The 72,089-nt window shown below is 34.1% G+C and overlaps 3 protein-coding genes across 3 annotated transcripts in view; 2 read left to right on the forward strand and 1 right to left on the reverse strand.

Moving 5' to 3' along the window:
* Positions 1 to 20,024: 20,024 nt before the first annotated feature.
* LOTGIDRAFT_179982 (hypothetical protein) lies at positions 20,025 to 30,175 on the forward strand (the record flags this gene model as incomplete). The annotated part of the gene is made up of 3 exons (XM_009046439.1): positions 20,025 to 20,416; positions 21,579 to 21,702; positions 29,501 to 30,175. The coding sequence occupies 3 exons, from the start codon at positions 20,025 to 20,027 to the stop codon at positions 30,173 to 30,175; spliced, it is 1,191 nt and encodes a 396-aa protein (XP_009044687.1).
* Positions 30,176 to 46,313: 16,138 nt separating this feature from the next.
* Positions 46,314 to 48,818, reverse strand: LOTGIDRAFT_135845 (hypothetical protein; the record flags this gene model as incomplete). Its single annotated transcript, XM_009046440.1, has 2 exons — positions 46,314 to 46,453; positions 48,662 to 48,818. 2 exons carry the CDS (start codon positions 48,816 to 48,818, stop codon positions 46,314 to 46,316), a joined length of 297 nt encoding a protein of 98 aa, XP_009044688.1.
* Positions 48,819 to 65,467: 16,649 nt separating this feature from the next.
* Positions 65,468 to 72,089, forward strand: part of LOTGIDRAFT_223779 (hypothetical protein) — a gene marked incomplete at its 5' end in the record, with an annotated part of 41,735 nt that continues 35,113 nt past the window's right edge. Inside the window, 8 exons of the mRNA XM_009046441.1 lie at positions 65,468 to 65,699; positions 66,560 to 66,722; positions 67,294 to 67,370; positions 68,223 to 68,412; positions 69,061 to 69,092; positions 70,127 to 70,218; positions 70,407 to 70,537; positions 71,280 to 71,523. Of these exons, the coding sequence (XP_009044689.1) occupies positions 65,468 to 65,699; positions 66,560 to 66,722; positions 67,294 to 67,370; positions 68,223 to 68,412; positions 69,061 to 69,092; positions 70,127 to 70,218; positions 70,407 to 70,537; positions 71,280 to 71,523 (1,161 nt within the window). The remainder of the gene's footprint in view (positions 65,700 to 66,559; positions 66,723 to 67,293; positions 67,371 to 68,222; positions 68,413 to 69,060; positions 69,093 to 70,126; positions 70,219 to 70,406; positions 70,538 to 71,279; positions 71,524 to 72,089) is intronic.

Here is a 72,089-nt window from a genome sequence, read left to right on the forward strand (position 1 = left end):
CCTTCAGTTCTTTCTTTCATATATTATGACCTTCACAGAATGGCTGGCTGTCTCTGAGTCTCTGACTCTTATGACCAAGTCTAGACAAACGACATTAATATTCACATCTTTCCCTGGGGGACTTCATATCGGTAAACATAATATTAAAAACTAATAAAGTAGAAAGAAAGACTTATCGATTTCAAAGTCTGTTTGTGACTTGATCCTGTTTTATGGGTTTTGCTTTCTTTGATCATTAGTCTTTTATATAACCCCTACATCATAATATTCCCTGTTATATTGGTGCTACCTACTATCGTCCGCGAAAGATGAGCACTTGTTAATTAGTTCCACGCCTCTTTCTAAATACAGACAGAGGTGGTATAATTAAGTTGTATGATAAAGTTTTACGATTTCATCGAATTTGCACAAGATCTTCTGATTTCAACCAAGCCTGTACGATTGTTTTCTCAAAACTTAAAGAGCGTGGGTACTCTAAACGATTTTTAAAACACATAAAAAATTCCACCTTAGCACAGATAGCAGCTAAAAACAGGTTTTATGCCGAAGTACCTCCAGGTTTAAGAAGTGCTCCATGTTTGTCCAGTAGATGCAAAACGTGTCCCTTTATATCAGAAACTCATTATTTTGTAAGCAACTCTACGAATAAAAGGTACCCGATCCAGGAACATCTAACATGTGAACATTCGAATGAAATATATTTAATTTCATGCAAGAAATGCCCCAAACAATATGTAGGAGAAACTAAGAATAATTTACGAACTCGTTTTAATGCTCATAGGTCGGATATCAAATTAAAGAAAGACAAGCCTGTTTCTAATCATTTCAACCTCGACGACCATTCAATAGACGATCTCACCCTAATCCCAATTGAGCGTATAGAAATTGACTTGCCCGAAGATGAAACTACCAAATTCCGTCAATCTAGGGAAATCCATTGGATTGCGACATTGAATACAGCTAGACCTAGAGGACTAAATATTCACCATAATGTGGGCATAGCACCTTTTGTTGTCCCATTCAATACAACCAGCAATCGAGCAAGCAAGATAGTTCATGCCCACTATCAGAGCCTTCAAGAGAAATTCCCCCATGTCTATAAGCAGAAAATGATAGTTGCATATTCAAAAAATAAGAACTTAAATGATAATATTGTTCATAGTAAACTAAAAACAATCAGTACATAACAGATACTATACTTCTCGTCTCACTGGGCGAGTTATTTTTTTCTAATTTCAGATCAGAATAAGAACAAAAGAAAACCCATTATCAAGACCCTTAATCCTAATTTCTAAATGAAGTGTCTGCTCCATCCTAGGCCTGTACATTTGGGAGAATCAAACCCTCCCTTCCCCGAAAACTAAACCTATTTAGATTCCTCGGATCTGCAAAACCCAGGTATAATTGGAAAGATGAATATTTTTGTAGTTCAGTCATATTATCATTTTCTCTCTACACCATTTATGTCATCAAGTTTTTTTTTGTCGAAACTGATCTAGCAACAGCCGTTTAAAACTGCGTGCGCAGCCACAAATTCAAAGGTCACATAGTCACATGATACTTACAAAACGAAAGTTACAGTGATGCCCAACACTAATTACAATCATTCAAAAGGTAATTCAATATTATGTTAGAGAAAACGCATATTTGCAGGTGTGGAAAATCCCCATTTAACAGGATCTTATTCTTCTGACTCTCCTCCAGCTGACAGCTGTCAAAATATCCACCAGAGGCTGGAATAGAGGAATAGGTTTCGGACTAACCCCGAACCAACCCAAAGCCCCTAAAACTACAATTTTGTTTGTGAAAATTTGCATTTTTTTCATTATAAAAATGTAAAAGTATTGAAAGAATAAATTGCATAAACTGCATGATTACTCTCTTTTTTAGAAAATATTACATCCTGACCAATTTTTAGAATACACACGAAACAAATTTGGCGGTGGCTACTCCCAATCCCTGCAGTCGTCACTGGTAAGTTTACACAGACATCCTGAACCCGACCCTTTATAAGCAAAATAAAAGACAATACATTGCAAATATAAACGAAGATGAATTCCTTTATCTTATTCTCGACTCTCTCAAACCTGATGCTGTCCAATGTCCAGTTCGTCTAATACTTTGACTGCAAAAGACACGTTTCTTGTTATATGAACTTCGTCTAATACCACTTTTGGAATGGACAACATGGTTGTGATTAGTGGTAGAAGAAGATGGAGGGAGCTATGAACATAGGTTTAAATATGTAAGATGCCATGATTTTGCATTTTTATACGCCCATATGAATATGTTGTCGTATATTGTCGTTGCCCCTGTCCGTTGGTCCGCTCGTCAACATTTCTTGTGGGCACAATAGTTTTCATTTGATTGTAATTTAACTCTTGGTGTGGGCATTGGGATTCATAAGATGGCGGTCAAGTTCGAATTTGGCAAGTTTTCGATGAAAGGTTTTTGCGTTATTGCCATTGACTTAGTAAAATCGCGTTAAAATTTGATTGTGGGCACAATAGAAGCTACAATTTTCAATGGATTTTGATGAAACTTGGTGTGAGCATTGGGATTGATACGACGGCGATCAAGTTCGAAGTTTTCGAAGAACGTTTTTTTGAGTAATTGTCCTTGACTTAGTAAGATACATCAAATTTGACTTGTAAACACGACGAGGGTTACAGTTTTTATCAGATCTTGATAAAACTTGGTATGCAGGTATATATTATTATTAATGAGATCTCAGTAAATTTCAAAATTGTCTATTGTTAGTTAGCTAGTGTGAATTTGATGATACGTTATTACATATCAGATTCCTTGAAAATATCAGATAGGAAAGAAGTGTGTTAATTCGATAGTTACAGCTATTGATTTTAAAAGATTTGTAGGAAAACTCAGCACAACTTACCCTAAATTGATGAGATATTCAAGGTTATTGAACTACAAATGAAGATCTTCAATATGAGAAATGTGGTATTATTATGAAGGTCTTTAATATATTTTTGGTCAATAAAGATTTAGTTATCATCTCTGCTAGCTGCCAGTGGTCGTATGTTACCTTGCCTGGCAAGCTATCTTTTAATTTGTTCGAGGCAGTACTTGTACAATTTTTATATGATGATTTTCATTTTTTCAGGGTTGGACAACGACATCTTGAAGTATATCTTTCTGAGATACTACCCGTCGAACATTTTTTGTGGGAGACACTCGACATATAAATATACAACATAATCCCGGTATAATCTGATAAATCCATTAAACTAAGAACTAATCCACAAAACTACCAATAAGAATTGAAAAAAAGTTTTAATATCAGATAAATCCCCTGATATATATAGGCCTATACTTTTATTGGCCAAATTTGAGAATTAAAATTTACTTGTCATTCTATGAGATATTCCTTAATGTGTAGAAAATCTTGTCAAAATTTTGATTGCATCGTTGTATCAAAAAGTTATTCTACAATTTTTACTATAAATCCTATATCTCACATATGTAGGCCTACATTCTCAGTTACTATAGACTAGTTTTTAGTCACATGGGTGGCGCTCGATCGGAGAGTTCTGAACAAGTTCTGTTCTGTCTGGCCTCAATAGACCGGTAGAGAAACGGATGTCACACTCCAAATTTTCCTATATTCTATTTCTTTCTTCACCATTTTGAATTCTGTCTACACCTACAATTTCTTTCGGCACACGTGGTACTCGTTCTGGACTGTTTTCCGAGTTATTTTATTGAACGTCCGGTTGATTCCATGAATGCCGAACGTCCAGAATTCAGAAATCGAGCGCCCCCTTGAATATTGTTTTACAGACTCAGCAGCTATAAGTTGAAACTGGAAGCCTTTTGCACTTTCAAGTCTGTGACTGGAGTCTGGTAACAATATGGAACACTATGATCAAGTAACATAATATATAACATAGCTACCAATGTTAATTATGTCAAGGTCACGTCTGTAACAGAAATGACTGAAGGTTAAGATTTGTACCGAGTCAACTCATTCGGCATGGCTCAGTTCGTTTCGACATAGGCCTACCTCCAATGTAATGGGATGGACTCTTTGACTTACATAACCATGATTTTACTGAATGAGTCTAGACGCTAACTATACCAACTTGTTTCTCAATGTGGTCTATTAAAGTAATGTTACCAGAATTTTTCTTGAATGTAAATTATATATGATGAAGAGTTTATTTGGTATTATGTAGTGGGTATTTAAATGTACCCTTTAACCCCCGTGTCAACTTCTTTTATAAATAGATAGAAATTGTACTTTTTCTTCGATTACAATTAAAGGAGTTTTTCTATACAATTCAATATTTACTATGGTTTAAGAAAGCGTACTTATATCATTTTAATGTCATAATTAGCGAGCATTCTTTTGTGATATTCTTAGACGTTGCATCATCTCTTCTGGATGTGAAGAAATTTCCTTATAAAACAACAATGCTACTGTAGTAGGACTATTGCATCATATTTCAGACAGGATTGATTTCTGCATTTAAAAATATACAATGATGGCAATAACAATTTTGTGCTTAGAATCTGGGTCAAGAGTCCTATGTATTAAGGCTAAATTTGCAGAATCTCACCACACCAATACCACAATGACAAAAACCAATGATTATAATGAAGTCGTCATTACATCGTCATTACATCGTCAAAAGAACATCATTACATCCTAGTTCTAAAACATTCAGTTTACAATACCACAATCTTACTAGAATAATAGCCTAGTTATGACATTAACTTACTAAATCAGACACTCTTACGTAAACTTACAAGTTATATCAGTAGTTCTTACGTAAACTTACACGTTATATAAGTAGTTCTGCAAAACTTACTAAATCAGACACTCTTACGTAAACTTACAAGTTATATCAGTAGTTCTGCAAAACTTACAACATCAGACGTTCTTATATAAACTTACCACGTTACATCAGTAGTTATTACATTAACTTACTACATCATTATTTTTTACATAAACTTATAACATCAGACGTTCTTATATAAACTTACAAGTTTCATCAGTAGTTTTTACGTAAACTTACAATTTATATCAGTAGTTCTTACATAAACTTACAACATCAGACGTTCTTATATAAACTTACAAGTTACATCAGTAGTTTTTACATAAACTTACAACATCAGACGTTCTTATATAAACTTACAAGTTACATCAGTAGTTCTTACATAAACTTACAACATCAGACGTTCTTATATAAACTTACAAGTTACATCAGTAGTTTTTACATAAACTTACAACATCTGTTGTTCTTACCTAAACTTACAAGTTACATCAGTAGTTCTTACATAAACTTACAACATCTGATGTTCTTACTTAAACTTACAAGTTACATCAGTAGTTCTTACATAAACTTACAACATCTGATGTTCTTACTTAAACTTACAAGTTACATCAGTAGTTCTTACATAAACTGAATACAGCAGTTGTAACAAAACAAGTTGTTCTTACATAAACTTACTAGTAAGACCTCACCAATTACAACATCAGTAGTTATAAATTAAGCATACAGTGAGTAAATGAGATTACCAATTTTCGTTATCTTCGCTGGATATTGCATGATTGGAAAGTAAATAGGTATGGAATTATTGGAAGATAGCATAATGATATGTTTTATGTTACCCAAAGCGTAAGTTATTCAAACAACCTAAATCGTGTTGTAGATTGCAGAAGATTTTTACTAACAGTGGGATCTCTAATAGTCCCGTCTCACCAGACTGCGACCATTTCTGATCTTGCGGCGACAGGAAATTATTAAGTCACGGTCAAACGTGAGGAAGACTAAAGAAAAATTCCTAAAAATTAAAATCAGTCGATCTCATCCTGTAAGTTATGCGACCATATTGCGTTCTAACGTTTTTGCAGCGTCTTTGTCTTGTCTACTGCGCTTTTATACCACTCAAGAAGAGTTTGATGACCTTCTCGATCCCATGGCATTCTTAACACGTTCCAAAACGGATCACCAAACCTTTGCGTTTGTTTTGAACATGTTCCAAAGTAAGGCCATTTCGGCGAATAGTGGCGACGATGGCAACAATATTATTGCACGATGTCCGGCGTATCCTTCACGCTTATGCTACGCTAATAACACGCCCTGAGCTAATTTTCCGTCGCAGTACCATCGCAGTAAGAATGCATTCTCGTTCTCGGTGTGACGGGGCCATTATACATGCAAAGATTTTAAAGACTTCTCCTATAGAGAGTTATGTCTAGTACAGTAATGCATTAACTATAAGGTTGAACGATAATGAAAATATACTCAATGAATAGCCCTATAAAATTGCCAATGTACTAGTCTTTTCACTAGTTATTGGTGCTTGAATATGACCAATATAATATAATAGCTGACATGTTTGTGGTTTTAACAGATAAAGGTACTTCACACACGCTTCATTCATTGAACATTACTACAACTATTTGATGTGTTTGTGTGGCGGGCCAAACCCTTGTCAGGGAATGGCGATATGCTTGATTTAAACGCGTAGAAAAAAAATCAAATGACGAGTTAAGTTTACTTTTATCAATAGCTCATGTTTTTGAAATGATTCACAAAATGTTTATGTCGTTTTTGATTTGATGAATTCTGGAGGTTGAACTAAAGGGAGTCAGGGTTGTGATTGGTTTTGAGTTGAGATCATCAACATTATAAAACGTCGCGTAGGATGATTATCTGACCGCCTGTCGTTTGGCAAAATGAAATGTTTTATAAAGAGGAGATTCTAATATTTGATAGGTAGTAAAAGCGGAGAGACGGTGTCGATGTTGACCTCCCTTAATCAGTATTGACTTGTGGTCGGTTGCCTCATGAACTTCGCCATTTATAAAGGCCCCTCGATACACATTTTCCTTACCCGAAGTGTTGGAGACGGCGCGCTATAGTAAAATACACGGTAACAGAACACCCAACTAACGAACGATATGGTTCCTAGTAGATGTGACTTGAAAGGAAATAGTCGACTTTCCTCTCTCACCATGTCTTATTATCACTGGTTATCACGGCTTTTACTACACCTCATAGTATTTCACGTTTTTATTATTACTTCATCTACAGTTATATCTACTAATCAGGTAAGCCATTTAAATTACATTATTTTACTAATTACTCAGTGTTTTAATTAGATAATTAACATATTTTATGGTCTCTAAACAGAGAAATTTTTAGTCAAATTCAAACCATATTGTTCAATTTGTAATTTGAATACGTGTTAAATGCATTAACTGAAATTTCATCAATATGTTTTGTGCAAAACATGTGATAATATGCAATTTGGGTTTTTCTTTGATCGCAGTAGTAATTTGAAAGATGTTGAGCAGGTGGCCATGGTAGAGTTACCTATATAACATAATCTATACGATATTAAATATGTTTATGAATATAAATCTAATACGATATGAGTTATAGGTTCACTTTCGCCCTACTATTATTCATTTACTTTTCACTATCTTTCATATACTAGTTTCTACCTGTACAGACTCACATACCTTAAATATCGTAATATTCACTGCATACCATAGTATACTAGCTATAGTACTAGAAAATACACGTGGACTCTTATACGGTGTACGTTAACTAGAGTAAAAATACCTGTGTTATACCAGTTATTCCGTAAAATACATTAACAGTTAAAGACGTCTTTTTTCTTCGTAATATTTAGATTTATGATGTAGCACTATTTTCACCAAATTAATCATTGTCTATAAGAGTAGGAATAGTAATATATTCTAATATTTTGACGTGTTTCGTCTTTGAGTAATCAATCATTGTCAGCCTTTAATCACCAAGCTTAAAGACTCCATTTACCCATCTCTTTGATAAACTGTAGTATTTTTATACGTTCACTTCTTCATACTCTAAATTGACTCTTTAGACACTAACCAGATCTTTAAGAACGTTTAACAGTTAGATAATCAAAATAGTGGCTAACACCTTCTTCTGAAAACAATCTGTTACCTAGTAATTCAGAGGGGCTGACATAAGAAAAGGTTATATAGACACAGCTTTATTGAACAAAAATGACTGGTTAAAGGTTTACATGAGGTTTCGACGTGTACCTGAGGAAGACGGGGTAAACACATCGAAACGATGCATAAAACTTTAACCAGTGATTGTTGTTCCATATAGCTGTGTATTATATATCGTACTCTCAATTACTAAACGCCATTTAAAGACTTTATAAGAAACGTTTGTTAAGTTGTTCGGACGGGACAATAAACTGAAACCCCTTGTGCTATAGTCTATCAAAAAAATCTCCCATCGTACACTGCATCTTCAGTATTCCAATTCAGTGCAGAATGGTATGGTATAAAATTCATTTCATTGCCATGTAAAGAACTTAACCGCATGTTCAATCAAAACAATTGATTCATTGTGGCACCGAAGACTGACATGGTAAAAGTCGTTCGGACTGGACAATAAACCGCGACCCACTGCATGCATGCACATGTGCATGTTAAAGACCCCTCGTACCCCAATTGTACACCGAAAAAGAGAAGCAGGTTAATGCCGCTGTCCTGGCAAAATATTCCTCTTTGTATACTGCATGGCGCTGTCCGTCTTCACTAGCCAACATGGCGCAGAAAAGTAGGATGTAGAACTCCATTTCATTTTCAATTCAATTAAGAGACAGGTTCTACATGACACACTTTGATTGGTTGAGAATAACGTCATCAGAACGGCACTGCGATTGCTGGATTACAATTTTCATTAGATTGGTCCATTTTTATCGCTTTTAATCTACGTCACTTGACGAAAACTTTTCTTACCGCAATACAACAAAAAGGCATATCGGCATCACTTCGCAGATCGAAATGACTTTGACAAAATCATGTTTTACTAGCCAGATCTATTGTATTATAGTGATATTTATTGTATTATGGTTAGAAAGCCTATGAAGCGGTGCTCGATGCTCGATCATCTGACAATGGTGTTTGGAACTGCACAATTGCACTCGTTCTACACAATCAATGATATCGGTGTTGATGTTCTGCTCAGTTTCAAATATACCAAACTTTCTGGTTCAATGAAAGCGTAATGACTATCGAAAATTGACTCCCATAAATTTGCATACCTTATTACTACAACCGTGGAATTAGCAGCTACAGGTAACTTGGTAGAGATTGATCAACGTCTCAAGCAAGCCATTCTGGTTTACAGTTCTTATATTCCCTTGGATAGCTGACAAGCAAACGGGCACTCAAGTGAATTGTGAACATTATATTGTCAAAAATCTGCTTCTTCATATTGGAATTGAGTATGAAACCAAGGTCTCGTAAGTAATCAGTATTTGCACTTTAGAGATATCCTGACAGTTACAAATCGTGCCAAAGTTTCCCTCATTGCACTATGCATGACGTTGTCCTCCTATAGCCCAATCAGGAACGGAAAGTACGACATGAAATTTCATTTGTCACGAACTCTCTTTCAATTATATAACAAAGATTCAATCTATGAAGAAATGTCATATTTTGTATTCAGCTTCTTATTTTACGTACCTAGTGTGAAAAGGGCAAAATATTTTACATGTTGCATGCTAAAATTAGAAATGTTAAAGTCAAATGTAGCAATCTGCAAAGACCACATCAAACAATAGAGCAAACAAATATAACATGCTAAATGGCGTGAAAGAATGCACAAATTTGGGGAATGATATAACAATAGGGGGTTAAAACGGGGTTATTGGTATAGGTTATGTCTCAAATCGTGTATTTTTGTTTTCAATTCATCTATTTTCATTAAAGTGGCTATGCGGCCCGATTTACAAGCAGTTATTGTTGGAAAAATTCATCAAAAATACACGAATAAACAACTTTAACGTGTTTTTTTCTGGGTATGACGCCATTGACGCCGCGTTATCAGAAAACAGATCGTCTCTCTTGTTACAAGTACAATCTTACTGTTCTAGATTACTCATTAAACATCCCCGGAAGCAATGACCAACAGTTTAAGAATTTCCAAAACGAACTTTACAGTTCCCCTTTTAGAGGAAGGATGAGCTGTTTTGTTCGCCTACATCATAATGGTGGGCGTACATTACCTTCAACCCTGTCCGGTTTTCCGTCCATAATTGCTTGTGAACGCGAAAGAGACTATAGTTTAGATCGAATTCACGAAACTAGTTGTGGGTCTTAATCTCGGAGAAATTCAATTAACTCGAATTTTCTATAAATATAACGGTTTCTCTGTGCTTGCCCTTAACTTAGCCGTAAACTGCTTTTTAGACATCAAGACTTGTCTAATAGGTCGAATTCTAACCTTGGTTTTCGTATCACTCTCGTTCCAGCAATGACGGCACTAAAACATGAATAGATATTTGAACAGATCATTACATCTCAGTTATTGTATCAAAAGTTTCTAGATAAATACCCTGCTATTTTGCAATGGTCGATTCATAATTTATTTACACAATCTGACGAACTTGGTATACTTATGCGACTCCCTCTGTTTCAAATTATGTGTTATCATCAAATTCTGAAATCACCCATTAGAAATTCTGTGGCCTCTATTCGATCCCTACACCTGGTGATTTCTAGAAACGCTGCTACAGAGTTCGATCAACACAAATTTTGATGATAAAATTTCATTCTGAGTACTTTTGCGTTAAACTTGGTAGCCTATATGCATATAGAAAATAGTGCTTTCTATTTTCTCATTTTTTGATGAAAATCATGAGCGCAGGCTTATCATCATGATGATGACTCTAAGACTACAGTACGATATTGTCAGATCAAGAATGAGGAAAATTAACTACAGAATGAAAAAGATTTTTAATCATACTGAACAAAAGGTGTAATTAGAAACAGGGCGAGAACCATTTATAGTTCTTGTCTATCAATCGGTCCACGTCTGACTTCTTGATAATGAACTTCACAGGACTATTTTGTACCACCATAGATTATCTCATCGACAAGTTAGTCTGACTTCTTTGGCCAAACCATTTTAAAGGGACAGCTGCGCTATTCTTTTTGACCAATTATAGTTTAGTCTCAGAAACAGCTCACCGTCTGTCGAAATATGAGCCTTCAAATCCACGTGTCTTTAGAATTATCCGCGTTTGAATGTTAAACTGACGACTCGTCATTTCAAGATACTCAGTGATATATAGAAAAGACATAATAGAAATACATGTAGTGAGTAAAATTCTTACATATTTACATTTATTCAAGACTCAAATCAACCCCAAAAATGGCGCATCTGTCCCTTTAAATAACTAAGCTTATAAACACAGATAAACACAATGGGTTTCGTCATCAGATAATGTATCAGGTACATGTTTTTAGACAAATTAAAGGGACAGTCTAACTTTTTTTAGTAGATCGGAGAATCTTAGACCTAAAATTAACGAAAATATTTGGACCAAAATCTAGAGATTTCGGCCCTAAATTTGTCTCAAAGTTTAGACTTAAAACAAATCCTGGGGTCTAAAAACCTTTACGTAAAAATTTTACAGACCCTATGGTTGGTGAAAAATAATGTACGGATTTTCAGCCAAACAGGTTTAAACTGCCTACTTAATTTGATTTATTAACCCTTTTAAAACGAATTCAGTTTGATCAACTAGATACATAGTAGTGAATATCGTATATTGAAATATGCTCTGTACTGGAATTTAAAGTTTATGTCACGAACGTTTAAGTACTATGTACTTTGCTTAATAATTTTTCGAGTATATAACGTATAATTTACCATATCTTGGCGAATATAGTGATGATATATTTATATAATTTTAAAAAGTTTGTTTTCCACGAAGTTATTACCAAATGTATATCATATATTGTTCATCGAATATTGATTACTCCTTCTAGTAGTATTGTTAATAGAGGACTGTCTGCCATCATATTATCATCTTCCGTCTTATACCTTGACTGCATGTCTGCATTAGCCATCTTTCTTGTAACATGGACGTTTGTAAATGAAGCGATTTAGTCGGAATGTACGTTATTGGGTATTCAGTCTATCAGAGTCAACATCTCATCAATCGAATCAAATAGATGGATTCCCTGCTACAAGAAAGGTGGCCATTCAAGGTATAAACGCAGTTCGTAAAAGCCTGACATTGTGGAGATGTTGTATTACTCGATCCGACCTTTACCAACGGAATATCAGTACCAAGTCAGTATCAAGAAGCATTACCCAGAATACACATGACTTTATTGTCATCATAATTATTATATGAAGTATATAAACACAGCATTTTGGAACAACAATCACTGGTAAAAGTTTAATGCAACGTTTCGACGTGTTTCCCCCGTCGTCCTCAGGCCCATGAAGATGAAGAGTGATGGGTAAATTATATGTATATATAGAAATAAAGTATTTGCTTTACTATATTCAATACTTATTATTAAGAAAACACAAGATAATAAGTACTGAATATATATATATAGTTTACCTATCACTCTTTATCATCATGTGCCTGTGGACGACGGGGGAAACACGTCGAAACGTTGCATAAAAATTTAACCAGTGATTGTTGTTCCATAAAGCTGTGCCTATATATTGTGTTTACAATTGCTAAAAGACTATTATATGAAGTATGGCAGAAAACGGCTATCTCTTTATGTAAAGAGTGAAGTAAATTGATAAAGTTTTCAAATTTAGATATATTTTAGCTACAAGTCTCAATTATTTTGTTTTAGTTCTTCGGTGCAGAACGGTGTCATGGTTCCTCCGACAGAGTCCGACACTCCGGCAAGACATTTGAGACTTGATATTGGCGAATTGAAAAGCACGTTGTTATCACGAAGGCTGCAATAAAAAGTTGGGAATGTTTTTATTACGTATGAAGAAACGAAACAATAAATAAATCATAAAGCACTATTCAAACAATTTATGGTCAAATGACAAGAAGAACATTAGTTCGTTTTGCGACCCATCTCCAATTACAGAAGCATCGTCACCAAGGGGCACACATAGCGAATTTTATCGTTCGCATATTTTTACTGGAAATTTAAATTTAGGTCATGTAGGCCTACATGCCTAGGCTATCTCACCTTTAGGCCTAACCGTTTATTATTTCAGCCTATGAAATATCATTTATCTCATACGACACTTGATTGATTTGAGGACCAGTGTTTATAAAATACAATTCTGCGGAAATATGAATTCCATATTCCAATAGTAAATACGAAAAAGCAGTCGCCGACAAAATCTCAACTCACAAGTAAAATTTAAAAAGAACTTCACGTTGAAACTCGCCACAGAGGAATAGCTAAACATTTGCTGTCAAAAGTCATACGATAGATGTTGAAAAATGATTTATTTACTGTTTCGTTTCTTCATACGTAATGAAAACATTCCAAATTTTAATTGCAGTCTGCGTGTTAAAAACGTGCTTTTCAATTCGCGAATATCAAGTCTCAAATGTCTTGTCTTGTCGGAGTGTCGGACTCTGACGGAGGAACCATGACACCGGGTGCAGAAGAAAGCTGCTTTTGGTTTTCTGAAATCTAGCAAAAACATACGAGTGTTCTAAAGCACTGTGATTATACTTGTTACATCAAATCGATAAGACAAAATATATTTTTATAATTCTTTAGACACTTTCATGATTCTATAAATTTAATAGCAGGGAAATCGTGCTCATTAAGACTTCTAGAACACAGACTCAAGTATATTGTAAAACACGAGTTTAGACATTTATATTACATGGAATAAAAAAAAAAACAAATATATCAATTTACAATTACTAGATCAAAATTTCTTGGGACAGACAAAATTTTCCTTGTGAAGTTTTCTACACAGAATTTCATCACCTCCATTCAAAATGTACGAGGACATATTATTTCTGTTATCAGGGCTCTCAATTCATAATGTCGTATAACACTAGTGAAAGAGTAAACAAAACTAGAATTATGGCTTGTAGTAAGATAAGAATTTGTCAACATAGTGTTAGGTCATTTTCTATTCGTATTTCTTAAATATCGCTATTCAATAACAATTGCCTTGAGACTATTTATTCAGACGTCTTTTGTTGTTTCGGGGTTCATTGACCTCTTTGATGTGGAACAAAATAGGACCTACATCGACAAATATGTGTAATTGATAAATATTTAATACGTTACTAGGTACGGTTGGTACGTTCCCACTCCTACAAATTCCAGATGTTCGGCGTCCATTCAAAGCCGGGTCTAGACTTAAAGTTATATGGTCGTCCAAATATTTGCTATATTCAGTTGAAGGTTCAAATCTTGCGTCACTTTAGATTGATTATGATCCTAAGCCCTGCAGAAAAGCCAACGGTCACCGGGCCGTTACCAATAATATTCTACGGGAGAAAAACAAAACTACTCCCATGGCCTAGTTACCTAAATCCGATATTCAACTCTTACACGTAGTTTCGTATGCAATATCCGACGACGTCATAATATTAATCATATCGGCCCAAAAAATTAGTCTGTCGAAACGCTTTTCAAGCTATATCCGTCATGATGTAATTTGTGAAATCCGTGACAGATAGGAATTCCACATTTTATTTTAAGATAAGGAAGCAATTATTTGTAGTAGTAGGCCTATATCCGTATTAACAATGCTCTTTGATATAAAGCGACTTATGAAATCTTCGATACGTTCCCAGGCTTAATAAATCATTTTAATTAAACAAAGGCTTCTTTGTAAGCGGTTGCTTCTATCGGTTTGGTCATCTAAATAATGACGGCAGTGTGAAAGGACCTTTAAATTCATACAATCACATCTATTTTGTTTAATAAAGCGGAACTTTTCTTTTGCCATTCCCACAGTTCATCGACCGCTTAGATATGTAAGGAAGGGCATTTCATTGAAATTATTTTGACTGCACGTTTGATTTAACAAACCATCCCTGTTGCACATTGGTAGACGGTAGACATAACACAACATGTATTTTTATACCGTTAATATCGTTGTTTTAACTTTGATAAAAACATCGGTGTCTGGATTCACAGACACATTATACTCAACTACTCATATAAATGTAAGTTTCAATCAAAATTATGCTGAGTTTACCTGAGAATGATTACCATTTTCAACTTTGCGCCGCGGAGAAAACTTATCTTATATTACCGCCTACGTTGGTGCTGACTCTACCAGGCTCCATCCGCTAAGTATTTCGGTGAGTGTACATTCAGGGACGGAAGGTAAGATATTTGGGGATATTCTTTTTCTCCAATGGCAAGGTGTTGTAAGCCTCCTCGGTTATTTTCAGATCAGAAATCTGTGCGTTAAGGTAGTTTTCATGGCCATTCCGTACTTGCTCACCATGAATATCCCCTATTACTATTCCATGATGGTAATTACGGAAGTGAGTTTCGTGTGTTTCGGGCTAATTTTATTATATGTCACCCTTACATTTTATACACCAACATAAATAGGAGCGTATATTGCTGTCACGTACGTCCGCCCACTATAATTAATCGTTAACACTATAGAAGGCACAATTCTTATCCGATTTTGACAAAACTTTTTTTTGAAAACGCATTCAATTATAAGCTCGTAAACATTCTAAAGGCCCAATTCTTCACCGATTTTAACAAAACTTGGTAATATTATTCATTATTATCTCAAAAAGTTCAAAAGAAGTGATTGACTGAAGATTGAATATACTGGTGATTGTATCTGTTGTGCCAAATATGTTTTTTCAAAACCAAAGCTGCCAGTGGACGTATATTATCTTACCTAGCAAGCTATCTTGAATAAGTCAACTTTCCTATTCCAGTCCACTAAATAAGGTATTAGCTATAAGAATATAACAGAATAGACCACAGATAATGTTAAGACATTCACCAATCAATTAAGCGAGAGAAAATTAAAATTGTCGAGGATTTCTACAAAGAATCATGAAGACGATAATTGCGTCAAGGGTTTCCACAGACTCAACGTTCGGGTCTGAAAAGTGTCTTTTGTCAAGTTTCGGGTGGTCTAGATGGACTTAGTACAGAAGAAGCCAATGTTCTTGTTGAAATTGGCCAAAAGAGAAGGGAAGTTGTCATGGTATGTCGTTGATCAGTATGAGCAGGAATGATTCGATAAACAGTATTTCTTTGATTTAAAAAAAAAAACTTTCATAGTATTCAACTTCACAATTGTCGGAAACATGGTGACATAAATGCACAGGAAAGCGAATTTTTGTTGGAGTTCGATGTGGAGAAATTGAGAAATATCTCCCCACCTCCTTTTTCTTCAATCAAGATATTTCCTTATAAATAGCCCAAACTTGTACTCTAAACCTTCTACTTCAATATCTTGCAATTCAGTAGGGTATCAAAGATAGAATCACCGTTGTTTTGTTTTTAAAGCCGGAAGACTTCCTGATGAGTGGAAGAAATGTAACCTATAACACAGACGGCACCAAAGGGCATAGATCATAAAAAGTGACCTTGACATAAAATTCTAGTTCAATGGAATTCTTCCTGATGTGATATAACCATTTCATTGCCAGACTTGGGGCAATAAAAACTGTATCAATATAATTTGATATAAAATGTTTATATCTGAAATAAAGTCTTACGTCAACCTTTCTGTATAACATCACAGTGTATTAGATTCCACGCTCTCTTGGCTTCTCAAGTTGGTCCAACTTATAGAACATTAATTGTACTCTCATCAAAGCAAGTATATATCTTTCAAATAAGCTTCGCTGACTACCATTTTGAAGGGCAATGGTGTTTAGTTGCAGTAATGGAATAGTCGTTCATCGTTCATCATCTTCTATCTTGTAACTACTGGCCTGTAAAAGAAAATGCCTATGGCAAATGACGCTATCTAGCCATCTTGTCCTTCACAGGATTAGAGCGTTCACAAGGCGCCAAAAGGATATAGTCATATCCATTGCTTTAGCAGCCAAAAGAGGCCAATATCAGCTATGGCTTTTTAAAATGAAAGTCTGCCGATCGTTTCATCTCAAATCAAAGCGCAGAAATGACTGTAATATATTTGTTCTTACCCATGACATCATAATTAACATAATATGATGGTATCTGAATTGATCATAATATCAAAAGCAGCCTAGCCACTCAAATATTCGCTACATCTACGGTTTTTATTTTATTTTTTTTGCACTTAGATACCTATTGAGTATACGTGGTGATTTCTTTTGCTTTACTTCCAATTTTTGTAGAAAGAATCGTGCAATGAATTTTTATATGTTATTCCGTTAGAAAGCCGTATTAGATAAAACTGTTGGAGAACTTCGTTTTATACCTTGACTACAATAGCCACCTTTCTTTCACAAAAGTTTATAAATGCGATTTAATTGATTGTGCTTTGGCAAATACAGCCAATTTGTGAACATTAAGCAATAATGTTGACAGTCTTTCTGATTGACTGAACACGTTGGCATACAATCGAAGCAAATCGCTACATTCTGTGATACAAGAATAGCGGCTATTACAGTCAAAGTATAAGACGGAGTTCGTAATAGCTTGAGATTGTGAAGATGGCAGACACCTGGATGCTAAAGTGTGTAAATTACTTGAACATTCCCTTTAATAATATATCATGTCTATAGTTAAATAAGAACAGAGTGCAATAACCAATCAGTGTTGTTAATACTGTCTGTGGTATTTATAGATTTCTCGACCTAAATATCATTAAAGTGGCAAACTCAAGAATTGATAGATGTATATGTGAAGTCTAATTTTGTTACTTAGCTTGGTGTTAATCGTTAACTCGACTAGACTACGTTTGGTCATTCACTTGGTAAATCCTTCAGTCCGCGGGTAAAATACCTCGGGTGAAAGCGCGAATGCGATTCGGTAAGTTAAGGCGTTCACTTGATAATGAGAACTAAGGTCTTATCTCGGCATGTCGAGATAGCATCATCTGATTTTAAAACTCTGTTCCCTCTTGTTAAGTACAGCCAGTGTTTGGCGACGATCAAAAAGAAAGGTTTAGATGTTTAGATTTGGATGGATCAAGTCAGTGAACGTTGAAAATGCTTTTTACAGATATATATCAGAAAAATAGCACATATACGAAGGCATTTAGAATTCGGCCGTCTTATAGCTATCGTCTATACTGATTTAGCAGAGAGTTCAGAAAGACTTGTCAGTATTTTAGACAATTCAGATGCTAGTTTATCATGCTGTTAGGAAAGAACTTTTAGAAATTTATTTACACTTGGTTTCTGGTTTGGTAGCCTAGTTTTAGTTCAGTTGGGTTAGAAGAAAACAACAGATGTTTTGTCTCATCTGCTACCATTTTACATCATACAAGGTCAGCATGTTGAGACCATTCTATACCCCCGGGGAATATAACAAAATAAACCAATGCCAAAGTTTACCCTTGTTTGTCTCTTATAGGGCGATTATCTGGAGGAATTTAATGGCAGAAAAAAAATCTATGGAGAGAAATGTTTTCCAGTTTTCCTGTTAAAATCATTTCCATGCTCTCATCGTTTATTTTCAAAAAATACATTAACTGTCTCTGAACCTATAAACACAAAAGATCGAGTGATTTCGAAATCAGTTGTACTGATTAAGATTGTTTTATCTGAAACACGATACAAAGTTGATTATTACAACACAATGGACGGATGTCCAGTCACCGGGGTATATGTTACTAGTAATTACCTGGAAATTGTCCGTTGAATATTGAAGAAAATCCAGACGAGTTAAAATAAAAGTACTTGTTTATCTATTGCCCTCCTTAAAAAGCGATTTAGGGTCATTTTTATACGAGGAAAAAATCGTGTTGTCTTTGAAGTAAGTTAGATCTTTCATCGCAAAGGTTTCCGTAGACTTCAAACGGTTATCACCTTTACTGTAGACATCAAATAAAAGATATATTTAGCGCATAGGCTATCATATTTATTATATAAAAAATTTATTAAATCAAATTTCTTTTGTAGCAATATTTGACATAAGGTGTTCTCTCATTTACCTTGATGGTTCTGATTTCAGGTTGAATAACAATTTCTGGACATTGGCGGAGCCAGGTTGACGTCCGAGGGTGGGAGACAAATATCTGAGGTTGCCCGAGTTTCTAACCTAGTAAAGAGAGTCGGGCCCGAAAAACTTCATTCTGGGCTGCCAAGGGGGCTCCTCTGCCCCCCTCCCAATTCGGCACCGCCACTGTTCCTGGAAGTAGCCTATATGATATAAGTGACCACATAATTAAATTTGTTCTTATAAACCCTCCAAATTGAACTGAGTTATATTCAGTTAAAGAAATGATACTACCACAGATAGCATTACAGAGACATCCTTAGTTAACATATCTAATTATCTTAACCTTTAACTTGCGTCTTGTTTTATCAAAAATCATTACTTTGTGACCTAGGCCAGTGCTTCAGTTCTCATCACCATCTAACACTGAAAACTAAGATTCGGAATTTTGCAAACTAAGTTAATAATTAGGTAATTTCATCAGACCGTACGAAGAATTTGGTGTCATTTTGTCACGAAAAGATCAATAGTAATGGCTCATTTAAAAACTGTAATTAAAAGGTAATTTTCAAGACGAGATAAGGACTGTTTAATCTAGAATACAGTCACGTTAAGGAAGACAAAATATAAAGATAACACCTTCAACATTGATTCTTCCATTTTACAGCTCAGAATTTCATTAAAATAAGACAGTTGTCCGGCAGTCCGACCATCAGACATTTCTTTGACATAACCTCGTCAAATGTATAAAAATTGGAGGGACAATCAAGGTAAAGAAGATGCACTGTGCTGAAATTGTTCTTACCACATAAATAAAATTGCCATGGTGCTAATCATAGTTGTATATGTCGTATATGATATTGGATTTTGGTGGGCTTAGAATTTCTGAGGACATCTTTTAGATAATTCACACTGCTTCAAAAAAACATTAATTAAGGCTATAGACACTATACAACCCTAATCCACTCTAGTACGACTGAAGCTGAAATTGGTTCTCTGAGCTAGATCAGAACAATTCTAATATAAAGCTTAAAACACAATTGTTTTTTTATTTCAGGATGATATGACAACAACAGAAGCCAAAAAAATTCCCAAATTTCCTTTTAATTCAAATATAACAATTCATGCCAGCCATTCTGATAAAAAATCAAACATGAACTCAATATTATGTGAATATTACAGTGAATGGAGTAAATGGACTCAATGCAGTAGAAAATGTGAACAAACGAGGGAAAGGCGATGTCGCCTTCCAGAACAATGTGGACACAGTTTTGTAAAAGAGAAACGAATGTGTAAAAACCGATCGAAGAAGCGTTGTTCGGTATTATCTTACAAAATGTTAGGATTTAAACGTCGCAATCGTTTTATTGAACAATTATTATATGATTTATTATATGATAAATGGTCGAAATGGAGCCCATGTAATCGTTCGTGTAAACAAAAACGCCAAAGGAAATGTATGGTGGCCCATATCTGCAGAAAAAGCTCAATTCAGGAAGAACGGCGGTGCCGAGTGCAGGGTAAAAAATGTGAAAGACGATTTATGTTAAAACCTCTTCCTAAAGTTCGAAATACCAAACCAACGGAAGATAAAACAGTGACCAATAAATCACCATCGAATGTGTTTAATGCCACTAATGATTCTTCTGTTGAAAGTATGTATTTTAATTTTAACTTCACCAGGGCAATTGTTTACCATTTACAACACTTCCCAAAGCTCATCATGTCCCATAAGGAGTACATTGCCAATGCAAGGCGCAAGCCATTTGCTTGCTAGGAGTTAAATAACCTATGCAGAATTTGACGTTAAAGATCCTGTACAGAATTTGACATTAAATAACCTGTACAGAATTTAACGTTAAGTAGCCTGTACAGAATTTGACGAAGTACCCTGTACAGAATTTGACGTTAAGTAACCTATACAGAATTTGACGTTACGTAACCTGTACAGAATTTGACGAAGTACCCTGTACAGAATTTGACGAAGTACCCTGTACAGAATTTGACGTTAAGTAACCTATACAGAATTTGACGTTACGTAACCTGTACAGAATTTGACGAAGTACCCTGTACAGAATTTGACGTTAAGTAGCCTATACAGAATTTGACGTTAAGTAGCCTATACAGAATTTGACGTTTAGTAACCTGTACAGAATTTGACGTTTAGTAACCTGTACAGAATTCGACCTTACATAACATGTGCAGAATTTGTTGCTTTGAAACTGCCAGCGTGACTTTGTGGCAGTCACTATGTAAATCTGGTCGCTTTGGATGGAAATGATGCAACCATTGTAAACGTATACAATTCAGTCCGTGACATATCGTCGCAAGGAATACGATTGTCTAAATATTTACTTCATTGAATTAAGAGATCAATTTAAGTTATCGATAACATAGAATGGAAATCTTACCGTTCCTTACCGCTGTTCCCGGTCAATATCTGCATCGTCAATGACGCGGTACCCTTGGAAATGAAGGAGAACTTTTATGCACAGCTAAAATAGAGCTCTACCATCTAGTGAAAAATATTAAGACGCAAACCCCCCATCCTTCGTCACTTATACACGAGTTATATACCAAAATTGTGTACTTTAAAGTCGAAATAAGTTTATGCTATTGCCCACATATTTACATAAATCTCACTAAAGTGCTGACTGCTGAAAGGATGTCCTTAAGCACCATTTTCTTGAATTTCAGAAGCACCAAGAAAAGTTAAGACAGGGAAATCAGATAATATCAAAGGTGGATGTGGTATTAGACCAAATAATGCTTCAGGCTCTTACAGAATAGTCGGTGGTCAAGAAGCACGAGCTAATTCTTGGCCTTGGGTGGTATGTATCTAAATCTCTACTTTTATTTAAAATATTCATCTTGAAAGTAAAGAACTGTTCATACATTGCAAGGAAACACAACGTCTGATAGATCAACCAACTTACTGTACCAGCGTGCTCAACCGGAAGTAAACAATATTGCGCGAAAATTAATATTGCTGTTGTCAAGACCGTCTGAAGACAAGAAAACATTCATTTGTTTTCCATAATTTGAAATCCTAATTTCCTTCAAATTCGGTGGTAACTTGTGTTGGTTCGTCTTGGTTTGATTTAAGGGAAACCGGAAGTAGGATTTTTAATCTGAAACCTGATTCCGATAACTGGAATTAATCAAATCAGGTTCAACAAATATTTAGACTATAGATTGTGTTTAATTATGATATTTAAACATAATTTAACGTCATATTATATAATATTCTATAGAACGTGTTGTATAGAGCTAGTTTATATGAATTTGATCTATTGTTTATGATCTATTTGTGGGTAATTTAGAACTGTTTTTAGTGATCTGATATGACCCTAGTCCGAAACATCATTCCATATTCCACCCTCTGATGGTTTTTTTGACAATTGTCAGGTGGAGTAGAGTCTGAAGTAAAAGAAGCGTTTTATCTAACATAATATTGAAATACCTTTAAGATGATTGTAAATTAGTGTTGGGCATCGCCGTAACTTTGGGTTTGTTAGTATCACGTAACTCTGTGACCTTTGAACTTTTGGCTGCACACGCAGTTTTTAATAGCAAATGCTAGATCAGTTTCGCCAAAAAACTTCGATGGAAGCGGAGATATGACATAAATGATGTAGGGAGAAAATGATGGTATGACTGAACTACAAAAATATTCATCTTTCCAAACGTACATGGGTTTTGCAGATCCGAGGTATCTAAATAGGTTTTAAACCCCCGCACCTGCGGAGATGCGGAATGTCCCCATTTAACAGGGCCTATTTTTTCTGTCTCTACACCAGATAATATATGTCCAAATAGCTATCAGTGACTGGAATAGAGACAGACGTTCCGGCCTAATATGACCTAAGTTCTAAAAAAAAATGGTCAGAACTGTTCGATTTAGTTTCTCTGTTATCGTCTATAAATGTCATTCACCTGTCATTCTATAGATGACTTAGTAAGGTCAAAGTGGCATCGATTTCGTCTAATAGAACCAGACTTTGTTCGATTCCTCAAATATTATGTGTTTGTTTAGGTTGATGGAGAAGGTGATAAACAGGATCTAAGTTAAGTGTTCGTAATGAACATAATGTTTGTGAACGTTTTGTTCTCATAATTCCCTTTTTATCTTCTACAAAAATTGCCGAGTGGAGTTGACTTTCATTTGGTCTATATTTAAGTTTGAACCATTATAATTATACCTGACAAATCAATCAAATATAGCTATCTATTGATTAGAAATGATTTTAAATAAAGACTGTGAAAGTCAGAAGACTTGTTCGTGGTCAAATAAATGTTTCTGTTTGATTTAGTTCATAAAATCTCTAAACTTTGATCTATTGTGATAAAATATGTCTGATCAACAAGATTTAAAGATCCTTAAGTCCTTCAGTTATTTTTAAATATTTATTAAGGTGTATGCACTCATTGGAGATGACAACACTGTTGTAGTTTCTTTTGTTACTATGAGTTCTAAGATAAATCAGACGATCAGTCTTGTTCGTCGATTTTTGTCGCCAGCTCGAAGCCTGAGTAAAATCTTCTTCGACAAGATTATCGCGTTGCCGACAGGCTTTATAATATTAAACCAGTTTGATAATTGCCGCCGATTATTTCATTTCATTGGACAAAAATCGCCGACCAAGATTCTACGTGTACCCGCCCCCTGAGGGTGGTAGTCTTAACTCTCGGCAGGATCCTCAAAATCTCGAGTTATCCTTGTTTCTGTATGTTATTTTTATAGTTCTGCTATTTCATTAGCAATTTGAGTTTTGGCTAATCTAGTTAAAGTTTGATTTCAGATTGATCGTGCCAATGACCTTAGTTCCTTTAGATTTGGCAGAAATTCTAACGAATAATATACAATTTGATTTGATTTGCAGATCACGGATATAAATGTATTTTTGCTTATCAAAGGAAATATTTGATTGCAAAAGGGGGTCATTTTGACTTGCACACTGTACCGCTTTAATTGAACCCTGTTTTACAAAGTGGCAATGAAAACGGCCAGCTCTAAAAGCAGACTACGTCGATTCAATGTGGTTAGCTCTATCTATTTATTTGGAATCAAATTATAGTTAAGATAATCAGGTCTGTGAAAATCTGATTATATCAGAACAATAAGATTATGATTATTCTAGGTTTTACTAAAGGCTATTTTGATTGATATTTTTTCTAGATGACAGAAATAATTGCTGAAATTACTTCCCACGTTTACAATTACCGATAATTCCACTTGTAAATAACATTTTTAATTCAACCTATAAAACCAAATATCCATTATTGCTTCTTTAATTAAGGACAAAGTACGTACTCAAAACATTGTTCGTGTTTCATGATGTAATGTTGTACATAGTAAAATGCTTAAAACAATACTCTGGTTTCATGATGAAGATAGGACAATGATGACAACAATGTTTGCGTTCCATGCTTAACATAAGATGATGAACATAGAACAATGACACCAGTGTTTGGGTTTCATGCTTTACATCAGACAATGATTACAACGATGTTCGCACTTCATTTTGAACATAGTACAATGATGAAAACGTTGTTCGCACTTCATAATGAACATAGTACAGTGCTTAAAACAATGTTCGTGTTCCATGATGAACATAGTACAATTCTTAAAACAATACTCTGGTTTCATGATGCAGATAGGACAACGATGACAACAATGTTCCATGCTTAACTTAAGATGATGAACATAGAACAATGACACCAGTGTTTGGGTTTCATGCTTTACATCAGACAATGATTACAACGATGTTCGCACTTCATTTTGAACATAGTACAATGATGAAAACATTGTTCGTACTTCATAATGAACATAGTACAGTGCTTAAAACCATGTTCAAGTTCCATGATGAACATAGTACAATGCTTTAAACAATACTCTGGTTTCATGATGAACATAGGACAATGATGACAACAGTGTTTGGGTTTCATGCTTTACATCAGACAATGATTACAACGATGTTCGCACTTCATCTTTAACATAGTACAGTGCTTAAAACAAAGTTCGCACTTCATAATGAACATGGTACAGTGCTTAAAACAATGTTTGCGTTTCATGATGAACATAGGATAATGATGACAACAATGTTTGCGTTTCATGATGAACATAGGACAATGATGACAACGATGTAAGCGTTTCATGATGAACATAATGCTTAAAACAATGTTTGCACTTCATTTTGAACATAAAAATGAAATAAATGGAGTTTTCTGCAATATGTGGGCTAATGAAGACGGCATGGTGAACATAAGAACATTATTAAAAACTCGACCAAACTATAGAAAAGGGATCGTTGGTCTTCTAGGCTCAATATCACGATGCGCTATGGTAGCTGTAACCGATTGTGATTGTCCTCATCCCATCCGTAATAGGTCACGTCGCGTGCAGCTGAGACACATTTATTGATATATTCTTTTATATAGTTGTAAATTAATAAGCGACACAAATATATTTTCTTCCGACTCGAATTATTATTATATTAATCTTGTTTTTTTTTAAGCTAAGTTGTCTGTTATTTAGAACATGTGGCATATAAATCAATTTGATTCTAACAATATGTGTTACTGGGTTAATTGCCAATATAAAAAAAGATATTGCAATAAGAAAACCAGTCGTAGTAATTTCTTTTTTTTACATACTTTAGTTTGTCAAATAATGTGGTAGACTAGGTTACACATTCGCCGTTTCAAGGAAATTATGTCTAAAAGAAAAAATCAAATTACGGTTCTTTCCGTTGTAGTATTTTATGCCACCGATTCATGCCGATGAATACCCATTGGCGGCGTCAGTATCCCGACTGACTTATTCGGCGAACAACTACTGTCAAGGCAGACAATTTAAAGGATAGATCCTTTTCATTCATTCTTGTACTGTCAATACGGCAGCTCTGTGGAAGCACATAGGCGCAAGCCTCCCACAGAGAGCTTAATATAGTTCTCAACCAAGAAAACTATATGAAAAATATATCGATTAGGTTTATTCGGGCACATATTTTAGGGCAACAATGTATATAGATCATATTTCTAAATTTGTTGGAAATGATGATGGTGACAATCGGGGTGCACGAACCATTAGTGTACAAATCCCCCACCCTCTGTACCATCACTTGTAGATTATTATTACCGTTGACCATAATCACACAATATTGTTGAAATCAGCCGGAATTTGGGCTCTCAACAAGCAAATAACAGGTTTCGATGCACCGAAAGGTTTTGTTCAAAAAATGTCAAGTCTGTTTAATCTCAGACAATGGACTGATCTTGAATTGTATAGGTCTATATCTGTGCTAATGTGTAAGACAGCCTTGAAACCTGCACTGATTTGGAATGCCGCCAATTTTATTACATCTTAACATAGTGTATTTACATTTGAGAAATTATAAGACTTTATATATAGATCGACTACTAAATTAAACAAACAATTTTCATGTAACTGTTTTATTTTCGGTAAATTAAAAAAGAATATTTTCCTAAAGTATGTGGAATTTGACGTTTTAGACACTACATTGAGGTTTTCAATACATTTTTGTTATCTTGTTGTGGATGTTTTTAATGTATCTATCTCATAAAATAATACCTGAAAATATATCAAATAGAATCTGGTATGTATCAATTAGCAAGACATGTATAATGAATAATAAATACCACAAAACGTGATAGTTTAACAAATCATTACCAACAATGTGTATATTAGTAGAAATATTTAAATAACACGAGATCGTCATAATACTTCACAATTAATTAAGCATTCATACCACGGCAGTCTACAAAAGTGATTATTGGCTAAGTATTCCTACAACACTGTAAGAACATCATACTTAATATTCCAGTTAATAATCATGTAAGAACACTATTAAGCACATGATATTGCACTGATGCTACAAAACTGTAAGAACATATTACACACTATCCCATTTTAGTAGATGTTATAAGAAGATAATGAGAAGAAAATAATTAATACTACAACAATGTAAGAACACGATACACCCTATTGTAGTAAGAACATGCTGCCGGTACTTGATACTGTTGTTAAGTAATTAATACGGCAAAACTGTAAGAACATGATATTGTTGTTAAGAAATAAATGCCATGATGTAAAAACACGATACTAGTATTTGATACTGTTGTTAATTAATTAATGCTGAAAAAATGTAAGAACATGATAGACAATATCCTATTGAAGTAAATGCAGTAAAAACATAATACTATAGTACGTGATTCTATTCTGAACTGATTAATGCTTTAACACTGTAAGAACATGATACACACTATCCAATTGTTAGAAAATGTTGTTAGAACATGATACTGTTAAGTAACACTGTAAGAACATAATACATCCTATTACAGTAAATACAGTAAGGACATGATACTAATACTTGACACTGTTAATTAATTAATACTGCAAACGTGTAAGAACATGCTACATACCCGAATGTTGGTAAATGCATTAAGAACACGCTACTACTAATATAGGAACATGATTAGATACAGTATATAAGAATATTCAGACTAAAATGCTGTTAAAATATAATATATATATATACCTGTATATTATATCTTTACTGATAAAAAAATATTCCTTCAAAAATACATGATTCAAATTTAGTTTGCTATTGATAAATGATTCATACTATATCGTTGTAAGAACATAATATGATAGCAGTTTGCTGTTAATAAGTACTCCAATGGTATAAGAACAATATTATCTTGTTGTTGATACATCAACGTATAGTAAGAACATGATATATTAGTTATCTTGCTGTTGATCACCCTACTTCAACGTATAGGAAAACATGATATATTAGAATCTTGCTGTTGATGCATCCCCGATACATCAACTTATAGTAAGAACATGATATATTAGTTACCTTGCTGTTGATGCATCCCCGATACATCAACGTATAGTAAGAACATGATATATTAGTTATCTTGCTGTTGATCACCCCACTTCAACGTATAGGAAAACATGATATATTAGAATCTTGCTGTTGATCACCCTACTTCAACGTATAGGAAAACATGATATATTAGAATCTTGCTGTTGATCACCCTACTTCAACGTTTAGGAAAACATGATATATGTGAATCTTGCTGTTGATGAATCCCCGATAATTCAACGTACAGTTAGAACATGATGATATAACATAATCTTGCTGTTGATAAATCATCCGTACTTCTACGTAGTAAAAACATGATATAACATAATCTTGCTGTTGATGAATCATCCGTACTTCAACGTAGTAAAAACATGATATAACATAATCTTGCTGTTGATAAATCATCCGTACTTCAACGTAGTAAAAACATGATATAACATAATCTTGCTGTTAATAAATCACCCGTACTTCAACGTAGTAAAAACATAATATAACATAATCTTGCTGTTGATAAATCATCCATACTTCAACGTAGTAAAAACTTAATATAACATAATCTTGCTGTTGATAAATCATCTGTTCTTCAACGAAGTAAAAAATGCTGATGATTATTCATGCATACTACAATCAAGGAAGAACATGATATGACAGTATCTTGCAAATAGCCCCGACACCAGAAAGCGTCCTTACTGGGCGGCTGCGGCGACGGAAAATTAGCTTGGTATGAGCGTGAAGGAAGCGCCAGATACCTTACGATGGGCGCCATTGAGACCAATTATCGCCACGGAATCAAGAATGGATTTAGACAAGCGTCGTAACATCTCCATGAATGGTCTTAAGAAGAGGTGCACCTGCGTATATCGCAGGTTGATAGCGACAGTTAATTGTAGATTTTTTCTCGCGTTTTCTTCACGTTTGCCGGCGACCAAGTACGTTTTAGTCGCCGTAAGATCACAAATGGTCGTAGTCCGGTATGACAGGGCCTTAACAATAAATCATTTGTAATTCAGCGCATCTTGCAATTGATACATGGCTCATACTATAGCATTGTAAGAACATGATGTAATAATAGTAACTTGCTTCTGACAAGTCAATCACGCCTATAATCTTGATCTTGAGTACATGATATAATTTATAGTACTGTTATTTTACTGTTGATAAATTATTCACATTTTAATATTGTTAGAACGTGATATATAATACGTTGATAATAATAAATAATTCATACTACAACTTTGTAAGAACATAATATAATGACACCTTGCTGTTATCATTCATACTTTAATCTTGTAAGGAAATAATATATGAATTATGCTTATTATAGGTCAGGCTGGTAGCTACCACAGACAAATTGTTAGTTGTCGATAAAAGCATGACACATGTCAATGATCGAAGTCTCCGTGAACTTGGGTTTGCAGCCAATGGGTTTCCTATCATGCCACTTTCATGAACACTGCGCAAATTCGGCGCAAACACTGTCGACGGTGTGTGTCAATGCACAAACAGTACTTAACGTATGATGTAGTACCATTGCGTGGCAATTTGTCCCAATTACGTATACAGTGTGCGAACAGGCTGCAAACTCTGCGCTCCACGGTGACAACCAAGCTTCGAAATGGCACGCCTAATGATTGTATGACAAAAAATCGTACAAGTGTCACGTGCAAAAAAATTATGTGTATCACTTACGCCCTGATTAAATCACTCGTTACATATTCTTGATTTTATATTTCAGGTAGCTGTAATGACTAAATGGAAAGAACAATATTGTGGAGCGACACTCATAGCGCCTCAATGGGCAATAACAGCTGCTCATTGTGTGCGCAAGAAAGGTCGGAAACGTAAAGTATTATTAAAGGTTGGAGAGCATGATTTAAATGGAGAAGGCCACATAGAAGAAACAATTTCTCCTGAAAAAGATTTTCCTCATCCCGATTTCGATTATTCCACAATAACCAATGATATTGCTTTAATAAAACTTAAGAAACCAGTGACAAACAAAAGACTGGGAATCGCCTGTTTACCCGCTAAACGGGACAGGCTTCCAAAAGGCACTCTGTGTTATACTATCGGATGGGGAAAGACTAGAAACACACATATTTATGGTTCCAATGTTTTACAGGAAGCCAGGGTTCCTATTGTGAACAGGAAGAGGTGTCAGAGTGTTTTTGACTATGAAATTGGTAGAACTCAGGTCTGTGCAGGGTATAAAAAGGGTGGGGTTGATTCTTGTGCTGGAGACAGTGGGGGACCATTGATGTGTTCTAAGACTGTTAAAGGTCAACAGAGATGGTTTATATATGGTGTTACGAGTTATGGGGAAGGTTGTGGCAGAAAGGGAAAATATGGTATTTATACCAAAGTATCGAGTTTCTTAAAATGGATTAAACAAACTATAAAAGATAATTGAAATTCTTCACTTTGATGACAGAGTGTTTTTATTTTGAAAAACCAACATTTTGTGTATAAGGAGAGAAGCAAGCTGGAAGAAGAAATGCTTTGAGTAATAATATCTTGTGTAGATAAAGCATAGCTGAAGGTGATTCGGGATTTGTGACTGAAAAGAGCCAGATCTTATGATGTTTGCCGTCCAAGTTGTAAGGTGAAAGATCCCATGGGGACAGAATCTGTATATATTAAGGGAAAATGTAACTAAGGAGTCGTGCAATAACAGTTTCCATTGAGGATATCTGATATTTTCGCACAAATCGGTTTATCCTTTGAACGTGTACATGTATTATTGTGATGTCTTATAGTTTTTTGAATAGCCTCTGACTTCCCCCGGAGTATTTTCTTATCTAAGAAGGTGGAGAATACATCAAACGCGATTTTGGAAAGTTAAAGTACAATAAATTATTCTTTTGTTGTGACCTTCCCCACATGTCTAGGCCTCCGATGCTCACTGAATGGGTAAATAAACAATGACGTATGAAATTGTGACGTCAAGGGAGGTAATTAGGTTTCAATGACGGGAATATAGGTCTGCTGCCTGAAGGGTTATTGGCGGTTTCATTTCAACAAGTCGTGATCTTTTAGGTATGAAGTAGATTATTTTTGGCATATATTACTTGGCACAGTTTGTCGATCAAAATTATTCCAATAGATCGGGGTAATAACTTTTGCTGAAAGATATATATCACTGCAGTAAAGCTATTAAACCGCCAATTTGTCAAATTGTTGCCGAAACTTGAATGGCAAGCATGTAGTTCGTAATGTGTAATTTTCGTCTGATAATTTATTCATTTAGAAATCTTTCTATCTTCGCCGTAGTCAAGGTCGAAATCCTAGGAAGTTCTTTATGTTGTTTTGCACCATCAAAATGTTGACATGGAGCAGTTGTTTTGTATTTTATATTTTGCGTTTTATCGAATCACTTTTTACGGAAACATGTATTGAAATGTATCTTTGTTACCCTAATTTGTTATATTTTGAAATTTTGTAATTGTTATCCACTTTTACTTCGTCATAAAATGTGTTTGTTTTGACCATATATCGTTTTGTTCTTGTATTTGAATATTATTGTAATTTAGTCCAGATCGTCTATGTTATATTATTATGTGTAAAAATTCTTGATTAATTAGAAGATTTTCAACCACTCATGCAATCTCATAATAGTCTGTTCTGTGTCAATGAAACCGTTGGTAACTATCCATGCTAGTTAACTATATACATGTATTATGAAAAATAGATTTAAATGAGGTATTAAGCCGCGAATACAGGTCTTGTGTGGAATTATCGATACAGTTGAAAATAGAAGAAGTGAACACACGAAGATACGGGACCGTGCACCGAATCGTACACCGTATCTCGTCTATTCCCTAGTATTTGAATGGGAGTCGATGATTTCTGTGTTTTATTTAAAGGGATTGTATGTGTATTGGGAACACTGATAATATCAATTTGCACCATTCCAATTTTCGATCAGGCGTCTGTGGTTTCTGAAATTCCACTAAAACTAAATGTTTGATGACATCACTAATGGAAAATATCACATTGCCCTTCGCGATTAGTCACGCCTGATTGAGAATTGGAATGGTGCAAATTGATTCTATTTGTGACCCCGATACGCTTATAGTTAGATTACAATCCCTTTAAGTGCATGTGCAACTTTCCTCGGTAAGATTAGGTATTTTTTCAAGGTGTAGCCATTTTCGCACACCAGTTACATGTTCTAATTTACATACACTTATATGTGTATACTTATATGTGTATATTATAGGACTAAGACTGCGATTACATGTGTACGCAAATTCAAACTCAATAAAAAACGGACCAGAGCAAATCCTATCCAAATCCTTAGCATATCCAATTTTCTTACATGTGTCCTCAAACTCAAACTCAACGACTCCGTAAGCGCAACGGGTGGCTCATTGGGAGATTTTTGCGTTTGCAGACGACTACGGATAGTTTGATCCCCTTTATGACATCATTACTGTTGGAGACTTTCCTCTCCTCCTTTTTTACCGACCCAATACCACTCGGTTTCCTTTTTACAATGACGGTTTTGCGGAGTCATCGTACGTACGACGTACCCATGTAATCACGTTTTAAGTTTGAGTTTGAGCTTGTGTTTGAGCTTGAGTTATGCTTACGTTTACACATGTAATCGTAGCTTTACGCGGTCATATCTTGATTATTAAATTTACTATTGTGCACAGTTCAATGTTTAGTGTAGGTACTACATTTGCCATTTATCTGAGAAATTTACACCTGGTTTTAAAATTTCGTCTTAAAGCACTCAAAAGAAAAAAATCCTCGAAATCATGAATGAAGAATGTGGTAGATCTTATCCACAAAAATGTAGTTTTTTATTATCATCCGATTCACACACCTTCCTTCAATTCATTGCTTGTTTTTTTTTCTTTAGTGGACTCCACTGATCTTTCACGATCTGACCAAATTGTTATTGAACACATTAGATACTTCAACCAATCAAATTCTCCTTTCATTATTTTAACGATTACATATGAAGGATCTGCTAAATTTGCATTGCCAATTGGCCAGTGTGGTTTTGATCGGTGATAGTCACAGACACTTTATTGTCAAATATAAGATTTCAAAAAGAATTTTGTCAGATCATGGATGACAAGTGCAGTAAACCAAAGCCCAAACATTTTTCTATTACAAAAGAATGACCATTTGGATTTCATTTGTTTCATTACAGCTAGTAGTAAAATGGTTGCTTACACAAGAGTGTTCACATATTAAATACATACTTAATTACGGGCCTTGAGAACAGGACGAATTTCTTGTTATTTTTTGTGATGCACTTTGGACTCAGGAGGAAGAAAGCGGGTAGATTTAAGTTTAAAGAAATGTACCTCGTTACCGAAATTTTTGTTTTGATTACGATTAATATCTCCTTTAAAAAAATACGTCAGTCAATTGAAGTGACGCTTTATAATTCACAATAATTGTTCTGTTTTGTTCTTTTTTTGTAGTTTTCATGATTATATATTCTCATTTCTACTTTATTATTGTGTCATTATTTAAAATAATAACCCACATACAAGCTTTAAATAAATACTTTTTGTTAAAATTGGCGTTGTCCGTAGCACGATAATGGTATTTAAAGTATCATTATTTCATTTTGGACGCAAATATAACAATGAAAGTAGTAACTTTAGCTAGTGAGAGCCCCATCAAACCCTCCATCACTTCAAACAGTTGGAATCTAAACCACGACATTTCCATTGTAGTGGCGGTTGTCGTGCGCTAAGCAGTTCATGCTTTCGAAACAACCTCTTTGGAGGAGTCCACTACTATACTACCTTTACTCCCGATTTCGCCTTTCTTTGGACAAGATTTTTGATTGGTGGAATTGTCTTTATTATCCCAATTAAGTCAATCTGCCCCCTATTTGTACTCAAGCCTTCCAGTCTTATAAAAGTTACGTTTTAATTGTTATTTCAGGTGTAATTATATGGTATTGGTGTATTTGTATACATACGATGTAATGCCCTTTGATATTTTTCATTTTATTTACGATCGGCTATCACTCAAGCATAACTTAGACAAAAATTATGAAAAAATTGAAAAATATTCAACCTGAAGTATTCGCCTTATTCTTTGAAACATGTACATTTTGATAAGTGTTAAACCATCTAAAAGGTTCAAAATTGAACCAAGATGAAAGTAACGAATCTGTTTCTTACAGCAGCAGTCACCAAGCAAATAAATATAAACCCTTCCACTTTCTGAGAAATAGTGATGTCACTTAATGTGGTCCATTGTTGGGCTATTTTATTCACCTTGATACACCATGTACGACAATCTTACCAAAACATCTATACAGCAATATTACCTAAACATCTATACAGCAATATTACCAAAACATCTTTACAGCAATATTAACAAAACATCTATACAGCAATATTACCAAAACATCTATACAGTAATATTACCAAAACATCTATACAGTAATATTACCAAAACATCTATACAGTAATATTATCATAACATCTACACATCAATTTTTTCAAAACATCTATACAGCAATATTACCAAAACATCTATACAGTAATATTATCATAACATCTACACATCAATATCTTCATAACATCTACACATCAATATCTTCAAAACATCTATACAGCAATATTACCAAAACATCTATACAGTAATATTATCATAACATCTACACATCAATATCTTCATAACATCTACACATCAATATCTTCAAAACATCTATACAGCAATATTATCAAAACATCTATACAGTAATATTATCAAAACATCTATACAGCAATATTACCAAAACATCTATACAGTAATATTACCAAAACATCTATACAGCAATATTACCAAAACATCTATACAGCAATATTACCAAAACATCTATACAGCAATATTACCAAAACATCTATACAGCAATATTACCAAAACATCTATACAGCAATATTACCAAAACATCTATACAGTAATATTATCAAAACATCTATACAGCAATATTACCAAAACATCTATACAGTAATATTATCATAACATCTACACATCAATTTTTTCAAAACATCTATACAGCAATATTACCAAAACATCTATACAGTAATATTACCAAAACATCTATACAGCAATATTACCAAAACATCTATACAGCAATATTACCAAAACATATATCCAGTAATATTATCAAAACATCTATACAGCAATATTACCAAAACATCTATATGGCAATATTATCAAAACATATATACAGCAATATTATCAAAACATCTATACAGCAATATTACCAAAACATCTATACAGCAATATTACCAAAATATCTATACAGCAATATTACCATAACATCTATACAGTAATATTACCAAAACATATATACAGTAATATTATCATAACATCTACACATCAATATTTTCAAAACATCTATACAGCAATATTATCAAAATATCTATACAGTAATATTACCAAAACATCTATACAGTAATATTACCAAAACATACATACAGTAATATTATCAAAACATCTATACAGTAATATTATCATAACATCTACACATCAATATCTTCAAAACATCTATACAGCAATATCTTCAAAACATCTATACAGCAATATTACCAAAACATATATACAGTAATATTACCAAAACATATATACAGTAATATTATCATAACATCTACACATCAATATCTTCAAAACATCTATACAGTAATATTACCAAAACATATATACAGTAATATTATCAAAACATCTATACAGTAATATTACCAAAACATCTATACAGCAATATTACCAAAACATCTATATGGCAATATTATCAAAACATATATACAGCAATATTATCAAAACATCTATACAGCAGTATTACCAAAACATCTATACAGCAATATTACCAAAATATCTATACAGCAATATTACCAAAACATCTTTACAGCAATATTACCAAAACATCTATACAGTAATATTACCAAAACATCTATACAGCAATATTATCAAAACATCTATACAGCAATATTACCAAAATATCTATACAGCAATATCATCAAAACATCTATACAGTAATATTATCAAAACATCTATACAGCAATATTATCAAAATATGTTTATAGCAGTATTAGCAAAACATCACCAAATGCCTGTTATCAATTTTTCTCAACCTCCTTTCCCGTTTTAAGAAATGGGAATGTCTATTTCAATATCTAAAAATTGTTATTTTCTAGCAGAATAACTAATATATGACCTTGAAACGGGTGTTATTTCTACAATATGCTGACAATGAAGAAAAGGATTTTCTGAAAGAAGCAGACAGAAATATTGAAGAATTTTTAAGCCTGAAGAATAAATTCTATTTTCAATATATCCGTCGATCCAATTATACCGTACTTTGAATAATCTGAAGGTCGTATATAACATACTGGCTCAAGGGTAATATTTTGTCGGTATGATATTTGTTTTTGAGAAATTTAGATATGAAGTATTGGCAAAATTAGAAATAAAGGAAAATTGAAACAGGAAGGACAGGTCAACCTTTAGAGGTACAGAGGATCACGTTCTACCAAGTTCCATAACACAATTTAGGTTGCTTTTTGAGCAAGATTATAATAAGCCTATAGAAGATATTCTATCGGCAGGCTTACTGTTGCTCGTCTTTTTGACGGCTACGTCATCATGATTTTCATCAATGCACCCCCATCATTGTAATAACCATCTTCAAAATATCAAACTTCGTCTTAAACTTTGAATTCAATAGCCACCTTTCTTGTGTCACAGACATTAGTAAATGCAGGGATTTGATCGGATTGTTCGATGGCGAATACAGCTAAATAGAGGCCTCGACAGAAATTCTGTAAAATCTTAGCTATAATGTTTACCGTCTTTCTGGCAAGGTATCTGATTGGCTGTATAACAATCTAATCAAATCGCATACAGGAAAGTCAATGTATAAGACGAAGTTCGTAATAACCTCACCTTGTGAATATGTGTAGTCATTTTTGTTGTATCAACTGTTCAGTTTCACGCAATTTTTGGTGCTTATTACGTTCTCCGTGAACAGCAAGAACAGATTATGTTTAATTATTTGGTACTTGGGCAAACTTTAGAACAACAATGATCAAAGAGTCGTATTAGACTAGGGGTGGGGCAACCATTTTGACTGAAAGGGTCACATATGGGTCATGACAAATTATTGACCGGACATCGCGAAATAATAATAATAATACGAACGTTATTTGATAAGGGTTAACAAACGACCTGCTGTACATAGACGCTCAAACTGTTGAATGATGTCACAGACGTTTCCGGCCTCAACATTATTGGATAGCCCAAACTCATCTGATGGTAGAAGAGTATCTATGCAGAGGCGGATTAATCTATAGGAAAACTGTGCCTTTCGGCACATGGAAAATTCGGCCCATGACAAATTTTGTAACAGTCAAAATTATCAAACAGTTAATAAATCTCCGCAGGCCCATCGAAAATTCGGCCCAGTCGATGAGAAATTTCTTCACATAAAACATACTAAGCTTCCTTAATTACATTATTATAAAGGTCTCGAAAACTTAGCACCTGCAGGTATGGACAAACAGTTCTCATATTTAAATTTGTCTACTGTTACTCTGTAGGGATTAGTCCCGAAACGTAGCTACCTTTACTGATTTATTTTTTCTTGTTTACTAGTCGATTTTTTATTGAAATACCGTTCGATATTCATATTCCCTGGATTATTAACAGACGACGCTACTACTACCTCCGTTACCAGAGGACGATACATGTCTTTACCTTATATTAAACTTCGCTTCGTAGATACCGACTCGAGGAAGTATGATCAGTCCATCCACACACATTTTATTGAGCGATTGACCATAATAAATAAATTTCAATAGGCCACCATTTGGATTGGAATACAGTCTGTCAACTTGTTGTGAGGCCTATACTGCAACACATAGATTTTTTCAAAAGAATTTTAACAAATTATATGCAATCTATATATAGGGCCTACTCTGTAACTGATAAATCATATACTTAAAAAATATTTATACTTAACAGCGTAAGATAATCATGGCTCAAAATCAGAAGGGCAGGTGGGATAAAGTTCTTAAAAAACGTTTGGGGCCAAGAAGTAGAAAGAAGCAGCTAATACAAGCGCAAAAATTACAATTTTTTTCTCTTCCAGTTCCACTGATGATGCTTATGCGATAGACGATGGAGAACTTGGTTGCACTGGTAGTAGTAAAACAAGACCAACTGATTATCTGATAGACGATGACGATGCAGTCAGTGCAGAGAGCGATTCTGAGCATGAATCTGCCATAAAATTGTAAGCACACCATGCCCCCTCCCTTAAATGAGAAATTGGGCCCTCTACCGTTCCCAATAAGTCCAAAATCCGCCACTGCCCATAGTTAACCTGAAATACATGAATTCCGCATGCTACATGTTCCTATAAAATGCTATCAAACAGCATGGCCCACTCACTTTGGAAGAGAATGGAGAAAAGTGTATGTAGAGTTATTAAGTAATTATTTTTTATTTAAAAAAATTAACGTCAAAGCAAATTCATATGGCATGGTACAAAGAGGGAGGGAAGGTACAAATGTACGGACCTAGGATGAAACGTCCGTCAACATACTGACTGTACTTTTCATCTGATTTTAAAATTTGGCCTGATTAAGTTGAGTTCGAGTTCTCATGCAATTTTTTGATGAACGGATGTTGATTTATTACCCCTGACTTATAATATTTAAAATGCGTAAGCGTTAATAGAATGGGAATTAGCGGTTTCTGAAAGGGCTTTACTTTCAGACGTAGCTTTAACCGTCTAAAGAAGCATCACTGAACCACGCATGCTGTGATGGCGTATGATTTGGTCAATCGCAAAGTTTTGCTCGAAATGTACTCAATCGATATCCGAATGATATTGACATACAGGACGTAAAACTTCTTTCAATTGCGTTTATTTGTATTCATTTACCATAAATAGACTTTTATCGAGCAAAACATAATATTTCAGGATACAAATCTATACGCCACCAGTGCCAGGATTCTTATAAAATAATTGAATTTCATAAGAAATAGACATAAACCTATAAAACTTGATCAACCGCCTACACCTATACTAATATTTACCATTATTTTCTATGAATGAGAGATATAAACATGGTTCTATAAAGCTCACAGTTACAGAAAAGGAAAGTGAATTAATTTGATGCTGATATAGATAATTTGATAGGCAACTGTAATTTGTCTATGTAGGATTTTATTATCTTGAACTGAACTTAATATATTTCTATACGTTTATATTTATTATATGACAACACGATATCTGGTGTAATGGTGTTTCTAAGTCGTAATATTTTGTAAATAGGTTAAATCTTGTGCAAATCTACATCAAATACAAACTTTTAAGTTTTTATCAAGGTGTGAAAGAACCAATAAGCCTAATTATTCAAGCCTCTCCCCATGTTCACAATGACAAGCTAATATAAACTTCGTCTTGTACCTTGACTGCAAGTACCACCTTTCTCCTATCATGGAACGCAACGATTTGATTGAATTGTAGCTAGTAAATACAAACAATCAGAGCCTCTAACAATAACATAAAGACAATAGCTTATTGAAAACAGACTTTCTGTGGATTGGCTGTACTCATTACAAGCGTACAATCCAATCAAATCGCTTCATTTACAAATTTTCATGATACAAGAAAGGTTATCACTGCAGTCAAGGCATAAGTGTCTACAAGCCGGATTTAATGAATTTGAAGTCAACGTTGTTTGTAGATAGTGAGAGATACAGCAATATTTTAGAGTATCTGGTTAATGGTTCGGCTTTGTATAGATACCAAAAGCATTTGCCCTCGTAAAAAAATTGTTTGCCCCGCCCACGTTGTAATTTGTACCCCCACCTTAATTCTAAAAGATTTTGATACGTTTTAGCACCAAAATATTCGTCAGACTGCACCAAATCAGCATCGAAAGTTGTCCCCCCATTGAGTTAGTCTGGAACCCCCAATCTTGGAAGGCTGGCGCCGCCACTGCACCAATGATCAATGGTGGCTCACAGTTTCAATCTTCTACGTTAGACTCGATATTTCTTCTCATGTGCATAGATAGACAACTTATACATCCACATAAAGGGAGGGCGTATGCAAAAAGAACCCGGATTGGACAAATAGTTAAGGAAAGGTTTTCGGACTCGCTTCAAAGTACATCTGAAAATCACTTAGTTTCGCCCGGCGACTTGGTTCGTGCTGTAATCTCGTTAATTTGTTTCAAGTGAGAAACAATAAAGATAATATTTTATCAATGATTACACACAGTCTCTCATCTTCATTCAACTTTCAGCTATGAATGAAAAGGGAATGTAATTGCTTTTCCACCCACTCAATTTGTTCCGTTATTATAACAGATGAGAGAAATCAAAATTCCATTCTAAAATTATCCATCAAATACAAGACGATCGATTAGAACTTAATTAGAAATACTTGTATAAAGCTGGCAATCAACTTTTTTTTTAAAAAAAACATGAAAATATTTCTCAAAGTTCCTTGAATATACCCTTCTTCTTGTTTGAAGTAATCGTCGGTTTGAAATTCCATTTCTAGTAAAAGCAAATTGAAGCTAGAAATTTTAGTGGTCTGAATTGACTGATTAAAACCAGTATACTTTCTCCGAGCTTATGTTGGATTGTGAGTACATTTTGTGGAATTTTGATAAACCCTGTGCCAGGTCGGCTGGCGATTCACAGTATCTCTGTCAATCTAGATGGTCGCAAATTTCAAGGTTATGCAGGTCCAATTTTCCATATGCAGGTGTAGGCTAGTTGCAACAAGTAGCCTAACCTGGCGTCAGGTCGACTGGCCACACAATATCACGCCCGAGGAACTGTGTAGAGCCAAAGTTGTCGAGCTGGTCTACACCTCTAGAAGCGTCTATAAAAAGTGGATCAAATGGAGACATTGCTAATACCTCCCACTCTGCCATGAAAAGATTTGCGCACGAAGGCGTGAAACGCTTGTCCATAGCAGTCCCTAAAGTTTAAAGATACGTACTAATCATTGTATTCAATCATTGTTTAATATGCTAAATAAGTAACTATCACTGTAAGATATGATCAGGCGACCTTTATTCCAATAATTCTCACTCGCGATCAACACCCACTGGCACCCATCTATGGATCTTAGATAATGCCTCTCACAACAACCACGTTTTATAAAAGGTAGTCATATTGTTTTGAGATAACTAGCTGTGACTAAATTGCCAAAAAAATGTGTTGAATTTCTTGGCAAATTGACTCATACAAAGCGTTGAGATGCAGTTGATGCTCCGCTTTTGAAATTTAATCCTCTTGATTCAAAATGACACGAATTTTTTGCATATACAATGTATATGATCTGATAAAATTGGTAACGTCTTTGTTGAGTTAATTCAATGCGTCACGCTCACCCCTGGGAGATAAGGCTTCTCATTAGACCTTTACTAATAAATAGTATACCCCATACGACACTACGAATGATTTTTATTTGGAAATAACACACACGAACTTAGTTCACAGACTTTTTGAATCACTTTCTCGACTTCATAAGTCGAATCTTTGAAAAACTATAATATTTCAACAAAGCATCCAAATCATATTTAAAGCCATTTCTAAACCTTTAATGTGATTTGAAGGCTATAGCCACTACGAAGAAAGGCTGAATTTACAAAAATCAAAAGCATGTCTAAAATGTATCAATTTGATCTTTGATGTAAAAGGTTATTGTTAATTTACCCGATATGAAACAAGTATGAAGGTTTAACGTTGCCAAAATTGACGATTGTGTTGCAGCTTTAAAATACCAATGTCGTCATTACAGAATGCATTTGTCAATGATGCAATGTACAATTGTCGATTTGTAAAAATGCAAAATGTAAAAAGATTCCGACAAAATGTTTCTAGAATGCAGATAACATTTAAGACTTTGCATTTTACACTTTGCATTTTTACAAATCGACAAATGTACTTTGCAGCATTTGTATACGCCCACGGAAATGATGAGATATCGGTCAAGTTCGAAAATGTTAATAATCAGATGAACGGTTTCGGAGTTATTGCCCTTGACTTAGTAAAAACATGTTAAATTTGGCTTGTATGCACGATAGAGATTATAGTTTTTATCCGATCTTGATGAAACTTGGTATGCTTGTATATTGATGAGATCTCCATCAAGTTAGAAAATGGTAATAATCGTATGAATGGTTAAGGAGTTATTGACCTTGACTTAGTAAAAAAAAGGCTTGTAGGCATGATAGAGACTACAGTTTTTATGAAACTTAGTATACATGTATATGTCACAGTAGAAACTGAAATCCAGGACAATTTAAAATCCCCCTAGTACAAACTCCAATTACAGTTTCTCCTAGAGCAATTTTAAATTGAACTCTGTCCTATTGTTAACTCACATTGGATTTTGTACTAGAGTGATTTTAGATACTCCTAGGACAAATCCAAATTTCAATTTGTTTTATATAGGGTTAACCGAAATTGTAATTTAACTAGTACTGTTGTTTGTCTTGTCCTGTAATATTTTCATTTTGTATTTTATTGAAAAATGAATAACAAATATATTTAAAAAGGCACTTTATTCATATATAAAACATAATAAATATCACTAAATTCTGGCATAAAATAAAAACTTAACATCACAATATATAAGCACATAGCTCATAAGCACAATATAACATCACAATGTAAATGTAAATTACATTTAGTAGCGATATTAGCACATTACTTTACAATACAAAAGTCCACATAGTTCACATCACCCTCTGTTTTGACACACACCAACAGTTGAAGTATGACATTTGGTTGAGCAAGTAATTCCTGCACGTTTACACCGACAACGATTAGTTACACAACTGCCTTTGCAGGAACATACAGTTTGTGTTCCAATTGTTATACAACCTGTATGCTTGGATGAGTGTCATTGGCTTTAATGCACTTGGATCTGCTTTATCAAGGTCTGGGAAACTGCTGCTGCTAATTTCTATGAGTTTGAAAGTGTCTTTCAGAATGCCAGAATACAGTTAAATTCATAACAAGTTGTGATGCCACTCTTCTTGGTATTCCGAACTTTGCAAGGTAAAACTCTAGCGTCTGTGTTAGTCAACCAACTTCATACTGCTTACACTTAGATACTGCTTCATTGTAACGGGATTGCTGCTTGCTGGCGGACTTCTAATATTTCTCAGTAACGATTTTTCTGACCTTGCTGTGCGGAGTACTTGGCTGTGAGACGGGGTTGGCTTCTGCTAAAGACCACTTGTAGTGGTTCTTCAAATGGGTTGCCTCTCTCGGGAATATGCTGCTTATCATGGACACTGGTGATCTGGAACACCCCTTCATGAACAGTAACTTCTACACCATGTAATGGTAAAGTTCTTGTTCTAGTCCACGTTTAACTGCTGGTGTCGTTGAAGGACCTGGTTCTAGGTCTGCTACACAGGTGGCCTGAGAGAACCTCTGGTTCAATGCATTCTGATGGTATCATATCTTCGTCTGTGAGACCTTCAGCATCTATGAGCTCTAACAAGGAAAACTCGGTATGCGGGAGATATGATAGGCTTACTGGTCTGTGGTTGTTTCAATGGTTGACGAACACTACATGTGGAACATGTCTTCAGGAAGTGTTGAAAACCCATAGTTGTTGTGAACCTCGTCCCATGTCATGACATCTGAAAAGATATATATTATTTATTAATGATAAGTTATAAGATTTACATATTGCTCAAAATAATAATAAAATACATGTAGTAACACATTTTTTTATTCTAGATATTGATCTGTCAACCGACTCCTGTATAGTACCATATATGTGATACGAAAATCAACATCAGGCTTATGTGTCAAAATTACAAAATCAAAAGTTTGAGGTTCTTACTGATTATATACAAATGTAAACCCTTACAACAGAACTCTAATTTCTAGAAACTATTGATAAATTGGATTAAATAAATTAAGTATTATTTTACTAACCTCTTGATGGTATCATACATCTCTTCTTTGGTGACTATAGGATGGGAAGTCTTCTTACAGTACAAAATATCTGTTGATCCAATTGTGTGCAGCTTAAAATGTTTATTACACCAGAATTTCAACTGAGCAGTATCCGTACACTTCGCTCCTTTAGGTAGCTTTAATGCAGCAATTGTACGATCATACTTTTCTTGTGTTACAAAATAGGTATCTTTATCTATTAGACAGACTAGCAACTGTTTCATCAAACAACCTGTAGAACTCTGTTTGAGCTGGAGAAGATATTGCGATAAGTTTAATCTATCTCCCTCAGAAACATGTAATGAATTGGCACCACAGAATGGCCACTTTATATATCTTTCTTGAGCCAAATATAATCAACTAACTGGATAATGTCAAGTTGTGGATTCACAGGAGTTAATATTAGATGATATTTCTCAAAATATATATTATTTATTAACTTGAACAAAATAATCAATTAACTGGATAATGTCAATTTGTTGTTGAATGTCCTTCCAAGTTGTGATATTAACATCACTAGTGAATGTTTTTCTTTAATTTACACATTAAAAAAAAGAAAAAAGAAGCCAAAAATTTGTGCAGAAAATATAGTTAATGTACATGAAGGAATCAGTTAATCAGAATCAGATTGTCCTGAAACTTGTTCAGGAGGATTCCAAATTGTCCAGGACAAAGTTCAATTTAAAATTGCCCCTGGAAAAACTCTAATTTAAATTCTACTAGATTTTAGTTTCTATTGTGACATATATATTGATGCGATCTCAGTCAAGTTTGAAATGTGTATCACTTGGATGATCGATGTTAGAGTTATTGCCCTTGACTTAATAAAAAAGGCTTCAAATTTAGCTTGTAGTCACGATAAAGACTACAGTTTTATGACCGATTTAATGAAACTTGGTATATATTGATATTCGAAATTGGTATTAATCCGATGAACGGTTTCAGAGCTATTGAACTTGTGTGTACGTCGATGAGACCTTGTTCATAGTTTGAATTTAATGATAATTTGATGTAAATGATTTTGAGGTTTTGCTTTGACATATAAATATCTTTAAGATTATTTCAATCTTTATAAGTTCATTATTAAAGACTTTGCTACCATTTCTGACAGCTGGTAGTGGGGCGTATGTTACCTTGCCAGGCAATCTATCTTGTTATGATATTGTAAAACTGCAACACAATCGACAATTTTGGCAAAGTTATACCTCCATATACGAGGGATCGGACAATAATATCATGTAACAATTTAAGACATTTAGTTTTAACACCATTTAAGCCAAGTGCGCCGAACATAATATCAACTAATCAAATTGTGTAATGTAATTATTACTTTGACAGAGCTGGTTACTGCATAAAGTTGAGGATGAATTATTTTCATGTGAAGTTAACGTGACGTAAAGAAGTAGGAACTAATTTTAGCTGTCCTAAGAGATTAAACTAACTTTGATCATTGATCAAAAAGAAAGATAAGCAATATACTTGCCATTAAAGAGTTTTTTTGCTTGAAATGAAAAGATATTTTTACGACGTTCTTTTTAACAACTTTCAATTGGACTACTGAAGACTGGCATAACCATGATACTGCTTGGTATGAGGTGAACGCTACTCGTGTTTTGGTTTAAAACTTTTACACCAACTTCCACACTCCTTCACCATCTATGTCTCCTTTTAGTCTCAATTACCATTAAAGACTCCCCGACCTAGCCTACATATCCCGAGGTTATCATTCAAGCCAATGCCGGTAAACGTTTGATAAAAACAATGACCAGCTGGGAAACGGGATCTTTGAGAACCATATGTATTATGATTATTCTGTCGGTATAGTAGCGATTTCAATCAAATCAAATAAGAAAAAACTTTCCACCACCACCCTTCGCTAATGAATCATACCTCACCTCTGTAAGCATTTTGTTATGAAAGTAAATTTTACACTATTAGAATAAAATGTGAGAAACGGGAATAAGATAGAAACATCATAATAATAATATCAAATCAAATTGATAACAGGATGTAATGTTATGATGAATCTTGATCTTTAAGTGCCTAAATATAGAACATCGATTGTGGATTTGATGAATCGTCCAAGAATCAAACTTCCAATAAAAACGTGATTACTTGAGAAAATAAATTTTATTTTTAAATAATAAATAAAATGAACTCATTCATAGCACTCTCATACGTCACCGAGTAAATCGCCCCGCCCCACCTGCCTTCCCCTATACCTTCCTCTACATTCTCCAACAAAATCAAAACTGAAATCTGCACACAGAGGGTTAGTATAAAATCACTGAATTTTCCTCCAAATTTATAAGCTAGGTTTATGAAATTTAATACTTCACATTGTTTCTCCATATTTTACTTTTGCCCGAGGCACGTCGTTCCAACTATATATCATGTTCGAGGCACGGGTAGAGTCAGATTTGTCGGACTAGTCTTATACAACCCACACACAGACCTCACACACAACGGACATAATGCATAAACTCACACGCAGACATATAACAATTAAATAAAGTTGTTTGTATCAGTATAATGAAAACATCGAATATAGCTAATTGAATCTGAGACAATAACATTTATCATAACTCGGTACTTCTCCTTGCTCTCTGGTTGGATTTTTCCTCTGGACACAAACAGGCGTTTTTCTGTGAATCCTTGAATGATTTACAGCCTAAACCAAATACACCAGTATACATCATATCAGCAGTAGACTCACAAACTGAAATAAAGCAGGATACTATACAATACAAGTCAAACCACTTAAAGGGACAATTCGACATTCATTGACAAATCGAACCTTAGTCTCAGAAATGGGAATTTTTAAGATATCTTAATCAGTTATAGTGTTCAGAGCTCATCGTCGAAATTTGAGCCTTCAAATCCACGTGTGTCCAGAATTATTATTGCTAGAAAATTTAGAAGACGACTCGTCTTTTCTTGAGACTCATATATAGAAAAGACAAACACAGACATAGAAAAAGCAATTCCTAGTTCGAGGTATTTTTTAGGAATTATGTGATTTTCAGTCATTTCTAGTAGTCTTGAGAACTATTTACATATATTCAAGACTTAAATCAACCATCAACCTACCACTTTAAAGACTCGCAAACTGAAATTAAGCGATAAACTATATAATACAAGGAGGCTAAAAAGCTTTCAGACTACGAACTGGGTCGAATACCTTGCCTGCAACCTTTCTTGATACAACAAAATGATACTGTTGGGTGTGTTGGACCACAAGTCGAGTTTTAAGTACAAAAAAGTATTTTAAAATATAAAAAACATTATGAAATAATGAGTGAATACACCCATCATAGTGTATATATTTCTATCAAATTCACATTATTAATGCGCCATATGTTTAACAAATTTTATCAGCTGATGTATTTTAGGAATATTATAAAGTACATTGTTCGAGAAATTCTCTCTTGAAATACTATTATTTTCCGCTATCTATAAAATGTAAATTCTAAACATTGGTGCATGAGGACTGTAATGACCTAATTTAGCCAGGAAAGTGCAGTCTAATTTAAACCAGACCAAATTTTGGTTCCGCTTTTTTTCGTTAGCTTCATTTTTTTATATATCCACTTGTGCGGGTCTAAAAAATGGCCTCTTAAACATTCGTCAAAAAAATCTTTTGACCTAATCTGATGACATCTGCTTTAACAAATCAAACTCCGTTACTCTCTCACAAAATGCCAGCACCAAAGAGGTCAAAAATGTGATTGGCTAAAGCAGGGTTAGGTCAAAATGTTATTCTGACGAGTATTGAAGAGTCCAGTCTTTAGACCCAAATGGAGGAAGACATTCAAAAATTTGTCAGTTTGATGACACCTCCAGCCAACAAAATGCTTGTCGTCTATAATTTTGTGACGCGAAGAAAAGGTGCATTCAGTTTTTAATGCTTCTAAGAATACACCTTTTGTTTGCGTCACAAAATCCTAGCATTGGAGAGGACAGGAATTTGATTAGCTGGATGTGTCATCAAACTGACGAAGTCAAAGTTGAAATGATGTCAATCTCGAGTCGAACTACCAACTAAATGTCGTAATTTTACCTGTAAAAATGGAGAGATAACGATCCGCGCAAGCTTTATTTTCTGTAAGCAACATAAACAACGACTGCATGCTTAACACAAACAGACGTTTAACGGTTACTAGCCAGATTTTTCAGATTATGTTGTTTATTCATATAGGTTAATGGCAATTAATATGACTGATGTATTGTACCGAGTCTTCACAATATCAACCACCCAAGAACGTCCTGTTATATAAACTTTATAATCAGTTAATTTTGTACTGTTTATAAGACATGCAGAAATAGGCAAAGTTAAAGAAGCACAAGGTATATTTATGACATTTAAAGGAAATCCATAGTGATCCTTCTATGTCTATTCCTACATGTATATGTCTTATAAATGATATTTAAACGGATTTCAAAGTGGTTTTCTTAAAAAAAAATTATGTGTATCGGGGACACTGAGTGTTAATGTTAGTGTTAACTATTAGGGTAAGCTCTGACCTCTGCATCGTGTAAACCTCTTACTGTTAAAGGGATATGAAAACTCATGCTAAGCCAGTGTTATGAAACGCTGAGTAGGGATTAGTGGAACACTAGAGTAGCACTAGATTAAAACTAGTGTTAAATTGTTCCCCAAATACCTCAAAGTGTAATGTTATCTCAGTATCACCAACGTGGTCAAATGAAATTTTAGGTTGTAACATTGCAGTTAAGTAATGTTACGAAAGCACAGTCAGGCATGCTGGCTTAAAGGGTTAGTTTTAGGGGAAGGGTGGGGTTTTTTTTTCTCCCAAATATACAGACCTAGGGTGGAGCAGACACTTTGTGACCAAAGTACCGAAGTACCGTGTGTAACTGACTTGGGCTTGGAATATTTGAGCCTAAATGGCTGCTTTAAATAAACTATTACCATTATAGGCATCAGTTGAAAACACGTCTTTCACTTTGCGACAGACTTGCTGTAAACAGACTCTAAATTGATCATCACAATTTTCTTTGTTTTCGTTACAAGTATCATAACAGATATCATGTTTATCACAACATTTGGTAACTACAGGCATTATAGATGTATCAAGCTGTAATAAAAATACATGTATTAATTTGTAGCCTAAACTGTACTAAGGTACAAGTATGAATTGGTGATAATTGTTGCGGACGATGTCGAAGAAACGAAAGCCAATGCAAAAGCAATGTTTTATTCGATGACAAACAAACTGACAATACTTCATCGATAAATATTGAAGTGTGCTCAATGCGGTCTCTCTTTCGAATGCTCTTCACACTAGGAGTTACGATGGGAAAGGTGTGCTCGATACCTTTATTGAAACAACCTCGAATGGTGCGGGAATACGATTACAAAAACTAATTTACACAATAATTGTGATAAAGATATACACCATCGTTTATATATTTTTATTTCAAAATCTACAAAAATACACATATAACTAATTCATTGTTATATCAAATTGAAATGAGATGCAAGAATTTGTGTGTGTTTCTGTAAAAACGATACAAGACATATTTTTGTCTCAATATAAAGATTCACGTTTTGTTTTTATAACGTTACATGTATTCATTTTTGTATCCGACTGAAATAAGATACACGATACAAGGTGTATTGTCCGATCAACATAAAGATACAATTAGCCAATTGTTGTATCAAACTGAAATGACGATGCAATTAATAACCTATAAAACACAATCAGTGATGTAGCGAGGATGTCATTAACGGGGCAGGGGTGTGGGGGGATCTCGCCACCCCCACCCACCCCTCTTTTGGATTTTAGAGAGTGCAAATTTTCTAATGTAGGAAGAATGTATCTAGCGCGATTTTTATAGTGAAGGTAGAACAAATTTTTCTACTGTCCTGAGGAGGAGGTGGGGGGTCGGGACATGGCAACATGATCCCCCGTCCCCCACTAATTACGCCACTGAACACAATACATTTAGGGTATAAACAACATCGCTATATTTATTACAAGCGTGATTCGGTCGAACGACTAATACAAGGGAAGGAACTCTCTAATTTCACAGAAACAATGTATTTATGTCAGGTTCCAGTTCTACAAGGGTCATTTGTTTGATCAAAAGGACACAGATCCTTTAAGTTTAATAATATTTCGAAATTTGAGCCTTCAAATCCATGTGTCCAGAATTATCCATGTTTGAATGTTTGAATGTTTAAATGACGACTCGCCATTAAGATAATCTGTGATATATAGAAAAAACATTTAAAGAAATAGTGAGTAAAATTCCTAGTTTTCTTTTCTTTCATTTCACTTCTGAAGACTATTTACGCGTATTTAACAAATCAAAAATCAAACCCCAAAATGGCTCAACTGTCCCTTTAAATAAAATCTGACTAGGTTTTACATGGTCATGGGCCTTTTAACAAATTATTGCCAATTTCAAACAGCTGACCAAGATTAAATGAATATAAAATTCATTTACAAGCAAAGGAAGAAGAACCTTTTCTTTAGAACACCCTTGACCAGTTTTGTTCTGGTTTAACTCTTCAAGTGCTACTAACTTAGAGTGAATTCCTGACTATTTATGCAAAAATAAATGCGGAGGCGTTTCTCGGGTCAAATGCGGAGGCGCTTCGGGTCAAATGCAGAGGCGAAATTTAATTTATATATATGGGAACCTCGGGTCAAACGTTATAAGTATATGTGTTACCTTGATTAAACCATCAGCACCACATCCATTACTCGTTGGTTTATGTCTCGGATTAGGCTTTGGATTTTCACCTAAAAAGACATAGCAACCATTTATATTGAACATTATCAATAAAATCATGACGTATCAAATGCCACATTTATTTGGTTGTCATCGAGGATCGCACAAAACTTTTCATTTATAAGCTTTTTCGTTACATAACTATAATATATTATAGTTTTATTGCCAAGCAGGGTAACATACGCCCACTGACAGCTTTGTTAGATTTCGGGGATGGGAGAATTTTTCATTTATTGATAATTATTAATTTTGTCCCAATTCGAGGGTGTTTACAAGCTAGAAATAAAAAGGCTTTTTGAAGAAAAATGGCAGTAACCCATGTAATTACGATTCCTTTTTGGTTCATTATGAACAATTTCACCAAGTTCACCTTATTCCGTCAATTACAATGTCTCCAAGCCAAAAACGTAAAGCGTGTAGAACAACAAAGACACATAGTAAATAATATTTCGGGTTTTTTTATGATTTGTTATAGGGTTCAACCTTGTGTGGTAATGAAAGATTAAATTACATTGGAGCTTCAAATTAATCTGTCTTTTCATCCTATATCATTGCGTTTTAACGTTGTGATGGGTGATCCTGGTGGGTAGTGTATTTTCAGTATTCTAATGGTCTTCAACAAACTCAAAATGACGTGTATATGTAGGCCTAGGCCTAAGTAAGGAGCTTAAATAGTCTTTAAAAAAAATCCATTGGGATTAAAATATTTAACTGTGGTTTGGAAGATAAACCTAGTTGCTTCCCTTGGTCGCTTTAATAACTAATAAAAAGCCAACTGCTGATTGTATGAGAATATTAGAAAAAAATACCATTACCATTTTTACATTTAAAGAAACAGCCTTCAGGTTCACCTAAATAATCTGTCAAAGAATTCACAGCAGAGTCTAAACCGTTTAATAAGTCATCAAAGTTAAAGTCATTTTGACTTCCGCAGTTTACACCGTCCAGTCCCGATGAAATGAATATGAAGTATGCACAGATGAAATGAAACGTATTATACAAAATATATTTTTGAGTCCATGAACACATTTTTAAAACGAAAACACTGAACAAGTTTACTTCACTCACTGAACGTTGTGAAATCCGAATTTATAAAGGATATCCGTTTGTAAGACTACTCAAGCATACTGTTACTTATTTTAGATCATATAAAACGTTTTCAATTTTCATTGGCCGATAGCCGGTAAATACTAAATACAATCTTCGCTACTCGCCATAAATCACTCCTATGAAAAGGACTTTGATCAGAAAAATAAAAGAGTTGGATATTATGTAGGACTATTTATATTTGAACATATAATTTTAAGGTGATTGCTATTCAGTATATCATATTGTCATCAACATGTGGACATATGTAGAGCCTTTCCAAATCTCAATCAGCATAAGCTGGCAAAATCTAGACCAATTTTTGCTATCCTGGAAGATGGATAGGAATGGCAATGTCAGTGAAAAGAGAAGCACATTCCAGTGCGCAAGTGAACCACGCATGCAAAGATTACATGAAAGTGAATAAACAGACCTACCAATTAAGTTACCTTGAAATATTGTTCCTTGATGTATTTCTTCCAAAAATTTACCTTATTCCACTAGGTTATGAGATTATCCTTCAAATCAACCTAATTTCGACCATATCTATCTGGGGGAATTGGGGGGGGGGGGGGGGGAGGTCTAATTTCCACCATATTTATCTGGGGGAATTTGGGGGGTGGGGAGGGGGGGGGGGTGTATTCATGGGCCTGATTAATCCTTGTTAAAATATTCAAGCGTCCCGTAAACTGGTCGCCGTCTTCACAGCCAACTTATTTAAAGGAACATGCATAATTTTTCGTGTTCAATTATTTTTGCGAAAACTTGCCAGTATTCAATATTGCACACTGAAGAGGGTTCATATCATTATATGTAATACAAATTTTATAAAAGAAAAACTAAACAAATAAAAACAACCCCCTTCACCTACAATAAATTGGCATTATTCATAAAGGGATACATTAATTGCATTAAAAGGTGTTTTTCATGAAATTATATCAACTACATTAGTTAAAACATACTGAAAGCCCTTTAGTATCATTCTTTAAAGATGGGTTTCCTTATCAAATTGAGCAAAATATTAGATTAATTGGTGTTTCTAATGTATCCACGGGCCTGACTAATACTTGTTGAAATATTCAAGCGTCACGTAAAATGATCGCCGACTTCACAGCCAACTTATTTAAAGGAACATGCATGTTCAATTATTTTTGCGAAAACTACCTAGTATTCAGTATTGTAAACTGAAGAGGGTTCATATCATTGTAATATGAAATGTAAATTTTATTAAAGAAAAACAAAACAAAAAAAACTTGAAACAACCCCCTTCACCTTTAGTATCATTCTTTAATGATGGGTTAGCGTCAAATTGAGCAAAATATTAGATTAATTGGTGTTTCTAATGAATTATCATGTATTCTTAATCATATCATTAGGTTACTAAGAGTTTTAACAAATCATTAATGTCCATGTATATACAGTTTAGATAAACATAAAAAAACTTTTTGACCTTTCTTGATCGGTCACTCATTGGAATTCTGCTAGTAATTCACTTCTAATTGAGCTAATTACGAATGAATTATGGACGTGTAAGACAAATTGGTCTTTTACCAATTAATTAGATCACATCTACTTTCTATTCATATTAATATTAGCAATTCCATTTTCATAAATGAAAATAAGGGAACCCATCTTTAATCCATATCTCTATAAATAGTAACAAAAAAAGCCTAAATACAGTAATTTCATAGAATAGCGTTCATTAAACAAACATTTTTGCACATTTTGGGTGAAAAACCGCCAAATCACAACTATTTTATAGGGAAAGCTGCACCATTTTTGGATTTGTGTCTTGAATACATTATGTAAATAGTCTTCAGACTTGGGCTACTAGAAATATACGAAAAATCACATAATGCCTTCAAAAATATCTCAAACTATCTCTTTTCCTATTACTATAGATGTCTCCAGCGTCTCCAGAAAAGACGAATCGTCTATTTAACTTTCAGACGCGTTTATTTATGGGCACACATGGATTTAAAGGCCCAAGTTTCAACAGTGAGCTGATTACTGATTGGCTCAACTAAAAAAAATTCCCGTTTCTGAGATTAAGGTCCTATTGGTAAAAATCATGGCGCATCTGTCCCTTTAATACAGTTCGTCATATTTACACTTTTTTCACTTCCTGTACAAACAGGGTATAGGCGTCTAGTACTCTCAATTCAATTTTGGCTGCAACACTTCTCAGAAAAAATACGACGTTAGGTACAATATACATCACAAAAAACCAACAAAAATTACATGTACACTAACTGTTATCAAAATAATTGAAGTCACGAGTAAAAATAGAACTCTTAAATTAGTCATACAGAATATCAGCAAAGAAATTGTCACAAGACAGTGTGAAACTATTAAGATATGGTAATTTCTAAAATTATATTAAAATAGATCAACGAGTTTAACAAAACATCTACAAATTCACCTGAAATCACTCTTGAAGTTGCAGCAATGGGCTTCTCATTTCGTTGTTATAATAACAATAAACTCTTTATTTTACATGGGTCAGAATGAGGCCCAATACACAAGGACATGGTCCGGTCTTACATTCAGCCCATGGGGACAATACAATGAAAATGCAACTATTACATAATATTTCGATGTTCAATTTGTTTAAAAATACGTTACTATATACGTGTATATTTGATGGAAAGATTATGTTGTTGCGATCAAGTACATGACCACAAAACGATGTACAGGCTATCACAATTTAAATAATATATAGACACAAAACTATACATATAATGCGATACATTTCAGCCATTGAAAGCACGGATCAAAGATCGGGACAAGAATTATATTCTCGTGGAAACACACCCGATGTATTGTTTAAATTGATGAAATCTGCAGCTGAAAGATCAGACAGAACTGTTATTTGCCTTGAGTTCAGTTTAATAGTGTGTCTTGGTTTGGTCTCTGAAATGGTTGATGGCATTGAATTTAACCCTCTTCCTGGATATTCCCTTCTAAAATCTTCATATTCACTCTGTATCATATTCCTCAGACTGTCCTTGTCTTTGTATACAGAGAAAAACTATAAATATTTGAAAAATTGAAAACACTTACACTAAATTCTATTGCCGTCATTTCAAGCTATATACTAACTTGTTCATAGATATCTATACGTCCACAAAATAATCAATTGCATTTATTTAATGAATATTTTTAGAGCTTTACTAAATTCTCCAGGCTAATGCATATTAGTAAGTGTAAATGGATTATAAATGGTTTTTGAAAAGATTAAAGCTACTATGACATTGGTTGGTCTTACGACAGCCCTCTTGAACGTTCGTCAAATTAACCCTTTGACCTGATAAACACTGTATAACAAAATTCCGACGCTGGAAAGGATAGAAATTTGATTGGTTAAAGTAAACGAACGTTGAATAGAACTGTCGTTAGACCGTAACTTAAGTGGCTATATCAAAAAAAAGGACGAACGTTTGGGAGGTAATTTTGTCCAATGTTTAAAAGACAATGTATAATGTAGCCTACAGATGAATAAAGAATGTTACTTACATGTAGGTTGAGTTGTTTCATTCTATTAGCTAACTCTTCAGCCACTGAGCTGTTATCTTTATCATCTAGGCCTGATTTCAACACTGTGTTTTCACCTCTCATACACTGAAAAAATATTTTAACATTTCAGTTATAAAATGCATGGTTCGCCATTTCCGGGGGTTGATTTAGGTCTTGAATATATGTATAATTGTATATAGTTTTCAGAAGTACAAGAACTGCACGAAAAGCGTAAAATCCCTTCAAAAATTTTACTTTCTATATCTAAATATGTCTTTTTATAGCCTATATGGCGTAGTCTCAAGAAAAGACGAGTCGTCATTTGAACTTCCCGTACTGTGGGAGACTAAAATACGATTGGTCCAACGGGTAGTGAAGGTCTTAATCTTTAAGAATTTCCTTGTTGGATTTCGTAGACTTGTGGGTTTCACTAAAATTATCAACTGAACTTAAGCATCCATAGCTGAATTTATTCAAATCAACAACTTTTTGCAACACACGACTGTCAGAACCTCAACCAAAAAAATATTGAATTGAAGACCTACCTCATACCGTTCATTTAGAAGATCATTTTGCATAGTTAAATCTAAAACCATGTCTGTAGAACATACATTATTGTTCATTCCACTATTCACAACCGTCTGCTCGGTTTGAGTCTGTTCGTCTATTACACTATTATTATTATCATCAGTTTGAACATATTTATCTCTACCGAAAACTCTACTATCCATTTGAGTAGAAACGTTATTCCTTGCGTTCAGATTCCTCAGAAACTCGTGAACGGTACTAGAAGTTGTGTGTGTTTCTGGAACGTTATCAATGTCACTGAAGTTATCTAATGTGTCTTGTTTATTCTCACCCGAGATATTTATGTTCACTTTCTGTACGAACATGTTAACATCGGCATTATTTTCTGTTCCTCTTTCGCTCTTTTCCGATTTATTATGGTTTAACGGGTCTCCCTCAACTTGATCATGCATAACTACATCAGTTTCGTACGAATCATTTACGTGTAGTAACTGGTCAAAGTTTGGAGCTGATGGTGAAGTTGATATTTCTGAGAGTTCATCTCCAAATAACGGAGCGTCCCTCACGACCTAGAAAAAAGATAACTTTAATAATAATACTGAAACGTCGATCCACCAAAGGCTCAAGAAAATTTTATTTGTGGAAATATGCATTGTTCCATTCCAATAACATTAAAAGAATACAGCCTGCCCCTCCCCCATTGCTAGTATGGATTTAAACAAATTTTAGCGGTGGCCCCCGCCAATCAAAACTTTTGTAGACAAAGCCATGGCTTTGCCCAAACTCCCCCTCCCTATCCCCTTTCAATTCTTTAATTATTTTACATGGAGAAAGGATAGCCTGTGCCCCCTCGGATTATTTTGTGGCCCTTGCTCGACACTTTTATTTACGGTGTTAAAGGTAAGCTTACCTCACATTGCTGACTATGTATTTGTTGAAATAGTTGACCAAACTGATTAGACATTTCTTCATATTTGTTCCTCCATTTATCACATTGTTTGTTTAACTGATCAAAGGCTAAATCACGTAATGACGATTGTCTTTTTTGTTGGAAAATCTGAAACCATAACCACGAAATTTATTTTACTTAATTTCCAGCAACTATACCTACAAAATAACATTCCGAGAATATACATTTTCAGCCACATTCCTCACCTTCATTCAATCAGCATTCTTACCTTCTTTTGTAAAATATTTATGATTTCAGTCTGTGCTTCATCTGTTACATTTCTTTCTAAACACTTGATTTTATTATGTAAAGCTGCTTTCTCTGCCTCAACCTGTCGTACTTTTTCTTCCAGGTTGTGCCATTCCTTTGATAGAATGAAAGAAAAAATGAATTATAGTTTTTATCCCCGCTTGATCTAAGATTCGAATTAGACAACTGATAAAATAATAGTAATGTTATTAAAGAAATATAATTGTCGAGGAACCATTGAATTGCTTCAAAATTTCAAAAATGAGAACATCACTAAATTTTTGTATGTGGGACACTGATGGCATCGATATACACCATTTCAGCTTCGAAACAGACGTCTGTGGTTCATGCAATTCCACTAAAAATAAACGTTTAAAAACCTCTTTACAATCCCTGTAGTGGTGTTCACGTTTTTGAAACTTTGAAGCAATTCAATGTTTCCTTGACAATTATATTTTACACATGCAAAATTAAGAAAGCATCTTTACAACCCCTATAATATTTGCGATTCAGAGCTTTTCAGCCAATCAACAATACTTCATCATTAAAGTAGAGTTAAAAAATAGTGATAACTTACTGAACTATTTTTCGGAGCATTTTCCGTCATTTTCGTGAGCTCTGCATTGGATTTCTTACACTTAGCTAATTCTTTCAATGCCATGTTGAAAGAATCCTCAGAAACTCCATAAAACTTGTTCTTGGTTTCAATCTGTTCTGGATATTTGGTTAAAAGTACCGGTGGCACAAGGTCACTCTCAGACGACGACGTTCCATGAACTTGTGGATATTGGAATACCATGTTCCTTTGTGTTGTCACTATTGTACACCTTTGTTGTCCTCTAAACAATGAAGAATCTGGTTCAGCAAATACTTCAGGTATTGAAACGGAATCTTCTTCTAGGTCTGAAGCATTAAATGTTGGTTTCGAGTAGGTAGTAAGATTAAATGTTGGTGGAAAGAAAGCTGGTTGAGTTTCAGATTCGTCGGAATACACTCTGCTTTCAGTACCTGCTCTAATAGTGCTGGGGCGCATAGTACTTATATACTTTTCTAAATTCAGACATCTCTCTTTCAAATCTCTTTTCTCTTTTTGAGAATTTTGTACCTCTTGAACTAAAATGGCAATTTCGCGCGTCGCGACTTTGACATATGGTTCTTCTTGTAAGATCTTGACTGTTTCTGTATTTGCCATTTCACTGTAAAAAAGATAAAAAACAGTTCTATATCAGTTTTAATTGAATTAAATAAAAATTGAAAAGACCATGTGCTCACTCCGTATAGGTTAAATTTGATTCACTCGAGTCCGGTTTGTAATCATCATGCATCATCATTTCATTCCGTATATGATTATTATCCCATATGATACTTCAAACCATTCTGATAAATTTCATAATCCTACGTCTTACCAGCTGGTATGATGGCGGTTTATGTAGTCAGAATGGACTACAGATATGACTGTATTCCTTATTTTCCTGGTAATTCATCAAAATATATAGATAAGGGAATTTAGCGTCACATGCTAAACCATTGGGCGAATTAATCACACAATTGTTTGCATTGTAATAACCACATACAAGGAAGACATTTTTCTTTTATTATACCTGTTTAATGTTCTTACGATCATTCATAGATTAAGGATATATTTAATATTCATTTTAAAGGAACAGAGGCCCCATATTTTTGGCCGATCGTACCTTAGTCACAGAAAGAGGATTTTATTTGTAGCTAAGCTAATCAGTAATAGTGTTCACAGCTCACTATCGAAATTTGAGCCTTCAAATCCATCTGCGTTCAAAAGTTAAAAAGACGACTCGTTACTTACAGATATTCTTTGATATATAGAAATGGAGTGAAATATTCCTACTTTGAAGTATTTATAAAGGAATGATGCGATTTTCATACATTTCTAATACTTTTAGAAGACTACATGTATTACATATTATTCATGACTCACATTAACCCCCGAGAAAATCGCGGTATTGCCGCTTTAAAGGTTTTCGATATACTAAATTATAAAAGAATATGCCTATTGTACAGCCTATGCAAAGTAAAGGCTATAGGCCTTCGTATTCTTCTCCATGAATATCATTATATCATTACGTCTTCGATAAATTGGTCTTACTAATTTTTTAAATATGTTTACTTACATGGGTTTTATAATGATTCTAATTATAAATATGTGTATAACTATAAACTGGCGAATATAATATAACTTAACATCCATATAACTTTAACGGTAAACGACTATGAACTATTAAAAGTCAAAATGTCCATTAATGATCAAATGGAAATGATGTTATTTATATAAGATCATATAGGAAATGGTGATACGAATATAGTTTCGAAAATAGAAACCTGGTTATTTTAGTATAAAACGCCTACTTGTATTTTATCAGCTGATTATAACACAAGTATGTAATTATTGTGTATATATGTGTACTATGTGTGACTAATCATGATTGTAAACTAGGGTCTGTATAAAAATACTTTGTATGTCATCAAGTTAACGTCGTGTGAATTTATAGACCTAGTTCCATTTTCCTGTTTTCAAGTAGCACAAGTTGTTTCCCCAAATTAGAAAAAAATAACTTGTATTAAAAATAGCAGGAACACATCTTGTTGTATTTTTTAGTATATTTAGTCCCTTGAAAACCCGGAAGAAACCACCAAAAACCTTTCTACTGTGTACTATATATGCAGGACGGTATCGGGGTTCAATATCCATTGTAGAAATTGATAAGCAAAAATTCCAGGGGAGGGGAGGGGAGGGCGGTAACGAAAACATGGGAAAGGGAAAGAAAAGGTACAGAGAATTAATCAGAAAGTGTTGGAGTGAAGTAGACAGCAAGATAAGGTCAGTCTAATTTTTTTCTTGTTTTTTGAGAAAAAAAAAATCAAAATCAGCTCTGCTGGAAAAAAAACCCTTCATTCCTGATGAAAAAAAAAATCATCTTCAGAAACTTCCATTATCAAAAAAATATATGATTTATGATCAAATGAATACTGAGAAAGTAGGAATAACCATTCAGGTCTTTTATTTTCTTTTTCTTTTTAATCTCCTTCCTTTACAGAATTTCCAGTATAAATCCGTAATACAAGAAAATATATTGATGTGTCGTATAGTAGTTAGTGAAATAATATCAAGGAAGGAAGAAGAAAAACGACCTGCCTCTAAGAATCCCTTTCTTTAAATTTCGACTTTGTCTTTGCACAATAAAATTTCCTGTCAATCATGTCTACCAGGCCACATTTCAAGTAGAGATAACTTTTGATCACGAGTTGAGGGAACACAGAGCAGATGAAGAAAGTATTGTAATGGGCTTATGGAATAAGGGCCAGTATGATGAAAATGGGAGTAGATTACTGATAGACGAAAAGAAAGACAGACGGGGTGGGGTGTAGAAGAGGAGATAGAGGGTGAGGAACAGAGAGAGCGGCGGAGGGAGAGGGGGTGAGTATTACAGGGCCAACGGTCTATGGGAAATTCTCATTGTAGGCCCACTCATTGTACCACCGTGCAGTACTCTGAAGGGCTTATCGTTGCTGGCCGTTCCACCGACCCTCCAACCGACTGAAATCTATTAAATTGGCAACAGAAATTCATCAGTAACCTCGGCGGTCAAATAAAATTGCAGAAACGTAATGGTATAGTCTGTAAAAAATTAAAGATGTGTTTCCATATTTTTTATTGTCAAATTAAGCAAACTATTTGATTAATTGGTGTTTCTAATGAATTGTCATGTATTCATAATCATATCAGTATGTTCTTATTGCATATAATTAAGAGTTTTAACCAATCGTAAATGTCCGTGTATATACTGTCTGGAAAAACAAAAACTAGACTTTTTGACCTGTCTTGATCGGTCACTCATTGGAATTCTGCTGGTAATTCTCTTTTAATTTAGCTAATTATGAAGTAATTATAGACATGTGTTTGTCCAAGTAATTAGAACACCTCTACTTTCTATTCATATAAGTATTAGCATTTATAAGGGAACCCATCTCCTCCAGATTGATCTCAACAATGACGTTTGAAATAATTTATTAATAATGATTTAATAATCTTATTGTAAAATGACATTTTGCTATTTCTATAATAGCCATAACGGTCCATAGTTCCCCGAGATTTATGGAGATCGGCGATCGTTGCCTTATATAACTCAAAAATTCACATGAAAGAAAATGTATTTTATTAATTCGCAAATCTGCCTTTTCAAATTCTTAAAGCTAGTAATTTTATTTTTGCATGGGTTTATTTCGGATAAGACGCCTGCAAATAATCTTCATCTTCAATTTCAATTCTGAAAACATATTGTGTATATTTGAGTAAATATATGTTGTTGTCTTTGAGTTTTATATTTTTTGGTATCGGATGATGCGATTTTCTTGTAATTTATATCAGGAGATGATGATCAGAATGTCATTGAATTTCGTTTACACAGCAAGCTAGCTATCCACAATAGTTGCCAACTTATCTGCTGTTATTGTACAAACAATGTAAATCTTTTCAATGGTATCCTTCACATATGACAAACAATGATGTAAGCTTATCGATGCTTCAGGAACACCATTATTGCGTTGCTAAAACTATGCATAAATTCATATTTCAATAATATCACCTTTGAAGATAAAAAAAAGACTGCAAAAAAAAGAAGTGGGATTCCAAGACATGAACGTCATATCCGACAAGATTTGTGCCCCGTTTGGGCCCAACTTACATTGTCAACAGGGGTGGTTGGATTGCATATGGATATTGAAACTGTACACTATATGATCATATTTCAGCACCCTTATTGTAATATGGCATAGTCCAAAAACTAATATAAGGCTAATAAGACCTTACGTCAGACGAGGGAAATTCTTAAAATAATAAACAATCACAATCTTTGTAAAGTGTCAAAACGGAGACTTCTTTTTTAAGCAACACAATGGAGTTCCTGTAGAATCGGTAAGCTTATAACTTTGATTTGTCGTCTGTGAAGCAGATTTTATTTGAAAAAATGCAAAATTTTTGTTTACTTTGTTTTTACAATAGGCCATTATTATAAAATATCACTGTAAATTGCTGTAAACGTTTTGTGGATTTGAAGGGAATCGGCATGCAAAAATGGATCTTTTAGGGGCAAAATTCTACAAATAACGATACGATTAAGATTATAACTATTTAGGACAATAAATTCTTTCATAAATAGGCCTCACTCATGTCCGTCGGTCCGTCCGTCCGTCAGTCCGGAAGATTTTGATTATGATTATTTGGGATTATGAATTCTTTCATTTTAGATTTCCTCTTTGGAAATCGACCTTATACACAAGAATTTGTAAGTAAAAGTTAGAGTTGAAGGGATAGATAATCAGTAATACTGCTCACAAATCACCGTCGAAATTCGAGCCTTCAATTTTAATGGTTTCCAGAATTATCCGCGTTTGAAAGTTAAAGAGACAGATTTTCTCAAGCCTCTGCCAAATGTAATAAAGACATAAATAGAAAAATAAATTCCTAGTTTAAGGTATTTTTGATTAAATTGTGCGGTTTCCCTACATTTCTAGTAGTTTATTATAGACTACTTACAGCCTATAATCAAACGTCCGAAAATGGCGAACTTGTCCCTACTATAAGAAATATTTCCGTGGTTAAGAAGGGGTGGAACTTACTTTAAACCTAAACGGTATCTGTCAGTCAAATGTCACGTGGTCGGGAAATTCTTAATGATATTAATTTTCACTTAATAGAAAATTTAGCCAATGCTAATTGGATTATAAAATGGGTTGGGTTTTAAGCTATAAAGGACGTGGTTATGGGTTATCAAAGTATGTTCTAATTAAAGATCTGGGTAAATCATGATATAGGCCTAGCCTAAAGCAATTGCACATACATGTACCAATCTAAATGCGGTGGGTTCGTTTTGCCGCATTGCCAAACTTGCCATATCGTGCCCAACTGCAAAAACGACTTGTAAAACAAAACTAAAGGTTTCTGATAAAATCCGGAATGGCCATTTGTTTCACATGAAACGAAATATTTTAATTTGTTGTCCGCATCGATTTTCTTTTTATTTATAATTTGGACCTGTTAGGGAAATCGAAAATATAGTTTCAAGACTTTGGTACTGTGCCTTTTTACAGAGGCATACTTGTCGCTATTATGGTGACAATATTAAGTTTTCAAAATATAACCCTCACCGCTCACGGTTTTAGATTCCGCAATACTTATTTTCCTGTGGATTCATCCGATGTCTGAACTGTCATTTTTTTTAAACAATCGCAGGTTCGTCTATTTTTGTCTCCAACTGCCGACGGTAGTGTGGAGCCAATCAACCCCAGCTTCTACCTTCTCCACCAGGACATTCTGAGACTTATCTGGAACCAGTGGGGGTTCAGCCACTGCTGAACTATAGGGCACATCTAATACTAGAATTCTAAACTTCTCCTTGCTTGATAATTCTGATTTACTATTCAGAAGATTTTTACTTTCAGACATTTCAGTTGCCCTTTTTTCTAGCACGTGGGTGACGTTATAGGCACGCAGCAGAGGGACATGTTAGGCAATGCGGCAAAACGAACCCACCGATCTAAAAGGGGATGAGCATATATCGTTCGCAAAAAAAAATCTGTTTTCGTTTGTTTGGATTTTTTCCCTCTTTTGCAGCACGACTATCTTAGGCTTACTTAATTTGAAATTATATTTTTGATGGAACTGCCTGCTTTGATTGGCAATAGCAAGTAAATAACTTCTTTAAGCCCATAACCCGACCTTACACAATGACATAATCAAGCCTGTTTATCATCAATCATGTGCACAGACGTAGGCTATCCCTTATTACTAAATTTATGCTATACTTATATGCTAAGTAAATGTAAATAGATTGCAAAACTTGCGCCATATGTACGAGCAAGAATAGAGTTTGTTACCTACTATCAAATATATATTATAGATGTATGTAGGCTATCTTACCAAAATAGTGTTTGCTTTCCTCTAGTCGTTTGTTCTTGGTAAACCGGGGCTACAATGGACACATAAATAGGATATTATAATGGGAAAAGCCAAATGATGTAAAAATAGTATCGTAGGAGTTAAAAATAGACTATTATTAGCGTATTCGATGAATTTCGATTAAAACGAAAGTATGAAAATTGCAACATTAATGGTAGGCTAAATATATTTCTTTTCAAGTTAAGGATTCAATTTCGGCTTCCCCATGTTTTAGTATGCCGATTATTTTCTATAAATCCATTTGATACTGGTGACAGATAGGGCCTATTGGCTAGTCATGGAATTTTCATTCCAGACAGATAAATTTTTGACAGCTTTTCATGATGAACTGATGTGGACAGCGGCGGATCTGATGATGAGATAAGCAGTTGACTCGACAGTAGCCTATGACTCTACTCAAAACCTATAGCGGGTCCGACTAAAAGGCACAAGCAAGTGCGAACAATAATATATTATGCAAATTGAAATAGAAGACCCATATTAAATGAATTCAATAGATTTATCTTGCGGCTAGTCATTAAATGTGTCTGAGAGATGTCTATGAGTGGACTTTTTGCTGACAATATAATCAAGGCAGATCAACTGGCGATTCACAAAAGTAGCCTTGAAACCTCTTCACAATTAATTTCTTAACACTTAAAATCGTTGGCTGAAGCATAGTGGGCATATAAAATAGCTTCCCCACCCTCCAATATCGATCGATATATATATTTATTTGTAATTGTTTGCACTTTGTTTGCGCTTGGTTACACTTGTTTGCTTTTTATGTGCTTTTTAGTCGAACCTCCCAGAGCCGTATATATACGGCTCTGGAACCTCCTATAGCAAGTTAGTGTAGTCTATTTTAGTTTGTTACCTCCCCTTGTGTAAATTAAATTTGGAACTCTTGGATAAAAAGAGGCACAAAAAGTGTGTCGTACATTATTTTGGAAATGTTACGTTTGTTTACAGTAGATCTAAAAGAATAAAATGAATTTAATGTGCGTATTATAGTATTTATAGATTTATTTTTACTTTACTTGAACGAAGGGTACACGTTTCTTGAAATTGTTTACCTGACAGTGAATATTATGCTCTTCCTGTCCCTCCCCGATTTGTCTCAGAACAGTCGTAGTCCGTAGTAGAGTGCAGCCTAGACTCTCTGACTACACTGTTTTCTGAATTGAAACTTGGCAATCATTTTCATACCAACTACAAAATACTAGTGAGAGCGAGAGTGATTGCCTTTGGGTTGATGAAAATGTGAACTACCGAAAAAAATATCGATTGTAAATATGATTTTACAGAGGGGAATTTTCAGTCAGAAAAGTGGGGTCATTTTCACAGGGTTGATCTGGGAGGGAAGTGTTAAATGTAAAATCACGGAACTTCATATTTCTATGGACCTACAGGCATTCTAAGACAAATGGCAAACTATTGAAAATCTTATTTTGAATATTTTTGAAAAAAAAAGAAAAAAAAAAAGAGGCAGATGTTTTCAACTAGAGCCAGTAGAGGACAGGGTTTTGGGGCCTGTGACCAGAGACAGGCAGGCCCAGGCCCTTCCCCTAGAGACGCTACTGACTATACCAGCTATGAAGGTTCTTATTCATTCACAGATAATTCTTAAATTTCCCCTTTTTTACAGGATGAAGGTTCTGTTATAAATAGTAATGGCTAAAATTTTATGTTGGGGTAAAGCAGATAGTGGTCAGCTGGGCATTGGAGGAAGTGATGAGAACCAATGTTTACCTATACCAGTTACATCACTACCTGAATCTACAATTGTTGACATATCTTGTAGTGATCTACATACCTTAGTGGCAGTTGAAAATGGTCAACTATATAGTTGTGGTAATAATGATTTTGGACAACTTGGACACAGTGGTCAGTTTTCACGACTAGGTAAATTCAAATTCTGCTATTCATTTTATAAGTTCCCAATTTATTACAGTCATTCCATATGTAGACAAAATTTCATAAGAGATAGTCATTTTCATTCATCCTTGGTGCTAGTGGGGGTAACAAGTTACTATTCAATATAAGGCACTGGCACAGGGTTAAAGTTATGTTTACAAATAATTGGGGGGTAGGGTAAGCCTACCTGTAAACACCACAATCCTTTAGAGACTTTTCAAAAAGCAATGAGTTAAGATGTGTTTGTTAAACTGCCAACAAATGATTGTCTTTAACTTTTAATTTAATAAATAACTTGCGACGGTTGATAAATATGAAAGCACTTTTGTCGAAATGTCACACAAGTTATTAAAGTAATTGTTATCCATAAAATTGTATCTAGTTATTTACTTCCCAATTACTAAATGCCGCTTAAGGAAGTTAGATAATTGTCTTGTAAATATTGGTTTAGGGATGTAGCAGAAATTATAATGCTTGGAACTTCATCTTTTTATCTTTTGAGATCAATTGTCAGATTTTATACACTATGGCTGCCATTGTAATATAACTTTAGATTCAAACTTTAGTTTAGATGGGAAAATATCGGATTAATGATGATATTCTCTCAGTATTCAATGGATGAAACTACAGAATTATTTTGGATTAATTGGCCTTATTCTCCAAAATTTAACTTTGATAAAATCCAGATTTTATGATATACAGTAATCTGATTGGATAACAAAACTAAATTTTAAATCAATTTTAGTGATTGATTAATCAGATGACTGGGACACTAAAATCATTTTAAGTAAAGTTTTTAAGAATAAGGCCCTAGGATATATTGATACACTATGAAAACATTATTTCAGAACATGTGGAGAAAATAAAATCTCAGAAAGTTATTAAAGTAGCAGTAGGCCAGTCTCACAGTTTAGTTTTAACTGCTGCTAATGAAGTGTTTACGTGGGGTAACAATAAACATGGTCAATTAGGTAGAGATGGAATAAATGAAGAAGTCACAAAAATACCAAAGTAAGTGCACAAGGATGACTAATTTGCTTTGTGAGATTTAGTACCGTACAAGTTCAAAATGATAATCACAAGTTTTGTGTTCATATTTACATAACTGTATGTTGAAGTTTGTTGGTTGCCCAGATTGAAATAGTGTGATGTCCTGAATAATCTTTCTGGTAAAGTATAACCAGGTACAAATATGTAATAGTAATTAATATTATAAATAAGGATTTTATGAAATATATTTGTGTATGTCTGAATTTTCGATTTGCAAATCTGTATCGCTTATAATATATATTTTGAACATTGTACCATTTATCTATATTTAAGAAATATTGTTTACAAAAAAAAAAAAACATGTAAGAGTTACAGACGTGTTGGAGAGATGGCGCAAATTCCCAAATACTAGCATTATTGTTTTGATTGTTTTTAGGTTGTTGTAAGTTGTGTAGATTAACACAGACTAGATCAAAGAAACATTTAAGCTTACAGTTTTATATCGAAAAGATTGAAACTTTAACTGATACAAACTGGAAAAATAAAGATTTCCTCCCCTTTTTTTTGACCAATATGTTTTTTTTTTTTTCAGATTAGTGAAGACATTAGCAGTTTATTCTGTAATACAGATATCTTGTGGCTCAAATCATTGTCTAGTATTAACCTCAGGTAAAATTATTAGCTTTTAAATCATGAAAAATTAGGTTTTAACTTAAAGGATTCAAAAGATTTTCTAGTCTTTGTTTGTTTGTTCTGGTGCGAGCACATGAACGGTCTTCATGAGTGATTGACTAGAGTCTTGTCACGAGTTTTGCTGACCAAATGTCATTTAAAGATTATTATAAATCCTGTCGGCAACGTGATAATCTTGTTGTTTTACTCAAGATTTGAGTCAGCAACCAAGACTGTTCTTTTGGGGATACTTCTAATGGCTTCTGTTGCAAATGTTCTGATAGTGCCTCTTTTTAAGGAAATTTGGAAGATTTGGTTTACATAAACATTTAAATTAAAGTTTTCTTATAATTACAGATACCCTCCCTCAATGATATTGGAGAAAAAATGTTCACATCCTTACTCTGTATAAGCCATCCTATTATTCTATTGTTTGATGAACTTAGTATTAAATTTGATGACATTAAAAGGACAGGTGTGCCGTTTTAGGGGGTTGATTTTAGTCTTGAATATATGTAAATAATCTTCAGAAGTTCTAGAAATGTACGAAAATCGTATGATAATTCCTTTCAAAATACTTCAAACTAGTAATTTTTCTCACTATTTCTATATATAACACAGCATCTTGTGATGAATCGTCATTTTAAGATTCAAGCGCAGATAATTCTGGACACACATGAATTTGAAGGCTCCAATTTCGACGATGAGCTGTGAACACTATTGCGGATTAGCTCAGCTAAAAAATTCCAGTTTTTGGTGTACCTGTCCCTTTAAGTGTGTTTGATAAATTTACAGATGATGAATAATTAAGCTTTTTACTAATCATTGGAATATAATTGTATTTTACAGAGGGACTAGTTGCAAGTTGGGGTGCGAATAATTTTGGTCAATTAGGATGTAATCAGACAATAAGTCATCGCTCACAGCCAGAATTTATCAATTGTTTAAAAGGTATACCTATAGCACAAATAACAACTGGAGGAAATCATAGCTTTGTTTTATCAAAATCAGGGGCAGTCTTTGGTTGGGGCAGAAATAGGTAAGTGTAGAATCTCTAACATTGAACTATGTGGCCAATGATTTTGAGTGGTTCTCAAATTTAACCAACCATAACCATATCAGATCTGTAAAAGCATCATAACATTCATGAAATTGATAGCGCTTTGATGAACCGTTTAAGTGCCATTGACTCAATAAAAGCCCCGAAAAAATTTTGATATCAGTTCATTCCAGATTAATGTAATAGTGATGATTCATTAATGTTAAGTTAAGAACAAGAAACATCAAACGTGTAAAACAAGTCATGTTGAGCGAATGTCCAAGATTCGTTTTGTCGATACAAAACGGAAGCAGGAATTTTCAGGATACTTGTATGAAAAAGACTTAATTCTCATTTGACGTCATAACTAAAAGAGACTCCACAAAGATTGTTTCGTGGTGACAGTTTGGAATTTCATTTTATGTGACAGCGTTTTTCTTCAGTCATTGTAAATTGTTCTAAGAATTTATTTTTCACTTGATAAAGGCCATGGGGACCTAAATTTGTGATAGAGAAGAGTTTTCTTTAATGATTCATATGATGTTAATGGCCTCAGAATTTGTTATTTATTATGACAATATTTTCATTTTGATTGCTGTTGTGAACATAATGTAACCATGGTAACTGACCATTTTCTTTATCTTCTAGTTTTGGTCAATTAGGTGTAAATGATGAAAGAGGTAATGTTCTTATTTCATAATATATATCATTTTACTTATAATTTCACCACTCATGGCATTCTGTTTGTCTACAATTAACTGATTTTGACAAAAAAATTTGAAATTTTTCACAGAAAGAATAATATCTTTTATTTGATTTATTGCTCTTGTTTATTGATTTAATGATTGGTTAATATTGCCAGCAGGTGTTAATTAAAGGGAACAAGGGTTATCACATCGCAGTTTGCGATACAATTTTTGACAAAATGCGATGTAATTTTCGTCAGTAGAGCAGTTTTTTGCGATACAAAATATTTTCTAATAATAAATGAAAATTAACTCATTATAAAATTTGGTGTCTGAAACAATGAGAATCCGTTAATTTTTCGCAACTTTTAGTAAATTTCTCGAGAACTGAAAGTCGGCACAGAATCGAAGGAGGCATGATTGTTACTATAAATAGTATCGTAGTCAGAGATTGTGCTAAATAAGGAATATTATACTCAAGTGGATAGCAGACGACATTTCAGAGAGATAGAGCAGCATGGCCTTCGTGGTGGAAAAAATTAATGCTTCATCATTTAACAATCGAATTACAACATTCCTAATTGGAACAAAATAATAACAACTTTTAAATATCCATTTCCGTAAAAAATACCGCAAACCCAGGGTTTAAATATTATCGGTTGGTTTGGACTTTTCTTAATCAAGAATCATATGCGCGCGACCTTGAAAATTGCAAGTATTTCATCACTTCAACAATAACATTGAAGATATCAGGAGTAAGAAAAAGCCATTATTGAAGAAATATTTTAAAAAGTAAACATGTAGGCCTGAGTGTGCATTATTTATGATGACAGATTTTTTAGATTAACTCAAGTGTCAAACGGGGTTTAAGGTCTACTTCTTTTGTATTTATATTTTCCACTGGTATTAAAATTTGAAAATTTGAAAATGCTATGCAATTTCGGCCTAAAGAGCAAAACACTGCTATGCAACTAAAAAAAGTAATTTGCACCCTGATATTACAACAAGAAATGAACTTTTACTTTCAGACCGTCCATTTCCTACACTTTGTAAGTCATTACGATATCAGAGAATCAAGTATTTAGCTTGTGGTGAAGATCATACTGCAGCCTTAACACAGGTATTTGTCTTTCTTTATTTAGTATGCATTTGCTATTTATGGGGGTTGATTTTTGTCTAGAATATATGTAAATAGTCTTCAAAAGTACTAGAAATGTGCCGAAATCACTATATTGTATATATTGAAATCAAACATGTTTATAGTTTAAGAACTTTGTTGGATGAAATAAAAATATGTTTATTTTTTAGAATGGTGGTGTGTTTACATTTGGTGCTGGTAGTTATGGTCAACTAGGTCACAGTAGTGTACAGAATGAAGTATTACCTAGACAAGTAACAGAATTAATGGGTAGTGATGTCACACAAATAGCCTGTGGCAGGTACTTATCTATTTATCTTTTGAAATGAAATCACTTTTCGCATAATATGGCCCTTCATGATTAGTTACGCCATTGAACACTTTATTCGATTAGGTACATAATGCAAAATACCTGGCTAATAACATACAAACAGTTGAGTGAGCCAAAACGAAATGATCAATCACTGCATCTGGTGGATTGCCAGCTTAAGACATAAATATTGTTGTGATCTATTCAATATCTGATCCATATTGCTTTAAACTAGCATGAGATATGTTATACAGTAGTGTAACCTATTTTCGTGCATATAATGATTCAACACTGAATTTCGTCATTAATTAAAAAACATAATTTTTTTTTATGGTTTTGATGTTTCTTCAGATATTCTTTAAAATGATTAATATTGGTTTGATTTTCTTTATGAATCCCTCACTTTGACCCATATTTCATGAGTAACCTTCTCGACAATGGCTGCAAAATGTGTCACCTATTTTCGTGTACTATGTTTGATCTATGAATAAGTCTAGACTATCATTTCTTAGTATTTATCTTTAATATCAAGTCATCATAACTAATGCCAATTCCTTCAAAGAACAATAACCCACGCTTATCAAAACATACAAATGCGGAGGTCACGTGAGGTCGCACATTTAAATTATTTATCATTTCCGGAGATGCACAAAATTAGGTTACTTGACTGTATATGTGGAAAATAAACATAATACAATGATGAAAAATGAAGATTTACAATTGTTATTTGCAGGCGTCATACCTTAGCCTATGTAACTGCCAGTGGACGTTTATACGCTTTTGGCTTAGGTGGTACAGGCCAGCTTGGTAACGGCACCACCAGTAATAAGACATCTCCATGTCGTGTATCGGGACCGTTCCTACCACCAATAAAGAATAACAGTATGTCAGTAGATGTAGTGGACAAAGATTCTGTGATAATTAAAACTATAGTAGCTGGTGGTGATTCTTCTTTCATTATATCTCTAGATACGAAGGTAAATATCAAATATTGTTCCTTTCTATCACAGTGGTTTATATTCTCTTGAGAAAGAAAGGCTCTTGATATATTTTTATATACCCACATTATAATGTGTCGCCACTGTCCGTCCGTCCACAATTGGCTTGTGAACACAATATTTCAAAGGAAATAGCTAGTAAAATAACGGAATAAGATGTGATCGAGATCTATTTTGGATGTTTCTGAAGAAGGTAGTATGCCGAAACGTCAAATAACAGGACAATAATATAGTTTTAATTGGTTTCCCCTTTTTGGGAATTTGTGATATAATTTAATAAAGTTTATTATCAGTTTGAATACATATCTTAATGATGTTTTGTTTTCATTGACTTTGTTGACAAACACTTATAGTCTCGGACAACCTGCCTTGAATATTTAAATTACCAGAATCATGTGATCACGTGACAATATTCTGATAAAAAAAATTTCCATTCATTACCATGATATGTTGTAGAGCGGTAGCATAACTTTCACGGAGGATTTTGCCTATCAATCTCAGAATTGCCGGTTGTCAGTCTAGAAATCCATGCAATCTACGTTTTT

Source organism: Lottia gigantea (genome assembly GCF_000327385.1).
Source record: "Lottia gigantea unplaced genomic scaffold LOTGIsca_101, whole genome shotgun sequence".
NCBI classification, from domain to species: Eukaryota; Metazoa; Mollusca; class Gastropoda; family Lottiidae; genus Lottia; species Lottia gigantea.